General features: G+C 34.4%; 1 protein-coding gene, 1 long non-coding RNA gene and 1 other non-coding gene across 3 annotated transcripts; 1 reads left to right on the top strand and 2 right to left on the bottom strand.

Annotated features, from left to right (window-relative positions):
* The first annotated feature begins 32,435 nt into the window (after window positions 1-32,435).
* LOC107962294 (biotin carboxyl carrier protein of acetyl-CoA carboxylase, chloroplastic-like) lies at window positions 32,436-49,045 on the top strand. Its single transcript, NM_001327726.2, has 7 exons — window positions 32,436-32,782; window positions 45,541-45,594; window positions 45,690-45,856; window positions 45,941-46,259; window positions 46,360-46,431; window positions 48,568-48,633; window positions 48,744-49,045. Exons 1-7 carry the CDS (start codon window positions 32,636-32,638, stop codon window positions 48,765-48,767), a joined length of 849 nt encoding a protein of 282 aa, NP_001314655.2. The 5' UTR covers window positions 32,436-32,635; the 3' UTR covers window positions 48,768-49,045.
* A 4,037-nt stretch (window positions 49,046-53,082) lies between these two features.
* On the bottom strand, window positions 53,083-54,308 carry LOC107963185 (uncharacterized). The gene is made up of 2 exons (XR_005928737.1): window positions 54,136-54,308; window positions 53,083-53,149 (listed from the first exon to the last, which is right to left on the bottom strand). It is a non-coding gene; the product is annotated as an uncharacterized lncRNA (long non-coding RNA).
* A 5,258-nt stretch (window positions 54,309-59,566) lies between these two features.
* Window positions 59,567-59,672, bottom strand: LOC121231710 (small nucleolar RNA R71). Its single transcript, XR_005929765.1, has one exon. It is a non-coding gene; the product is annotated as a small nucleolar RNA R71 (small nucleolar RNA).
* Between the last annotated feature and the right edge of the window lie 12,417 nt (window positions 59,673-72,089).

Raw genomic sequence — 72,089 nt, 5'->3', positions numbered from 1 at the left:
ATACCAACCTAGTGAGCTACATTAGCCACTGAAATAACTCTCTGTTAACTTTTAATCTAACCTCTAATACACCACTTAGAAATCACAGATATTGTGCATACAATGGAAATAGTTCAAAAACTCATTATGTAAACATGCGAGCTTACAAAACCACAAAGAAAGGTTCGCATGATTAATAGTAACAAGACTTAAGAGTTTGCAAACACAACTTAGGCTTTGCATACAACAGCACAGTTTGCACAATAAGAAATCACATAAGTTCGTAGTTTCGTATAAGGCATAAGTTCGCATACTTGTCAGACTTTGCGTAGCACGTCAGTTCACATAACTCCTAAAGTATAAGCTTTGCAAAAAAACAAAAGGTTCACATAGTACTAAAGAGCTCAGCATGAATCATGGTTTCATAAATAATAGACTTCACAAGCGAAGAAAACATACAAGCATGGGTTAACATACCTTTAGAAAGGTTCATATAAATATATGGGTTCACAAACTATAGGGTCACACATGTAATTATCGAGGTTACAAAAAAATTATGCCTAATAAGAAATCAAACATACATATAATAGTCAAAGAAATACACGTAACATTCATGCATGAATAAACATCATCTTTATTTATTACAAAAGACAATCAAATATTCCTCATGGTCTGCAAGCAGTGTAACTAATATTGTAAAAAATTATTCTAAATAACATGATATAATAAATCTAAAACCCTATATAAAGTAAACACCATCACCTATTTTCCCAGGTTCACCAGTATCTAAATAGGAATGAGCCTCGCCAAGTTATCAACTTTGCCATTTCTATTTGCTACCTACTTACTTGAAAAGTAAGAGATGAATGGGTGAGCTTCTAACACCCCTTACCCAAGCCTGAGGCCGGGATTGGGCACGAGGCATTACCATTCTTAATCACATGCATACAATCGTTTCGAAGTCACCAAGACTTAATCAAATTTAAAGCTCTTTTGAATTCGAAGTCACCAAGACTTAATCAAATTTAAAGCTCTTTTGAACTTTGTTTAAACTCCTTAATGTTGGCGTACGAGGCCTCAAACTTTCATTGGAAACCATTTGGAACCAACTCGGGTCTTAAAACTTGCTAAATAAAAATAACTCTTATAACAGGGCAAATGCCCATGTGGAAGCGCAATATGCCCATGTGGTCATTACAACATGGCCATGTTGTTGGCCCGTGTGACACACACACGGCCTAAGCATCTAGGGACACGTCCGTGTTCGATACCTGTGTGAATTAAATTCTAAATTCGAACCTACAGGGGTTTTCACACGGCCTAACACACGCCCGTGTCTATGGCTCGTGTCCCTCACACGGCCATGACATGCCCGTGTCCTAGCCCGTGTCTAAAAACCTTGACATTCTATTTCTAACGTCAGCATCCAATTTAAGGCACATGGTCGAAGCACACGCCTGTGGCCAAAGGCCGTGTCCTCCACACGGCCGTGTCTCTGCCCGTCTATTTACTACTATGCGTACTGACATGAAATTTTTACGTGTAGGGACACACGGCCGAACAACACGACCATGGGGCTGGTCGTGTGTCACACACGGCCTAGGCACACACCCGTGTGTCTACCCGTATGGACAATATAGGGCTATCTACCAAGCCCTTTTCCACCCTGAAACACAACATAACAACAACCATAGCTAAAGTCTATATACAATTCATGTATTCAACCATACTAACAATTTATCATTCATGAAAGACTACTTTGCATTCAAATAATAACTTTTAATATTAGCCAGTTTTCGTGGCCTAACAAAATGAGTCAAATATTAAAGCAAGCCAACACATTTGGCCCAAAACAATGTGACACTAAAACAAAACAAAAGGGGTCATATACATGCCATAATTAACAATAAAAGATCTAACTATACCAAGTGCTTCGGATGATAGTGTGACTGGCTTCTCCGACGTAGGCAAGGATCCTCGAGCTACTTTGGCAACACTATAAGAAAATGGAAAGGAAATAGGTTAAGCATAAAGCTTAGTAAGTTGCATGAAAATAAACATCAACTAATCATTATAAACAATATGCTTATAACCTTTCATAGCTTATTCATAAATACCATAAATAGACGAAGGTACAACTTACTCATCGTCATCCATTACATTTCATATAGGTACCTGTACCACTCATCACATGATTATAACTTTTCTCATCTCGATATAAAATCATAAATCTTTTGTTGAACCATGTGGAATTCTACCCTAACATTGGTTGAGATGCCGACGCCATGTCCCAAACATGGTCTTATACTGGCTTTCATATAGAGAGGCTGATGCCATGTCCCAAACAGGTCTTACACTGGCTCTCATCTATCAGTGTCGATGCCATGTCCTAGACAGGTCTTATACTAGCTTGTATATCGTGAGGTCGATGCATGTCCCAAACATGTCTTACTTTGGCTTAAATATGTCAAGGTCGATGCATGTCCCAGACATGTCTTATACTAGCTCTCATACTATGGCTGATGCATGTCCCAGACATGTCTTACACTAGCACCCATATCACCCATTATCACAGTACAAATATCCAAGTCTATTCCGAATGTTCAACGAAAGTCTTTACTACGTAAATTTCTCGAAAAGTATTCTCATATTCAAAATCAAGACAATTTATGTAATATCCCGAATTAGGGCCTAATCAGAATAGTGGTTTCGTGACCACAAATCCGAGATAGAAATAATTATTTTATAATTATTTTGATGATTATGATATGATTGCATGATTGTGTGAAAATTTCGTGATGAAATTCTATGCCTAAAGTGCTTAAATTGAAAGTAGGGACTAAATCGAATAAGTTGCAAAACTTGCATTCTAGAAGTTTTTAGTATGAAATTGTTTTGGAATATTAATGAGGAGGTCTTAAATAGCAATTTAACCAATTTTAAGTTCATGGACAAAATTAGGACATGGAAGGAATTTTTGGAAAGTTTAGTAGTAAGGGTATTTTGGTCATTTAGTTATTAAAATGAATTAAAAACAAAATTAAAAGCCAATTTTTGTCCATCTTCTTCATTAGACCGAAATTTCAAGGGTTCTCCATAGCTAGGGTTTGTTTCAAGCTTCCAAGCTCCATAGTAAGTGATTCCAACCCCGTTTTTAATGTTCTTTACGTTTTTGGAATCCCAGTAGCTCGATTAAGCTTATGTTAGTAATAATTCAACTTAGGGTTTATATTTGGAAAAATACCCATAGGTGAAATTTGTGTATTTTGATGTTTTATGATAGAATATGGGGTTTTAAATTATGTTAGACAACTTGTACTACTCGATTTTAAGCAAAAACGAGTAAAAGGGCTTAATCGGTAAAAAATACCTAATAGTCACAAGTACATGTTAGAGTGAGAATTTGATGTTGCCATAGAAGAGAAAAGTGATCAGCATGTTGTAAAACATAAGAATAAGGAATAAAGTTTAATCCCGAGCCTAGGGGCAAAAATGTAAATATGTAAAAGTTTAGGGGCAAAATTGTAATTTTGCCAAAATTTGAGTTAAGGATTAATTTGATAACGTGAGTATTAAATGAGCTAAATGTGTTATTTTAGATCAAGAAAGACGTGGAATCGACCTCAATCGAGGAAAAGAAAAGATTGTGGACTAAATTGCAAAATCTTTGTATTTTGGTACCAAGGTAAGTTCATGTGTAAATAATGTAGCATAATTGTTATTTTTAAGTTATTGATATTAATTATGTGTTATGCTGAATTTCATTATGAAATGTATGCTTTGTGGTTAATTTCAAATAATATGTAAATTATATGAGCTACTTGTTAAATATAATTGTTACCGAGTATTGATTTCGGCATTCTACGGAAGACGGCAAGGATAAGTGTTCGAGAAAAATCCCGTTTGAACCTTAGGAATAGATTAGGATACAAGTGACATGTCACTAGGATGGTTGAGCATCCGAACTCGTTGAGTTGAGTCCGAGTTCACTTATGGATACGAATGTCCGAACTCGTTGAGTTGAGTCCGAGTTCGTGAGATGTAACTAGGCATCCGAACTCGTTGAGTTGAGTCCGAGTTCACTTATGGATGCGAACGCCCGAGCTCGTTGAGTTGAGTCTGAGTTCGCTTATGGGCGGGTTACATGATTGCTTGATTGAATATGTGGCACTTATACGCAAATTATCCATGTATCCAAATTATATTCCGATGTGTTCAACGGGTAAAGTTTTACTCAAATGGAGGAATACTCGAGATGAAAAGAGACGTATTGGTAAGTGATGAGAAATGGATATTTTGGACAGGTATGTATTTAACCCTCGGGTTGAGTGTTGATTACAACCACGATAAGGTAATAAGATGATGAAAAATGATTAAAAAATGTGATAAGTGTGTTGATGATATATGCTAATGTTGATTAGTTTGATTGTTTGTTATGTTATTTATTATTTACATATGAACTTACTAAGCATTTATGCTTACTCCCTCCTTCTTACTCATTGTAGTTTTGGACAAGCCAGTTCAGGAGTCGGGATAGGTCGAAGGCTCAGTCACACTATCCGGAAGATTTTTGGTAAATGGCTTGTAAATTTAAGTATGGCATATATAGCAATATACTTATTTTGTGTAAATGATCTTATGATATGGTGACAGAATGGTTGAGAAAATATTTGATAATGATAAATTATGAAAATGGTAAGTTTAGATTATGTTTGATGTTAAGGAAAATTATTAAGATACTTAGTGCATAAAAACTCATAAGAGGGATGAAATTTGCCATAAACAGAATACTGCAGCAACACTGACGCGAGTCTGAAAATTTACTAAAAATCATAGCAATTTAATTTGGTGATGGATTACATATCAAATTGAAGATTATTATGTCTAGTTTCACATGAAACAAATGAAACAGGTAAAGGAATTATATGTTAGAAGATATTTGAATTTTAGTGAAACAGGGTCATAGCAGTTTCTGAATCCCCTATTCCTACTTTATAAATTCACCATAAATTTTAAAGATATAATTAGGTGGTGTATTTTATATCCTCAGAATCCTTATTGAGTCTAGTTTTAGGAGAAACAAACCTCATAGTAATATGAATTTTTTACAGAGAGAAATGTGGTTCGTAGTAAATAGAGGTCAGACCAGCCAAGTCCTGAAACAGGGGTAACTTTAAATAATAAACTGTACTAATTGGCCCAACCAAAAATTTTATAAAAAAATTAGTAGATAGGTATATGAGTATAGATTCAGGAAAAATTTATGGATCTTGATTTCGAGTTTCGTAACTCGAGATATGATTTTTCTTGTGACTGTGACGCAAGTAGCTTAAAAGCTGTGAATGTAGAAACAAATAATCCAAAGTTCTAAAAATGTTAAACTAAGCTTAGTAACACCTCATACTCGACTCCAACGACGGTCTCAGGCGTGGGGGCGTTACAATTTATGTCATATCAACTCAATTACACATCATAAAGATATAGTTGCATTATTAACATACAACTTACCTCGGATCACAAAATTTAGGCGACTAGTAGGTTTTAGTCTACTTGCTTGGCTTTTCCCCGGTTTAGGTTCGAATGTTGTATTTCTTGATATAAAATAATAAAAATTCATCCATTTAATCACTAGATAATTTAATTAAGCAACAATTCACATTTTTGGAAAATTTAATATTTTGCCCCTAGACTTTTACAAAATGACCATTTTACCCCTAGGCCCAGAAATCGATTTTTATTGAGATTCCTTATTAGTCAAGCCTAATCGACCATTTATCTCTATTATGTCAACCCCAAATTTCCAATATTTCACAACATTACTATCTATTTTACAAACTTTACAAAATTTTCCTATTAGGGTTTTCATGAGAGTTCCTAGCACAAAAATTGTTTATTTCACAACAATGATTCATTTTCTTCCATAAAGTTTCAGAAAACAACATGAAAACTCTCATGGTGAAACCCTATACTTTCAACCATTTTGCAAAATAGTCCCCTCATTTGAAAGCTCATGCTATAAGGGTGCTAAAAATACAAAAATCATCAAGAAAAACCATCAAAATCACTTACTTTAGAGGGTTACAAGTTGCTGAAATTTTCAAGCTTTCAAGCCCCTACAATGGCTGAATTTTTGGTGGAGAAGAAATGGTGGAAAGGGATGGTATCATCTTTCTTTTATTTTATTTCTTTTTGGTCAAATAAGCCACCAAATTTTTACCTAACATTTGACAACCTTAATTCTTTGTCTCATGGCTGGCCAAGCTACAACCTAAGGGTCTATTTTCCATTTAAAGACCACCAATTTATGATACATGTCAATTTACCCCCCTTAGCTATCAAATTAAGACTTTTGCACTTTATGCGATTTAGTACTTTTTCACAATTAAGCCCACAAACGCTAAAATTACTTCACCAATTTTTTCATGCACTAATATAAACATGCTATAACTCTAAAATAATAATAAAATAATTTCTCTAACTTCGGATTGGTGGTCTCGAAACCACCATTCTGACTGAGCCCAAAATCAGGCTGTTACAGAGCTCATTGTGAATTCAGTAAATAATGAGGAATCTACAAGGTATGCTTAAAAACTGAGCTTAAAAAAACAAAAAGAAGACTTGTCTTAAAATTGCTTCGTATATAGGGTTCGCAAGAGAGGTTATGAGACCTAGTTTACAGACTTTCTGAATGGAGCATAGCTTGACATTTCCTTATCTCTACATATTTCCCAAGGCCTCAACGCCTGGATATATTTCCCAATATATCCAACATAAGGCTCGCAAAGGAACACGCACAGAGACTTATTACAAAGAGCTCGCACAAAATCTCATAAAAACATAGTTTATAAATAGTATTTTAAAAGATACTTTAAAATATTGACTCTCTTAGGAGAACGCATAAAACATATCTTTAAAACATAACTTTAAAAAATATATTGAAAATAGAGTCTCAAAACTTGAAAACAGAGTTTTGTAGAAAACTTACTCTTAGAAATTATTTTTAAAAGAAAGGTTTTTAAAAACCATCACAGTTCACACACAAGATACTAACCTTTAACATTCATACTAAAAGACATATTAGTTGGCATACTTATGGTAATTCTTAACCACCCACCAAAAAACTGAGAACTAAACAAGCTTGGCTTCGACTAGTTTGCAGTATAAACACACAGATTACTAAGTAGACAAAACTTTCAGAAGTTACACATGCAAGTGAACCTAACATTCTAGATAATCAAACCTAACAGGATAGAGACTTACCTTGGGTGTTACAAACTTGATTTAGAACAAAGACTTGATAGCAGAATATTTTATGAGAAAATTCTCATGGAATAAGGGTCATATTTATAGACCTAAGTGTCTTAAAAATCTTAGGATACGCTACTTGACTTAGGAAAGGTGTTACTTGCACATAAAGTATTCCTAGATACACCATATTTTTATTTTCTTATTTGAGTCTAACTCAATCTTTGATTGGCGAACCCCCAGTTCGCATATTACCTAGTGACCCCTAGCTCACCAAACATTCTGGCAAAAACTAGCTCACCAAACACACTAACAGACCTCCTTACTACATCTTTTGGCAAACTCCTCAGTTCAACGAAGTACTGGCGAACCCTTAGTTCACTGAAACACTAGCGAACCCTTTCTTTGAGATAGCAAAATTTCCAAGCCTGATGTCGGGATTTTACATGTATGGCACATCTGAAATGCATGTGATGAAGTGTATGATTAGTGTCTTGTAGTGTTGAGTCTTAAGCGATGTCACCCCATGATGAGTCTGTCAAGTAAGTCTATGTTTGTTCACCATGGTGGAGTCTAAAAGTGCCTATCAGGACTTTAAACACGATCTCTGAAAAGAAAAGTCCATGACTATAACATTTTTCAAAAGGAACTAGAGGATGGTAATTACTCAATGGGGTTCTTTGTGTGACCCAAGGCGATGGTGGGAAAACTCACATAATATGAGTTTAGGAAAATCCATATTGTAAATACGTCAGGAAAGAAAATCCTTTATGGCGTAATATGAAAGAAAAGCCTTTATGGCATAAAAGGAAAGAAAAGCCTTTATGGTGTAATTTGAAAGGAACATCTCTATGGGCATAATATGAAAGAATAGCCTTTGTGGCGAACTTTGAATGGATCACCTTAGTGGCATGTTCAATTGGATTGCCTATATGGTGTATTTTGCTAAGTCTATGTGGCGTGAACTGCCAGGAATATCTAGTAAGCTAAGAATCTGAATGTCTATCTCTGTAGAAAGATATGAGTAAGTTCTAGTAGTTCTGTCATATGTATAACCTAGATAAGGTATTTATATGCTTTGGAATAAGAGTATATGCAACATAAGATAACCCATTGGAATTATTCTCTAAGCTTCATTGCAAGGTTGCTCTTGGAAATTCTCTATATAGTGTGCAAAATAGTTCTCATATATGAATCCACATATATATGACAGTCCATTGATACAATGAAATAAGATTAAGGATATAAATAAAAGTGCCCTGATGAACTTAGTAAAAGACTTATACACAGGGTTACGTGTTATTTCCTGATGATTCCAAGATCAATCATTTGTTATAGACTTGAAGATACATGTGACATAGATTAAGCCTCAACTGGTAATCTGATGTCATTTTAAAAGTTTTGCCTAGACTGGTAACCTTATATGTATATAAAGCCTTGGCCAAGCTATTATTGTATCAATAAATGTTTAACTCAGACGAGTAACCTGACACCTCTGTATATGATTAGCTCGAATGAGCCTCTAATGTGAAGCGTACTTGTTTTATGAGTTTTCTTATGATGGACTTATCTGGATGATTCAAGTTAACATTCCGCTTGTCTCATATTTATGTTTCAATTTTAAGAATTGAAGAAGACTATCTTTCACAAGAGTCAGTAGGCTTATTATCTAAGAGTCTGCCAAGGAGTTAGCGTTAAGTCAAGAATCTGCATTGATTATCGGGTAAACAAGAAGTTATTAGTGACTCCTTCAAATAAGAGTCTTATAACAGCTATCAGTTAAGATTGAATTCACAAGAAAGAACCTGTATATATGAATTTATGATGATAATTTCACACATAAAGATTCGCCAATGTGTTCGCCAAGCTCCAGTCCACGTATATAAGATTTTATGTGTATATTAGCATATAAAAGCTCACCACGTGTGAATCCCCATACATAAGTTTTCTGAGGTCAATCCGTCATACTTTAGTTCAAAATATTAATAATTGTTATGGCAAGTTGTATTTTTTTTTTTTTGCTGGTAAGATAGATAATGATTCATTTTGTAAGAAACTGGATCGAATAGGTAAGTGAAGTTTTTTTGTATTGTAGCTTATAGTATGATTGATTGAAATGAAGGATTTCAACAATGCTGAAAGTGTACGACGCTTAGAAGATGTGTGATATATGCTCATACAAGTGATGTCAAATAAGAGATCTGACCCATAAAATTTTAATTTATAAATTCATATATGGTATGAAATATTAGAAACTCACTATGTTCCTTTGAGCTTACTTAGTTTTGTTATTTTTCCAGGTATAACGATTTATATGCGGAGCTGAAGAGGGATCAAGCCAGAATTACCTCAAGTTTAGGTGAACATGTGTTCTTATTTTTAACATGCATATAACGGTGTAAACTAGAGGCCAAGCCTTAAGGACTAGATTTGTAACCGCGTATGAACTGGGTAAAATATATTCTATGATGTAAAATTGTTTAAATGTTGTAAAGCCATTTTTGTTAATATTTTTATAAGTTTTCATACTAATAACTTAAACTAGAAATTTTGTAACTGAAACGTTTTATTTTGGTGGACCACTTGATTAAAAATTTGATATAAATGTTTCTGGTAATTTTTGAAAATAAGTTAAGTATGATTTTAAATGCTTAGTTTGTTGTCTTAGTCTGGTTAGTAGGATGTGACAATTTGAATCTAGACCAATTGATCGAGTCGAGTATAGGGTGTTACATTTAGTTGTATCAAAGCATCGGTTTACTTGATCCTTAGGAAATAAGACTTTGGAAGATAACCCCTATATGCATGTTACATTATTCTGGTTCAGTCCCTTATTTTGCTATTAAATTGTGATATGTTGTATAGTTTATCTGCTTTGGTGAGTGGATTATGAGAAGTATAAGATAAGGGGGAGAACTCGTATGCTGCTGATTAAATGTGAACATTCAAGAACCTTATAGAACAGAAACTGAGCAAGGAAAGCAAATAAAGCATGTAAAGTAAGATAGGTTTTCATAAATTAAGATACAATATAGTAAGGGAGGCAAGCACAATCACACGTAGAAACTTAATTCTCTCATCCACATTCTCTTCTTCCTATTAGCCAGCTTTTTCAATGGGGGTGGGGCTGGTCACCTCAGGTTCGGGTGGAAGAAAAAGTTTTCAAAATTCTTTCCATTTCTTTTGGAACTTATTCCACTTTGTGTCTGAGGGACAGAGAACGTTAAAGTCGAGGTCAAAATTTGTGAGCTTGCATAGGCAATTGAAATATACATGGCTCACACCAAAAGGGCCCACAATAACTCGGGCGTGCAACATTAGATTTGACCTCAACTTAGGTAGGTAGTTCATCATAATAGCCTTTGTGTCTGCCTTGAAGTTCTCCAGAGCCTTTGTTCCAAATCAGCGAGGTGTTGCTCCTTTATAGCCTTCTTCTCAGCTTCCAAATCAGCGAGGCGTTGCTCCTTTTTTGCCTCTTAGGAATTTCCTTTAGACTCATAGGTGGAGATAGATTAAGTGAGCTCCTTATTTTTGGTGTCCTCATGAATTTGACACAGCTAGGCAAGTGATCCCTTATATAAACTTATGGCCCTTTCAAACTCAACTCGTTTTACTTTGTTTACATTGCAAGCTTCAATGAGGGCTCAACCAAGGAGTATGCACTCCATTGCTACAATCTAGAAAGAGTCCACTAATTCTTCAAGTGTAGGTTTTTAGGATTTTTCTAGGAATAAGAAGGGTAGACACATTCTCTTAACTCTTGAGGCAAGTCTCTCTCCCATTTCTGTCTGACCTTGTAGGGGGAGAAATGATACTGCCCTACACAAATGCAATCTCTCCAAGGGAAGAAAGTATTTACCTCATCATTTGGAGATGTTAATTGCAAGAAGTTGAAAAGAGAAGCTCGTGGGAAGGAGTGGGTTGTACCAAAGCTTGGCTCCGTAAGAAGTGGCGCAGTAGTGGGAATAGGCAAGTCTGTGGGGATGGCGGATTCTGTCTGAGACTGAGGAATTTGAAGGAAATCAGGATAAGTGGTTCCTCCCTTAGATGTAACTGATTCTTTTCATTATCTATGGCGAATCAACCTCTCACCACTGTTATCGCTGATATTATGGGACCTTTCCTCCATTCGAGGCCTATTGCGACCACTACTACTAGCCCTTACCTCTAAGGTAGCAGCTCCTTCACTCACTTGCAAATTTCTACCATTTCATCTATATCCATTTCGTGTTTGGAAGAGCTGTAAGAACTGGAGAAATTAGAAGAACCTATAACAACAACAACATTATTAGTACCACTAATTACTAAAGCAGTAGTTGTTGACTCACCTCTATCACTTACTGGTAAGGAGGACCAATGGCAGGGATTCATCTTATAGACTGTGTAGAAAAATTATTAGGCTCCCTCATCTTCATTTTAGAACTAGGGCCAAATCATTGTCAACCCCATGTGGCCATGCTTGATCTGCAAACATCAACCTCCTAGGATTCGCACCATACATAAGGTTCGCTACTCGAAAACCATTGGGGCTCTTTCCTTCAAAACAATATTGGAAAATGTTTCTAGTGGTTAGAAGTTTCTCTAGCACCAAGGTGTGGCCCATCTTTAATAGATTGTATTACGCATTGAAAATCTCTGAATCGAAGAATTAATGCTGACAACATGTAGGTTCCCTTGGGATAAACCACTTTATTGAGAAATCTAGATCACCCTCAACTTCCTCTTCACCCAAATATCTTGCTGTGGTTGAGGTGGATATTTTAAGCCCAATTCTTGATTATGGGCTCGCGACCCATGCGGGCACTAAAGTGTACCATTCCTACTGAAGCCCCTTGAATGATGAACTTCAATTGATAAAAATATTGGAAGATGTCGAACATGGGTGGCTCTTCCCGGATACAACGATCTATGAAGTAGGCTACTAAAGTCCAAGATAGGCCAACAAGTTGCCTTGGTGCAATCCCATACTCTTTTAGTATGTGCAAAAAAAGAGATGTAAGGGGACCTTCAACAAATAAATAGGCAGTATGAAACCCTATTACGTATCGCTCAATCATCTCTCTCCTTGGATGATTTTGAAGTTGTAAGAGAAGTTCACTAGTCGAATTGCCTGAATGGCTAGCGATCGCACCATTTCCTCCTGGTTGTCATGCAGTAATAGATAGGCGCTTCTACCGGTGTACCCACTTTACCATTTTAGGGCTCCTCACCACCCTCATTGGTCAAAGTACTTCTATGACCCCGATTGCTCCAACCACTATAACCCCGTACTCTCCCTTCTAAACGTATCCTATCCTTAACCATTGTGGCTATAGTATTTAAAGAAAGGAAAATTAAAGAGCAGAGGGCTACCTTTGGAAATGATTTAAGACTAGAAAGAAAGGCAGAAGATACACTTCGGCAATAAGAATGGCAAGAAGTAGAAGAAGACAATGAGACTAAAAAAGAGATTAAGGAATTCAATTTTGTAAGAGAAAAAATTTGGGAATAAAAGTAAATAAGGTAAGTAATGATTCCACTTCCTTAAATTCAAGTTTTAGACTGAAACGTCCTCTTGAAGTTTTAGGTTATCAAAATTTGTAAGAAAATCGTCCAATGAGTCCAATCCGTGTGTAACACGTGTTAGCATCTCAAACGAGTTATTCTGAAAACCTTTGATATTCTGTTTATAACGAAGGGAAAGTTTCCATCAAGCGAAGCTTGCGAATCAAGTATCTGCCAAGTGAAGTCCACAAGTCACATATCTGCCAAATGTGCCTATGGCATGCAACTGACTGCCTATAAACGTGTTATTTTTTTAATAGTTAAATATCACACCAAAAATATATTAAATTAAATTGGCAGTATCCGCAAGCGTACGGGTCAAATTGTAATATAGTAATGTTTATAACGAAACACTAATAAGTATTTTGAGGATCGTACCCAAGGGACTGTAGATTGGAGAAATTAATATTAAATTAATTATATAAAATAATTACTAATCTAATCGAGTCACGAATTAATAGTGTTAATCCAAATCAATATTTTAATTAAACTAATTAAATTAACTAACTTAAATTAACCTAATGGACTTTCCTATTCCTAGTGTCGACAACGCGAACCTTTAGCTTATGATCGATTAAATCTCTTATTTCATAATTTGGGTTTTAATATGAATTAGTTATTAATTAACTAGTATTACCTCGCAGCCTCTACTAATTAATTAATCGGTGAATACTCGCTTATCTCCTCACCTTACTTTCTCCGCCAGGATAAACTATGATTTACTCGATTCAACTCTCACGATCTCGTTTCCCCTATGATAACTTCCTAGGGTTATCAAGCCTAGGGTTTAGGTACGCATATAATCTATACCCACTAATCCTATTATGAACCCTTATTCTTTTGTTAATTAATCGACTTGATTAATTAATTAGTTCAACGATCGAAACATGCAAGATATGAATAAAGCACAAGATTTATTCTAATATTCATACAACATTAGTTGATCAAGCTAACAAAATAAAAATAAAAGAATAAAATAGAAGAGTAGTGAGAATGCTCATGAATATATATACTAAAGCCTGGATCTGTAGCAACCTTTGCTCACTATTGTCTTCAAATCGAAATAGAAAAGTTCCAACTAAAACACAAAAGACAAGAAAACTAAAAATTGTGTTTGATGGATGGTGTAACGCCCCTTACCCGTGTTCAACACTGAAACAGGGTACGAGGTATTACCAGAACATAACACCTACAATTAAACAAAACCGAGATAGAAATATGTCATCCAATTAGATAATGTATCATTATAACATATGTCTTGAACAATATTAGCCAACTTCAATGGCTTTGTACAAAATAATTCGTCAAATACTGTAACCAATATTTTAAACCTAGGCAATTATGACACGTAACAAAATAACGAAGCCTACTATACATGCCATAATTCAAAATGTTTAGTTCAAATACCCAAAAGTATTGATAGTGCGGGCAGATCTTCAATGATCCTTAACTCCTGTGCAAGCTGGACGACACTATAAGACAAAAGAGAGAAAATAAAGTAAGCTTATAGCTTACTAAGTAAGTATATAAATAATAATTAAAGAATCTAATATGTTAACACAATAACTCAAGTGTATCTACTTTTAATTTCACTATTTAATCCACTTTGATCAAGTTGTCTCTCCTGCGTCATGTTCACTAAATAAATCATAACCGAGTTACAAAACTCTAAATTCAAATCCGTAAAATTTTCCTGAAACTAGACTCATATTAATTCTTACTAAAAGTTTTCTAGAATTTTTGGTCTAGCCAATTAGTACAGTTTATTAGTTAAAGTTTCCCCTGTTATACAGCTCGACGGATCTGACCTCTATTCACTACAAATTGATTTTCTCCTAGTAAAAAAGTAAAATAGCCATGAAATTTGTTTCATTTAAAACTAGACTCAATAAGGAATCTAGGCATATAAACTATATTTCTTAATTATTTTTTTACAATTTTTAATGATTTATCAAAGTCAGAATAGGGGATCACATAGTCATTCTGAACAAGTCACACACAAATATAAATATCTCAAAATATAGAGTTCCTTTACTTGCTCTGTTTCTCTTACATGAGAATAGACTCATTAAGCTTTAATTTAATATCTCATTCAGCCTCTAATTAAATTCCTACTATTTTTGGTGATTTTTCAAATTCACGTCACTGCGACTGTCCAAAGCAGTATTATTGTAAATTCACTCTTCCACACTTTCTTTGTATTAACCTCATTTAGCATACATATCACAATTCATTTTCACCACATTTCATACATCACAAGTATAGGTCCATGATTACAATTTCACCGTAAAATCATCTCGTTGAACACTTTGGATCAATTCTCAATACTTGGTGGTTTCAACACACATCTCCACCCATCATATTTCATATAATTCGGCTCTCTTGTACACATGGTGAACACTTAGTACCACCCATGTGACCTAGCCAATTTATCTCGTAGCTCTCTTGTCTACATGGTGTCCTTCACTTGGGATCACACATGCGACCTAGCTACATTTATCTCTCCCGTAGCTCTCTTGTCTACATGGGATACATCCCGTATCACACATGTGACCTAGCTACTACATAGTATCTCGTAGCTCTTTTGTACACATGATGTGCACTCAGCACCATACATGTGACCTAGCTACATTCCGTCTATATTATTCAATCTTTCCAAATGTTCAACCGGGATTTCTCTCTCTATTACTTATTTCCATTCTTTAATAGTCGATTTATGCTTCAAAATCAGCTAAAATATATATAATAGGCTGAAATATAAGAATGTAAATGAAGTTAATGTATTATTTACATACAAACTTACCTTAGTGCAAAATATGGGAATTTTGCAATTTAGTCCAAAATCTTTTCTTTCCCCCGTTCGAGGTCGATTCCACGCCTTTCTTGATTATTGAGCTTGAAAGCTTGAAAAAAACCCTAGCTATGGAGAACATGTAAGTTTCGGCCAAGCTTAAATGAAGATGAACACATTTTTGTGTTATTTTTCCCATTTTATTTCGTTTAATATACAAATGATAAAAATGCCCTTACTACTAAACTTTCTAAAAATTCCATCCATGTCCAAATTTTTGTCCATATAAAGTATAATGGTCTAATTTCCATTTAAGGACCTCTACTTAAAACCCCCATTTCAATCAAGTACTTTATGAAGTAGAACACACACATTTTTCACCTATTTCAATTTAGTCCTAAACGTCAAATTAAACACCCAATCGATAAAATTTCGCAACGAAATTTTCACACAATTATGCAATCATAATATAAACACTAAAACTAAATCAAAATAATTTTTTTTCAACCTCGAATTCATGGTTTCGAAACCATTGTTCTATTTTGGCCCTAAATCGGGTTGTTACAGATGGGTTGATGGATTGATTGATATGATCTGCCTAATTTGTGTATAGAAGCCTCTTATTTATAGGCTAAAATACTTTGGTTTGCAAGTAAGAAATAAAATCTCTAAGAATATGCCAAAATATGATTGCTGATGCCATCCTTTTTGTAGCCCACGTTTAGGTTATGGCTCAACATATGCTACTATGGCTCAACACAAGGTTGTTGTGGATCAACACACAGGATGTGTGTTACAACATAGACATTGCGTGTTGTGCTACACACATTTCGTGTTATGCTACACACATCACGTGTTGCGCCACGCAAGGCATTTTATGGCTTTGGACATTTTTGTTATGCTTTCACGGCTCGAGAAGCTTGTGCATCACTCGTCCCAAGTTCATACATCAATTGGGCCTAAAACTAAGTCTCATGCGCACTTAAATACACAAATTAACCTTACCTAAGGCCCATGTCGGCCTAATAGGTCATCAACACTCATAAAATGTGTTAAAAACACTTATTTTTATTAACTTTTAATCTTAAGTCCTAAATATTAGAAATACAATATTAAATACTAAATTGCCTCGAAAAGAAGCTCCTCAAGTGCGAAATTGACTCGACTTAACTACAACATTTGACGTTTAATCAAATACCCCCACACTTAAGTCTTTGCTTGTCCTCAAGCAAACTAAATAAAAACAAAATAAAAAATATAACTAAACAGTGTATTTGAGCTGACTTGATACACGAGATTAGATCAGAGCATCGACAATAGGAAAATTTGTCTAAATATATAACTCTAGCTAAAAATTTAAAAAATTTACACTTATTTACATTTAAATAGATTAGTTCAATAAATTACAAAGTAAACAAGTTAAAGAAAATTAAATATAGATCTCCATTAACATGTAAATACGAATATAATATTTATTTTTTGCAGGGTACAGTCAGTTCAAATATTTTTTCAATTTTTTATCCATGCTTTGAACTCTAATGCAATAATATTTCCCGATAATCCCTTATGAATTTTTTCTTTATTTGTGCCAATATGATCGAGATATTTCTCGGGCACTTTTTATAAGGGTTATACTAGTCATACTACACTGTTTCAATAACCATGGATTTTACTAAGTATTTTGTTTTTAATTCGAACATCCTATACTTCTACAAATATAGTTACCTATTTGTATCTACATTTATCATGTGGTATATTCAATCTCTTTTTCCTATTTACAGTTTAATATACCGAACTAATTAGTCTAAATATAAGCAACCTAAATTATTTAATTTTAGGCTAAATTTATAGTTTAAACAAACAATCTAGGTATATACTTCTAACCCATCACTTGTACTTCTACAAGCTCAAGCACATAGGAAACAAGCAATTAAAAATAAAATAAAAAACTAAAGAAATAAAATAATATAAGATAATGGAAAATTTTTTAAAATTTTCCTAAGTCACTCCCACACTTTATCAACACATTGTCCCTAATATGCAATTAAAAACATTAAGGAATGAGGTTACTCTATTAGAATGATACGTGTGATACAACTGGTGGGACTACTCCTTTCAATTTTGACTCACAATCGTAGTGCCGTAAAAAATATGGGGTTCCTACAAAGAAAAAATAAACACAAATTATACATATAGTAAAATGAAATCCTAATTAATCTGAAAAAATAAAGAGCATCCATAATTAAAATAAGTCTTAAAAATATAAACCCAAAATAAAAATTAAAAATGTTTAGATTCCGACTCCTCCATAATTGTTGCTTTGCCTCATTCGGCCCCGTTGACGCTTCAGTATCCCACCTTCCCGAAGTCTAGGCTTGGCTGTAATAGCTTGAGTCATGGATCACCACGCCCTTCGTTGATGACGGTCTGGTCGAAATACTCGCTCATAATCTAGTGGTACAATCAGGGCCTCCTCCTCTTCCTCCTCCTCCTCTTCTTCTTTTTCTTCTTCGTTGGCGCCTTCCTCGCTTGGTGGTGGGAATCGCTTGAATATGTCTAAGAATGGTGTAGGTGTTGGCCATCTATTCTGTTCCACAACGTGAATTAGAATGTTTGACATATCTTGCATCCATCGTGTCTGCCACTTCGAGATGGGCATGCCCATAAGTCCCGTCATCTTTGATGTATGAGCTTTACTCTTTCTCTTTGTCGGCCCTTGATGATCGCTCCTATGTTTAGTTCATAGCTCCTTATCCTGATTTTGTTTATGTTGGAACTCAACGAATTGGTCGTAAAGGTTGTCCCCAATCATGCTCCTAATAGGTCTTGTGAATGGATCGATTGAATACATAAGGGCTTTAGCTCAATGGCATAGAGCGATAATCAAATGCAAAAAGTACGTATGTAACAACCCGATTTTGGGCCTAATCACAACAGTGGTTTCGAGACCACAAATCCAACTTAAGAAAATTTATTTTTATTATATTTTTATGGTCTACAATTTCACAGAATAATTTTGTGAAAATTTCGTTTGAAAATTTTGACGTTTGAGCACTCAATTTAGTCAAAAGGACTAAATCATAAAGTGCAAAACTTGAGTTCTAGAAGCTAGAGGTGTCTAATTGCTATGAAATTTTAAATTGGAGGTCCTTAAATGGTAATTAGACCATTTTTTAATTTGTTGGACAAAAATGGACATGAAATACGTGAAATAGAATTTTTTTAAGTTAGGGGCATTGTGGTCATTTAGGAATTAAAATGAATTAAAAACAAAATAAAAGCCAAAATTTCTTGTCCATCTTCTTCTTTGGCCGAATTTTACATGAAGAAACCATGGCTAGGGCTTTCCAAACTTCCAAGCTCAATTGTAAGTCCGTTCTAGCCCCATTTTTAATGATTTTTACGTTTTTTAAATCCTCGTAACAAGATCTACCTATTTCTACCATTTATTTGAGTTATGATAAAGGTCTAGAGTTTGACCCATGTTATAAATTTTTGCATTTTGATGTCTAATGGTAGATTATGCATGTTTATGGTTGGATAAATGACTTTTACTAAGTAGTTTTTGGTGAAAATGCTAAAAAGGACTACTTTGTAAAAGTTATAAAATTTGTCAAAAAAATGTGATTTAGTGGAAATTGTGGGATGCTATAGTTATGAAAATGTTTTGGATAGGCTTGTATGTTAAATAAGTTGAATAAATTTCATTTTACGAGCCTAGGGGCAGAACTTTAAATACAACAAAGTTTAAGGGCAAAAACGTAATCTTTTCATAATATGATTTTTGGGTCACAATGAATAATGTGACTAATAAGTAAGCTAAATGTAATATTTTAGATCAAGGAAAACGAGGTTTAGACCTAGAACGGGGGAAAAACGCGTATTTAATGATTAGGTCTTTTTCACCATTTTTGTATCGAGGTAAGTTCGTATGTTTAATAAGCATTTAATTGTACATATATAAATATTTAATTGATATAATTGCGATAAATGCCTTATTATTAAAATGAAATGCGAATGCTATGGAGTACGGTATTACAGAAATGACCATGAGATTTTATAATACACTATGCAATGATATGATAAAAAATATGTCTATGATACTTGATAACATTGTGATGAGCTGTAATTTCATGTTTAAATGTCTTTGGATGAATTTGGTTTGGTCCAAATTTTATGGCTAGACTTTGTATATTTGTTTTTGTTTAAATCCAATAACGCCTTGAACCTTGTTCTGGCGTCGGATATGGGTAAAGGGTGTTACTTTTAGTGTTATCAGAGCTATGGTTTAGTCGATTCTCAGGCTAACGTAGCATGTGTATGAGTCTAGCTATACATGTCATACATATATTATGATAGTGTGACGACTCTTGACGATTTTAAAATGTGTTTTCATATAGTAAAAATGTAACGACAGATATAGCAGTGAGCCCGAAGCTAGAGCTCCGACTAGGGCCTATGCCATAAGTGCGCGTGAGGATGCATCTTCTCCCGATGTGATCACGGGTACTTTTTCTCTTTATGATACTACTGTTATTGCCTTGATTGACCCTGGTTCTACTCATTCTTATGTGTGCATAAAATTCATGTCTAGCATAAATATGCCTGTTGAGTCTACGAAATTTATGATTAAGGTGTCAAACCCGTTAGGCAAGCATGTTGTAGTTGATAAAGTTTGTAAGAAATGTCCCTTGATGATTAGAGGTTATTATTTTCTGGCTGACTTGATGTTGTTACCGTTTGATGAATTTGATGTTATATTGGGTATGGATTGGTTGAATTTGATGTTATATTGGGTATGGATTGGTTGACAGATCATGATGTTATAGTAAATTACAAACAGAAAGTCCTTGAATTAAAATGTGAAAAAGGTGAAATTCTTTGGGTTGAATCAGATGAGTTAGATAGATTTCCAATTGTGATTTCTTCGATGTCTGCTCAGAAATGTACGAGAAAAAGGTGTGAAGCTTATTTGGCTTATGTGTTGAATACAAAAGAGTCTGAATTGAAGATTGAACTGGTGCCCATTGTATGTGAATACTTGGATGTATTCCCGGAAGATTTGTCTGAATTACCCCCTATCAGAGAAGTTGAATTTGATATTAAATTAGCCCCTGGTACTACCCCTATCTCGATTGCTCCATATAGGATGGCCCCAACTGAGTTGAAAGAACTGAAGTCACAGTTACATAAATTGACCGGCAAGGGTTTTGTGAGACCGAGCTTTTTACTATGGGGTGCTCCGGTGTTGTTCGTGAAGAAGAAAGATAGATTTTTGAGATTGTGTATAGACTATCGAGGGCTCAATAAGGTAACAATCAAGAACAAGTATCATTTACCAAGAATGGATGACTTGTTTGATCAATTGAAAGAAGCGACGTGGTTTTCTAAAATAGATTTGAGGTTTGGCTACTATCAGTTGCGAGTTAAGGAGTCGGATGTGCCTAAAACTGCTTTTAGAACAAGGTATGGCCATTATGAATTTCTTGTTATGCCATTTAGGTTGACAAACACACAAGCTGTGTTTATGAATTTAATGAATCAAATATTTCGGCCATATTTGGACAAGTTTGTTGTTGTGTTTATTGATGATATTCTAATATATTCGAGAGATGAGGCAGAGCATGCTGAAAACTTGAGAATTGTTTTGAAGACTTTAAGAGACAAGCAGTTGTATCCCAAGTTCAGTAAAAGTGAGTTTTGGCTTCGAAAATTTGGGTTCTTGGGCCACATTGTTTCAGGTGATGGTATCCGAGTGGACCCTAGTAAAATTTCGGCTATTGTGGACTGGAAACTGCCAAGGAATGTATCCGAGGTTAGAAGCTTTTTGGGCTTAGTCCGTTAATACCGACGGTTTGTTGAAGGATTTTCTATGATTGCTACCCTGATGACGAGATTGTTGCAAAAAGATGTCAAGTTCAAATGGACAAAAAAATGCCAACAGAATTTTGAGAAACTAAAAGCATTATTGACTGAAGCACTAGTTTTGGTACAACCCGAGTCAGGTAAAGAATTGGTAATCTATAGTGATGCTTCCTTAAATGGTTTGGGATGTTTACTTATGCAAGAAGGTAAAGTTGTAGCTTATGCTTCGAGGTAGTTGAAACCTCACGAGAAGAACTATCTGACACATGACTTAGGGTTGGCTGCCATAGTGTTTGCTTTGAAGATTTGGCAACATTATTTATTTGGTGAGAAATGCCATGTCTATACCGATCAAAAAAGTCTTAAGTACTTGATGACTCAAAAAGACTTGAACTTGCGCAACAAAAATGGTTAGAACTGTTAAAAGTTTATGAGCTGGTGATTGATTACCATCAGGGTAAGGTGAATGTGGTCGTCGATGCTTTGAGTAGGAAGTTGTTGTTTACCTTGAGGGTTATGAATACACGTCTTACTTTGTTAGATGATGGTTCGATTCTAGCCAAGTTGAGAGCTAGACCTACTTTTCTTCAACAGATTTGTGATGCTCAAAAGGTTGATAAAGAGTTGCAAGCTAAGAGAATTCAGTGTGAGTCCAGTAGTGAACCGGATTTTCTGAATGACTCCGATGGTTGTTTGAGATTCCGTGGTAGGATTTGCGTTCCAAAGGACACTGAATTGATTCAGAATATTTTACATGAAGCATACAACAGTTGCTTGTCAGTTCACCCGGGCAGCACAAAAATGTATAATGACTTGAAGAAAATGTATTGGTGGAATGGTATGAAAAGGGATATTTCAGAGTTTGTATCGAAACGCTTAGTTTGTCAGCAAGTAAAGGCTGAACACCAGGTACCTTTAGGTTTACTTCAGCCCATCATGGTTCCCAAGTGGAAATGGGACTAGATTACTATGGATTTTATGACAGGTTTACCTTTAACTTCGAGAAAGAAAGATGTCATATGGGTCATTGTCGATAGACTGACTAAATCAGCTCATTTTATCTCAGTGCGTACCTATTACTCACTTGATAAGTTAGCGGACTTGTACACTGGTGAAATTGTGAGACTTCATGGAGTACCTATACTGATTGTATCGGATAGAGATCTGAGGTTCACTTCACGGTTTTAGAAAAAGTTACAAGAAGCTTTGGGTACAAAGCTAAATTCCAGCACTGCTTTCCATCCACAGATTGATGGTCAATCTGAGCGAGTAATTCAGATTTTGGAAGACATGCTCCGGTGTTGTGTATTAGAATTCCAAATTAGTTAGAAGAAGTACTTACCGTTGGTGGAATTTGCCTACAACAACAGTTATCAGTCGAGTTTGAAAATGGTGCCTTATGAGGCATTGTACATACGTAAGTACTGAACACCTTTGTATTGGACCGAACTGAAAGAAAATCAGATTCACGTGGTTGATTTGGTTAAGGAAACCAAAGAAAAAGTAAAAGTGATTTGAGATTGTTTGAAAGCTGCTTCGGATAGACAAAAATCCTACGCAGATTTAAAAACAAAAGAAATTGAGTATCAAGTCAGTGATAAGGTATTTTTGAAAGTATCTCCATGGAAAAAGGTTTTGAGATTTGGCAGAAAAGACAAGTTGAGTCCTCATTTTATAGGGCCGTATGAGATCACCAAGAGAATAGGGCCAGCCTTACCGTCCGAGCTGGAAAAGATTCATGATGTGTTTCATGTGTCTATGTTGCGCCGATATACATCAGATCCTTCACATGTGATTTCACCGACAGAAGTTGAGATTCGACCGGGCATGACTTATGGTGAGGAACAGGATAAATTTTTGGCTCGGAGAGTCAAACAATTGAGAAACAAAAGTATTGCCCTTGTGAAGGTATTTGTAACAGCTTGATTTAGACCCTGATCGGAACGGTGGTTTCGGGACCATGAATCTTAGTCAGAAAATTTTTTAAAAATTATTTACTGTGTTTATTTTGTGTGAATTTATATTTGTGAAATTTTCGTGATTTAATTTTGTCGTTTAGGTATCCGATTAAATAAAATGACTTAATTGCGTAAAAGGGAAATTTGGTGGTTATTTCTAAAACGGGACTTAATTGCTAATGGCTTTCTAAATTGGAGTATTTATGTTGTAAATATTCCATTAACATATTGTTGGGACAGTAATGGACTTATATTATAAGATTTTATTATTATTTCATTAAGGTTATAAAAGTAATTTAGTAATAAACATATTTTAGTTAAAACATATGTTATCAACATTCATTTTATATTCATTTGTTCTTCTTGACGAAAAGAAAAAGAAAGAAACAAAGCCAGGGTTCGACATTTATTCAAGCTCAATCAAGGTTCGTTTTTGTTCGGTTTTTGATAATTTCTATGTTTTTGAGATCTTTACTTCGAGTACTACAAAACCCATGCTTAAATTTTTTATTTTGGTGAATATTTTGAGTTATGCCATTGTTGAGAACTTATGATTTTTGTTGTTTGATGATGAAATATGAAAGGTATGTTTTAGATTAACATAATTTGTATTGGAGTTTTTGATGATTTTGAGTTATTAGGACTAAATTGCAAAAAATAATAATTTGAGGGACTAAAATGTAAAATAAATGAAATATATGGATTGGTTTGAGAGTGGGTAAAATTCGGCTCAGCGTGGGTATGCTGAAATTTTGTGTATTTTGTGTTTTGTGCAATAGGGACTAAATTTTAAAAATTGTAAATGTTAGGGTAAAATGGTAATTTTCCCATTTATGTGTTTTTGGACTAAATTGAGTGAAAATATGTTTGAATGAGCTTAATTTGAATATGTTTAGATCAAGAACCAAAGAAATCAAATTTGGATCGAGGGAAAACGAAAGTTGTCGACTAGCTACCCTGTTCCGTTTTATAACGTCCGAGGTAAGTTTATAAGCAAATAGACGTGTTTAATTGTAGTTAAATGCTAGAGATACATGCTGTTATGAAATGTATGAATTTATATTTGTTATGGTCGAATGTAAAAAGGGTTGGTTACTATATTTCCGAATTCGTTTCGACCGAGTTACGACGTCCGAAATCCCCTTATGAACCTTAGGAATAGTTAGGATACATATGTCATGACATAGGATTCCGATATATGTGTGCGAGTAAGACCATGGCATCGATATGTGATTCCGATATGTGTTTACGAGTAAGACCCTGTCTGGGACAATGGCATCGATATGTGATTACATGTAAGACCACGTCTAGGACGTTGGCATTGTACGACTTGTGTGATTATCCGAGTGTTCTATCCAATTCTGAATGGTTCATCGGGCAAAGATATAATGAGTTCGAATGTGTAAAACGAGCTATATGTCAGGTATGAATTAACTTGTCACCTACTTGAGAAAAGGTAAGTAAAAACCTTGGCTATTTGTTATGAAATCTTGTAAAGTGCAAATTAAGAAAATATGTGTATATGATATGTGTATTTGGTTTCGTAAATGAGTAGTAAGCATGTTCTGAATAGTTCTTATGTATATGTGTATAAATGATGAGATACATATTCGGTTATATGGTTAACATATGTATATGAAATTATATTAAGACATATGAGTTTTGTATTTGTGTATGTGAACTAGGTATATAATAAATATTCCGCCTTAAAGGTTAAATGATAATATGTAAATTTTGGCTATATAAACATTTGGTCAAGGTGATGATATAAATGAAAATAACTATATATGTTTATATATACTTAATGTGAATATATATAGATGATTGGATCTAAATGTGAAATGATAAAATAATCTGGTTTAGTTTAGTTAATTTGATAACTTCTTTGGGTTATTTATTTGCTTATGACTTACTTAGCTGTGATAGCTTACTTTGTGTGTTATGTTTACTCTGTTTTATAGATTTTGGAGTCAAGCTACAAGCTCAGGGACCGTCAGCCAAGTTCATCACACTATCTACTATTTTGGTACCTTATAAGCTAAACTTAAATTATGGCATGTATAGGTTGGCTTTAGGGTTAGTTATTTTGAAAATGTTTGTATATTAGCCATGCGAAAATGGCTTAACTACTTTGCTTGATTTTGGTTTTGGTTTAGTTATGGTTTAAGTCTATTTTGGTCAAGATGCCGTATACTATGAACAATAATAAATTGTGCTATGTGATTTTATATTAAAATTGGTTTTTGACTTTGTATGTGGCATGGTAAAATTGGTCATAAATATGTTTGGTTGCTTTGGATGTGTTTCATACTAGTATGCAGCGTATATGTGAATTTGATTACTATGCTGAGTCTTAATTTTACATGTCTTTGGTTAAAGCATTTTATGAGCTTGATTGTTGGTAAAATGATAATGGAAGCTTCGTATATGTATGTAATTCTAGGTAATAAGGTTCGACTATGATAGAATAATAACATAATATATATACTTGGTATATTAGTTAGTTTTTGATGGAAAATGTGTAATGTGATAATTAAAGTGATGGATGAATGTATGCTAGTTTAAATTATTCGGTTGCTAAATGGTAAGTGTTGCATATATTGCATGATCATTTTGGTCGATTGTTTTAGTATGTAATTAATGCTAAGTGTAGTCTTTATTTTGGAGTAAGTTGCGCATTATATACATGTGCATTATTAGTATGTTTCGGCCATATGTTTATTTGGATGTTAATTGAACTAAGGTAGGTCACGTGGTTGATGAATAAAAATCAAAGCATATGCGTGGCTATATAGATTGTTAGTTAATTGTAAGTTATAGAATATGTATAAATGGGTTACTTATAACCGAATGCATGTTTTAAATTATGTTATGATGCAAACATGTGAATTTCACAAAGACAAACGCATTAATGCCTCATGCATGGAAAAAGGGTTAGTAATGAAAATTTATTTCAATTGATGTATGATTTGGTGTATACGTATGACTTATATATATATAGGTCTAATATTCGGTCAATGAAGTTAAGATGTGACATATGTTTTGTATATGCATAAGTTGTAATTTTGATCTGTAAAATGAAATGCATATTTGTCTGAACTGTGATATGACCAGTAGCACCGTATAACCCCAGTCCGGCAACAGATACGAGTTAGGGGTGTTATAGTATTATGGAAAAGACATGGGGTTGAAGAGGCTACATAGAAGCCCGAGGAGGCTATGAGGAAATAATACCCAAACCTTTTTACCGGTAAGATTTTCAGGGACAAAAATCTCTAAAAGGGGAGAGTTGTAACTTCTCAAAATAGGGTCTAGTTGGAAGAGTAGTTTCGAGACTACAAATTCGAAGTAGAAATAATTATTTTATGGGCATTATGAGGTTTATGATATGATTGCATGTTTGTGTGAGACTTTTATGAAGAAATTCTATGCCTATGGTGTCCAATTTGACTTTAGAAACTAAATTGAATAAGTTGCAAAACTTGTGTTCTAGAAGCTTCAAGCATGAAATTGCATTGGATTATTAATTAGAGGTCCTTAAATAGCAATTTGACCAAGTTCTAAAATTTTGGACAAAAATGGGCATAAATAGGAAAAATTGTAAAGAAATGCCTTAAGGGCATTTTTGTCATTTGGTAAATAAAAGAATAAAAAGGGAAAAAATCAAGTCAAAAATTGTGTCCATCTTCCTCCTAGTGTGCCGAAATTTGCAAAGGTTTCTTAGCTAGGGTTTTCAACTTTTCAAGCTTGATTGTAAGTGCTCTTAAGCCCTGTTTTTTATATTCTTTGCATTTTTGAAGTCCTTGAAGCATGATCTATCCATTTCTAGTCATATTTTGAGCTAACGTTCATGTATGAAATTTGAATCATGTGTGACATGTTTGTATTTTGATGATTAATAGAAGATTATGAAAGTTTGATGTGTGATGAACATCTTTTACTAAGTGATTTTTAGTGAAAACATCTAAAAATGAGTAGTAAAAATATGAAATAAAGGAAAATATGGGCTGATATGAGCATGGTATAGGTTCAGATAGGCTTGGGTAACCAAGAAAATGCATGCATTTCATTTTACGAGCCTAGGGACCAAAGTATAAATAAGTGAAAAGTTAAGGGTAAAAAGGTAATTTTATCTAAGTATGAATTATGGGCCGATTCAAGCAATGTGAGTATTAAACAAGCTAAATTTGGCATTATAGATAAAAAAATGTGATTTGGGACTTGATCGGGGGAAAAATAAAGTTTATGAGAATTAGGCTCGTTCTTATCATTTTTGCACTGAGGTAAGTTCATATGCAAATTATGCAATGTGTACCATACTTTAAATGCTTTAATATTGCATGTATGGTAAGTATTTATATATTTAATGTAATGTTGTATCATCTGTTTGATGCCTAAATTTTATTATGTATTATGCTTTAATTATTCCATAAGTTTGTGATTGGTGCTATGAGCATTGAAATCGACATTATGAGCAAGTTCGACAGAGAGGTGGTATCGAAGAATCTTATTTGAACCTTAGGAATAGTTTAGGATACAAGTGACATGTCACTAGGAAATTATGTGATCTGAACTCATGAGTTGTGGTCTAAGTTCATGATTTATGTGACACATGTTATAGCGGTCCGGGTACTAGTCTCATATATACTACCGATGACGGGGTAGTCCGGCATGTGTTGCGGATACCTAACAACCTATGTGAGCAGACCCGCGAGTAGCTCGAAAGTGAGGAACATGTGATATAAGATATGAGGTAGTGTTGGCTACATATGGGGCACTTAGGTGTAAGATTCTGATGTATCCGATAGTATTCCAAGTGTTCAACAGGTAGTTCAAGAGAAGATCAATGAATAATCTTAATGATTGCATCAAAGACGAGAAAGTAAGCTATTATGTGCAAGTGGCACAGGTATGTACATCGAACTCATGAGAATACCATGAGATATGATGAACTTAGGGTAAGAATATATATATATATATGAAGAGTAAGTTTAAGATATTTGATAAAAATACAAGACTATGTTCATTATACTAAATGTATGATTAATGTTTGTTTAAGTTGCATTTTATTTGCATGTGAACTTACTAAGCTTTAAAGCTTAACCCCCTTCTTTTCCTTTTCTTATAGTGTCGCCAAGTTAGCTCAAAGATTGGAGGACGTCAAAGTTTTCACTCACACTATCAATTGGATATTTTGGGTATTGTTAGTCTCAACATTTTGAATATGGCATGTATAGGGACTTGGCTATTTTGTTATGTGTTATATTGAATAGCCAAATGTGTTGGCTTATGAAAGTATTATGATTATGTTGTATGTGGCCATGAGAGGTGGCTCATATTGATTATTGGTTTGTAACCCTAATTATTCATGCATACATACAAATGTGTTATGCTTGATGTGGTTGTTCATATTAATTAATGTGATGGATGGTATGCATGTTTAATAAATGAAATATGGTTAATGTGGATAATAATAAATGTGGTACCAATATGAAATTTAAAGGTAGGTTTATAATGATAGACAAAAGTGAAATTGGTGTGGAATGCTATAAGAAGGCATGATAGGTTGAGTATGTATCATGTGACATTATAGACATATTTTATCCATGAATATGGATGCTTGAATAGCCAAATATGTCATGTTGCATCCATGAAGTAGGTTTAAGTTTGTGAGTGAATAAGGGTGGCAAATGGATTGGAAAATAGCCTAGAATTTGTCCACACAGTTAGACACACGGGCATGTGTCTTGACCGTGTGTGACACACGGATCGCCCCATGGGCATGTGATTCGGCTGTGTGTCCCCTACACCCTAATTATGTAAAACAGAATGTCCAGTAGTAAACACATGGGCAGAGACACGACCGTGTGTCTTAGTCATGTGAGGGACACGACCTTAGGACATGGGCATGTACCCAGATCGTGTGAAGTCTGCACTAAATTTTTGGAATTTAATTCGCCACACGGCTAAAGCACACGGGCTTGTTTATTGGCCGTGTGACCTTATTTGGATGATGACGTCATAAACAGAGGGTTACACGGGCTGAAGACACGGGCGTGTCCCAAGCCACATGGACGTGTGTGACTATACGGCCTACCCACACGGGCGTATGACTCTCCAAAGTAAGAAAATTTGCTATGTTATCCAAAGTTTTCTAAAGCTCTTGATTTAGTCTGAACCCCTTCTGAAGTATGTTTTGGGTCTAGTAAGCCCATCTAAGGGACAATATGCTTATGATATGAATGGTTTTAAATTGAATGAAATTTTATGGCCCGACTTTGTATGTTTGTTTATGTTTAAGTCTAGTAACGCCTTGAACCCTGTTCCGGCGTCGGGTATGGGTAAGGAGTGTTACAACATACTTTGCTTGCAGCTCTATATGCACTTTAGCATTTCTTCGTAAATCTAGTGGCTGATACAAATTTAGTCCTGCTCGAGTTGTTGCTGATGGAGATAATTCATTAACCGATGTGGAATATAGGTTTAGAATAATTGAAGATAGGTAGATGATGCCTCAAGGAAGAGGAGAAAGAGGGAGAGGTTATTTATAGGATTTGAAGATTAGAAAAAACATCATATCTTATGTTAATGAAGCTTTCTCTCACTATCTATGGTTTTTCTCACTAAAACCTATGAAACCCTAGATTAAAAATTAGTGGTTTGAAGGTAGAAGAGGGTTCATGAGATGGTTTTCGATGTGATTTTTTACAAAAATTAAAGAAAAAGTAAGGGAAAGTGAGAGGAGAAGATGAAAGCCTTTATGGAAGGGATAGTCCGCTAGGGGAAAGATGAATGGGGCTTTCTCTCCTATTTCCTCTTTAAAGATATCCATCAAGTGGGCCAAAAGCCGAACTCCACATGTTTAAGCCCAAATTTAACAAGTCGTAGGTCATTTCATTAGTATGATATACGAATGATCGATAGCAATTCTAATTATCAAATATTTTATCTAATTAATATTTTCATCATGAAATCTTTAAAAGAAGATTGAAATGTCCTTTCATGGTAAAATTATCATTTTACCCATTTTACCTAAAAACTCAATTTCTTCATAATAATAGTTATCTATCATATCCAAATCTAATAATTCACATTTATCTCTTAACATGGATGCATGGATAGAGAAAATTACATATTTACCCTTTTTTAGGTAAAATTGTTAATTTTTCCATCTAGTCCCTATACTTTTGAATGTTTTCCAATTTTGTCCAGAAGTGATTTTTATCTTACTAACATACAATCCAATACATTCCCTACCAAATAATCAATAATAAGTCATTTTCTCATTTTGGTTAATGTGTATTTTAGTCCTCAAAATTTTTAAAAGTTGTGATTTGATCATTTTGGTCACATTCTCAACTTTAAAATTCTTTTCATCAATTTTTCCATATCAAATATTAACTTTGCCTTCATAAGAATCATTTATCTAACTCATTTTTCAATTTTCTAGTCAATTCACTATATTCGCTTCTCGAATAGTGCATTTACTCGTTAATCTAACCTACAAATTAATTTGTCTAACTTTTTAATAGAAAATACAAAATACAATCCAACTTATAATATAAGAGCCTCGTTGACAATTTTACCCCTTTTAATCCAATAAGAGTCACGTAAAAGAAAAAAAGAAATGAGATCGAACTAGAGGTGCTCATGGGCCAAGTCGGTTGGGTTCGAGCCAGACTCAGCTAAAAATTCAGGACCATTTACTATACCCAGGCCTGGGCAAGCCCGGCCCGATAAATGGACCTAAAATTTTGCCTAAGCCCGACTTGAATAAAAATGATAGAACCTCGGCTCGCCTTTATTAATTTTTTATATTATTTTTATAAATTTTTAAATATATATAATACATCAAAAATACTAAAAAATCAAAATAAATATTTTTCAACAAATTAAAAATAAATTTTAAAAAATATGTACACTTAAATAACACTAAGATAAATACAGCTTAACAAGCAAATACCTCTAAAATAATAACAAAATTAATAAATATCTTTAAAATAATAACAAAATTAATAATAAAATAAATTTTATATAATATCCAAACAATAACAATAAAATAATAGTAATATAATAATAAAATAATAGCAAAATAAAGAAAAATAATAAGAAAATAATATTAAAAAAATTTGTCATTTAATATTTTTATTTAAGTCTATTTCTTAACTGGCCTTCAGTTAGATCGGTGACCCTAAGCATGATCAACTCTAGATGATTTAAGCCTTGTTCTTCATTGCTTTTGGGATGAACTTTTTCTCAAAAAAGTACTTTTACACAAAAAGCAATAAAGAACAGAGGTAAAAAGTAGAAAGTTTTCAGCTTAATAAAAGTCCTTTTTCTTGATGAAAAAAGAGAAATTTTGGTGCTTTTTTCAGCCCAAAAATGCTTTTGAGGCTATATTACTTTTTTAGCCTTATTTGTTCTTTTTTTCCCATTTTTTCTATAGTTAGAATCCATCTTCCTTTTTTTTTCTTTTGTTTGAACCTTAATCCAAATATATGTAATTTTTAATTTGTTAAGTTTATATTTTTTATGTTATATTAATATTTAATATGAGTTATATATTCAAAGTATATTTTAAAATAAAATAATACAAATGTGTTAAAAGTATTAATTAAAAATAAAAAAAATTATTTTTAAAATAATATAATTGTGTCAATATCTAATTATAAATATCTAATTATTATATTTAAATATTTAAATATAATTTATATATTCTAGTTAAAATTAATAAGTAATTAATATTAATTACTTAGAAATATTTAAAATTAATATTATATATTAAAATATTAAGAATAAGTTATAATAAATTATTTTTTATATTATTATTAAAATATCATAATATTAACTAATTTAAACATTATTTAAATACATATTTATTACTTTATAATATCATATATAAAATAGAAATTTTATTTCTTAAAAATATTTTTTCACAACAATAACAAACAGTCAAAATTTTTAAAAGCAATTTTCAAAAATACTTATCAAAAATACTTTTTCACTATATTTTTTCAAGTCTAATCCAATCCCGCACTTTGGAACCTCACTTTCTACTATCGTCACTCTTCAATTTCATCGACTAACTCATCCACTTTCCTCCTCTCTTCCCCTCCTCGACGGATTCCCCAAAACCCTTTCCTTTCATTTCTTCTCTGTAACTCTTTTAAATTCTTTTTCTCATTTCGTTTCAAGTTCTTCTCTCTTACAAATCCAATCTCATTTCTTATTCTCTCTGTCGATTGAAAAATAAATGGCCTCTTCACTCTCAACAACATCCTCCGCTGCCTTCACTTCCGTTGCTAAAACAACCACTGCCTTGCCTAATTCCACTAACCTTCAGCTCTCCATCGTCTCCTTTCGCTTTTCTTCGAGGCGAAACCTTCGATTCTTCTCCAAGGTAACTACCATCTTTTTAAATTTTCTCCGTTTTTGTAGTTTTATTTCTTTAGTATGCATTTTTAGCTGCTTTCAATCCGTTAATGCCAAATTCCATACTAGGAAGAGATAATATATATTATTCTGTGAATCTTTGCTTAGATTTTTCCCTTTTTTGTTGTTGCTATGAGAGAAGCAGAGTGTAAATTGGTGATCTCCATTGTTTGAGCAAATTTAAGCTTGAATTCTTGCCTTTTTGTTGTTAAATTTAGTAGCAAAGAGAGGAGAAGATGTTTGTTTATCTTTGCATTTAAATTTTCTTGCTTTCATAAATGTGTTCAATGCTGTTTTATTTGCATATTGGCCTCGTATATTAGGCTTTTTTTGTTATTATTGGATACAAAAAATTATTTACATTAACGAATTACAAATTATTTTGCCCGTTGTGAAATTGAAAATTGTTTATGTGTGCGACATTTTTAGTTATCTCCATGGTTAAACCAAACATGAATTTTCTTTCAGCAACTTTTGGAAAAGTAAAAGCAAATGTCCAGAAGGAAAATGGAATGCTTGTTTCTCTTTGAGTTTGTAATTAGATGGGTTTTTTTTTCTTGGTCATTTCTCTTCCATGTATTGTGCTAGAAATAAAAATTAGTTTATCCAATATTATGGGAATAGATAGGAAGGTAGGGGTAGGGGGAGGAAAGCGAGGAAATTTGTTCTTTTTTTTTAAAAATATTTATACAACAATAAGTAATAGCTTTTGCCATGTCACAGCATGGTCTGATCTTTCTGTCATCATTCACTGAAAGAGCAAAAGACTTGAATGTTTGATGCCTGTGCTTTCATTTGCATGGTCTCCGGGCAGCTTATTTGTGAAACAATATGTTTCTTGCGGCAGAAGTGCAGTTTTCTTCATTGCTGGTCAACTGCGCACCTTTTTGTGATAGAAGAGTTTTATGAATAAGTAGAGGAATGAAGGATTATGTTCTGCTGATTCCATTTTAGGCTGAACCTCTGTACCATAACATTACAACCATAAACTAAGTATTTCTTAGTGTTCTCTCATATATCATATGTTAAAAATATTATCTTGTTATTTTTCTGTTTTCTTTTTGTTTTTGGATAATACAACTTGTAAGTTTCAGGTTTTTTTTGGGATAATAGTAAATTGTAATTTAAGCCAAATACATTTTGTAAGAGTTTATATGAAACTAAATAAAGATTGGAAACTAGCTCTGTGCACGGGAGTTAAAGGAAATATACAAGCTAGGAAATTGACAATTTATAGATATGCAACTGGCTTTGATGCTTCAGATAAACTGAGGTATCATGTGTGGAAATCCAAAGGATGGAAACCAAAGCTTTACTAAGCAAAAATTCATTCTAAAGGATCAAAGCTTTTCTTATTAGTAGGATTAATGGAATTTTCTTTTTTCCGGCAGCTAGGAAATGAGCCCCATTGCCTTCTTAGTTATAACTAATGCTAGTTTTAAAATAATTTTAATGTTTTTCATTATTTTAATCTTTTTCATTCGTGGAAGTTTGACCAAAATCTGAGTTATATGTTAAGTGCTAAATCCCTTAACAAGGTAAAATGCTTGATGACCTATTTTACAATACTATTCCATAGTAGAAATTACTGTTAGAGTATAATGTCCTTTAGGCCCTGCTGACAATGAAAAACAATCATGCAACTTTTTTGTGGAATGGAGCTGCCCTTTAGAATCAAGAGATTATTTGTTGGGTTGCTATTTAGGATTACAATCCCAAATTCAGTAGGTCACTACAGATTGTAAAAAGCTATTGCTACGTATTATTAATCAATTGTTGACATCTAAATCTGATAAATGTTTTAGCCCTTTCTAATAAAGTCTATTGTGTCAGATTCATCATAAATTTGTTCTATCATCTATTCTACTGGATTAACTTATGCTTTGATTGATCTTATATTATACATGTAAATCAAAGAGTATACTAATTACTTCTCGTTTTAAGATCTATAGTACAAAATGTATTTCATGAATGATTTCTCTTTAAGAAAGTAGTTAACTTATTGTATCAAGAAAAAGTTTAAGTCTATTATTGAATTTATGTGTCACCATTTAAATTATTGGCATAGTTCCATTAACTTAGCTGACTAACTTAAGCTGATCTTTTTTCTTCTGAATGACAGTCCACATGTATTCGCCTAGATATTTTATGGTACAAAACACACAGATGTCTTAAATTTAATCTTGTGCATGAGAATTAACTCTCAAAATATAATGCACTAGAAAAATGAGGTCAAAATGATTAAAGAAAGTATAATTTGTTTACCTTCATATGTTTTGATATATTGTGTGCAAGAGATGCATGAAAACTAATTCTCAAACTTAAAATTTAGAAGATACATTGATTTAAGAGGTTAATAGCAATGGAAAATAAAATTGCATAAAAATTATAATGTTTCCATTTGGAATGATGGCAAAAGGACGTGTGGATGGTGATAGTTTTGTGGACTTAAGAAAAAAGGTTGAGGACAAAAATAATGTTATACAATAGAAACTTTAGGACATAAAAATAAGAGAGTTTGGAACAAAAGGTTGTTACTTTTTGGATACTTCATTCTTAAAAAAAAAATTAGCATTACTTATAGGAAAAGTATACCCCTAAATATGATATGAAATTCCCTTAATTGCTAAAAATCCTTGGCTTGAGGATCTCTTTATTAAGACTTCACATGAAAAAATCCAATGTTCAAAATTATCTCCAAGTCCCTAATTTACAACTTCAAATGCATTATTGACATGTTATGTTAAATATTTAGGTCTATCATATTTTATTCCATAATTCTACACTCCCTTCAAGTTGTTGCATAGATATTGATCATACCCACCCAAGGTTTGATTTGAACAATCTCTTTGTGAGAATATTTGCCACTTATTGTGATGTTGGGATAAATGACATACAAAATATTCCAATCTCAATATTTTCCTTTATGAATTGCCTATAAACCTCAACATGCTTGCTTTTGACATGTTGGATTGGATTGTAGGCATGCTAATGGTTGCTTTTGTTGTTACAATATAGCTTCTCATAGTCACAAGTCTTCGTCTTCCAAAATATTTTTAAGCCACATCATGTTGCAATCTATGTGCCATGGATCTTTAAATTGCTTTAGCATTACTACAGGTCTCCACATTCTGTTTTTTACTTATCAAAGTTGCCAATGTCCCCAGGCGGACGTATGATTACCTAATTTTTTTGATATGTAATGGATCTTGTTGTGGACTTTATGCTTTGTTGATTGTTCTTTCTGAAAAATAATCCATTCCCGGAAGGGTTTTTTTAGTATCTCAAGATGCGATAGATTGCTTGAAGATGTTCTTCGGGGGAAATGCTTGAATTGGCTTACAAAGCATACCAAAAATGCAATGTTTGGTTGTGTGATAAATTAATCAACTTCCCAACTAGTTTATGGTATTTAGATGTGTTCATTAGGGCTCCCCTATTGATTTGGGTCAATCAAGCTCTCCAAGTTTTTGATTTGGGTCAATAAGGGTCTTAATAGGGCAACCACTCATGCCACTTTCTTGAAGTAGATGTATCACATATTTTCTTTTTTTTGTGGCATTGCAATCTCTTTCCTTGATCGAGCTACCTCCATACCAGGAAAATATTTTAGTAATCCCAAGTATTTGATTTCAACCTCAAAAGCTAGGTAAAAGTACCATGGAGGCCTCATCATTAGGAGTTAGATTGCATTTTACCTCTTCTACTTGAAAAATGGACAAATTAGTCAATGTACGTTAGACCAAAGAGCTAATTGGTCTTTACTAATAAAAATTTCATCCATTTGTTCTGTTAAAAATTAGTGTCGTTGATGGAATAACTAGACAGTGACATGTATCGCATGTATCTTATGCTGATATACAATGATCAGTTTTTAACAGTAGAAATGGATGAAATTTTTAATAGAAGGACTGGTTTGCTCTTTGACCTAACATATAGGGACTAATTTGCCCATTTTTTGAGTAGAGAAGGCATAATGCAATCCGACACCTAATACAAGGGCCTCCATGATACTTTTACCCAAAAGCTTAGCATTTCTTCAATCTCTTCATTTCACTTGTCATCTCCTATGAGAATAATATCATCAACATATAGTATCAAAACTGCTATCTTCCCATTAATTGAATGCTTTCTGAACATGTGATCTTTTTGTCCTTGAGTATAGCCTTGTTTCTTCACAAACTGAGTAAATCTCCCCAACTAAGCACTTGGTAATTGCTTCAACCATAAACTTGGGGGTGGATCCATGTTAATTGCTTCCCCAACATAAAGGCCTTTTTTAATTTACATACGTTTGATCCATATTTCCATTCAAAACTTGGGGGTGGATCCATGTTAATTTCTTCCTTTAAGTTACCATTGAGGAATGCATTCTTTACATCTAGTTGTTGGAGTGACCAATCAAAGTTAGTTGCAATTGTTAGTAGCACTCTTATTGTATTTAGTTTTGCTACAGGTGCGAAGGTATAGGTTTGGGTAAACCCTTTAACTACTAATTGTGTATTGTAAATATTTTGGAATCTCGACACTAGATGAATGTGAGGAAAACACAAAGAGCATTGATGATAGATTTTTGTAGGAAACAAATTTTGAGATGGGATACTTAACACAATTTCATGCTAGACTCAAAATGAGCTAACTTAGAATTAGGGAAACTCATGTGGATAGATTTAACATGAGGATTACCTAGAACTTCAGTGAGGTTTTGAACAACGAAGTATAGACTTTCGATAGTGTTGAGAAGTTTCAGTCCAATTTCTTTGACTCTGGTATGTAGCAGTCGAAAGAGCTTCTCCCTATAGATATTTAGGAACCCTATTAGTAAACGACAATGCCCTAGTGACTTCAAGAAGGTGTTTTTCTTTTAGTTATGCCATTTTGTTGGGGTGTGTCAATGCATGAGCTTTGATGTACTATACCTTTTTATGAGAAGAAATCCCCTAATACCATATTAAAATACTCTTTACCATTATCACTTCTCAAGAATTTTATTTTTTCTTCAAATTTTGTCGTTATCATTGTATGAAAAAGCTTAAATACATATTTTGCTTAAGATTTATCCCTCAATAAGTGTACCCAACTAAACCAATTATGATCGCCAATAAAAGTAATAAACCATTTTTTACCAGACATAGTAAAAATCCTATATGGTCTCGAAACATATCATTATGAATTAGCATAACTTGTTGTGAGGATTTATAAGGTCTAGGGGAAAGGATGATTGGTAATGTTTAGCCAATTCACTGATCTCACACTGATATGAAGGCAGCCTTTTAGTGTTTACTAAATTAGGAAGAAAATGTTTTAAATAATAAAAATTTGGATGTCCTAATCTGTAATGCTAAAGTGTAACATCATCAGAAATGGACAAAAGACCTCCACTTTCCCTAGCACTGCCAGTTGTTCTCCTTGAGGCCATGTCCTGAAACTCGTGTCGAGAAGGGTAAAACTTAACACCAATCCTGAGATCATTAGTTATTTTAGTAATGGACAGAAGATTACAAGAGAATTTAGGGATGTGAAGGACATGATGCAAGGTTATAGATGGGGATATCACAATGGATTTGGTCCTAGCAATTGTCAAGAGAGACCCATCAACAATCTTGACTTTTTTATTCCCTACTCAAGGAATGTAAGTGGAAAATAATTGGGAGTAGCTTGTCGTATGATCAGTTGCTCCAGAATCTATGATCCAAGAACTTGTTTAGCTAGGATTAACACTGAGTGCATAAACAAAATTACTTTTCTGAGCCAAAAAATATAAGGAATTTGGGGAATTTACTTGGGATCGTGGAGATTGGAAATATTGTACAGGTCCTCTTGTTGTTCCTTTGTACAATGAGACAATTTTTGAGTATTTTTCTGCCCTTGCTCTTCATTTGGTGCTTCAAAGGCACAGCTACACCAGGGTTTTCTCTTGCTGCTAATTTAAGCTTCATTTTCCTTTGAAACATGGGCTGAATTTTCACTTGTGTGAAATATGGTGGTTCTGTATTTTCTACCAAGAGTGGAGCTTTTGGCCTCAAGTATTTTTCTCTCCACGATGGTTGTTTCAACCATAAAAGAAAATCAAGCTAGCTTTGATACCATGCGGATTTAAGGAAAAAAAAGTTGTGGACAAAAATTAGGTTTTAGACTAGAAACTTTAGTACAAAATAAGAGAGTTTGGAACAAATGGTTGTAATTTTCAGAATAATTTATTCTGAAAAAGTTCAACATAATATATAGGGAAGCATACCACTGATTAGGTATGAAATTCCCTTAATTGATAGAGATCATTGATTCTAGGCTAGGGATCTCTTTATTAAGACTTTACATAGCAAAAAAACCTAACGTCCTAAATTATCTCCAAATCCCTAATTGACAGCCCCAAATCTCCTATTGACAGATTATATTAATCATCCAGGTCTATCATATTTTATTCCATAATTCTATAAAGTTATAAGTTAGTGTTTGTTGTAGTTTTTACTAGATGAAACTATAATATGGTTCTTGTTTAACATAAAGACATGTCTAAGAGACAAGAAACTAGGAAAAACTGCAATTTTAATTGCATAGAGCTGATACTTTTTGCATAATTTGGAGGAGGATGGTTTTGTTAGAAGGACCAGTCCTGAACATTTAGAATAATCTGTCACCTCCATCTGCAGACATGGTGATCATACATTACAATGCAAAGTTAAATGAATTTGTAGAAATCAGAGTATTTTATACTAAATAGAACATAAATCAGAGTTTTTATATACAACCTATGACACTACTTTAGGAAACTCTAAGTTAGGAAAGATACTAAATAGGAGATATGATCCCTTAAAATAAGGGATTTTAATAAAAAAATATCTACAAAATATTCCTAAAATATTTACAGAATATTCCTACACTCCCCCTCAAGCTGGAGAATATACATTGTATAATCCCAGCTTGAATAGGAATTTATTGAACACAGGTTTTGGCAAAGCCTTGGTAAGAATGTCTGCAATCTGTCCTTCTGAAGGAATGTAAGAAAGAGTGGCTGTCTTTTTGTTGACTTGATCAGCAATAAAATGCCTATCAATTTCAACATGCTTTGTTCGGTCATGTTGAACTGGGTTCTTGGCAATCTGAATGGCAGATTGATTATCACACAAAACTTCAAAGTGATCCTCCTGATTTGTGCCAAGTTCTTTTAGTAATTTAAGTAGCCAAATTCCTTCGCATATCCCCAAAGCTAGTGCTCTAAATTCAGCTTCAGCACTACTTCTTGAAACAGCAGATTGTTTCTTCTCCAAGTTGTAAGGTTACCCCAAACAAAAGTGCAGTATCCACTAGTGGATCTTCTTTCAGTGAGATCTCCAGCCCAACTAGAGTCTGTAAAAATCTTAACAGTTCTGTCTTGTGTCTTCTTAAACATTAAGCCGTGTCCTGGAGTTTTCTTCAAGTACTTGAGAATTCTATTTGCTGCTGCCATATGCTCTTCAGTAGGATTAGTCATGTGTTGACTTATCACATTTACGGGAAAAGCTATATCTGGCCTTGTCAAGGATAAGTAGATTAGTTTCCCAACTAACCTTTGAAATTTCCCTCTGTCTACTAAGGACTCATCTTCTTTATTGAATCTCAAGTTTGCCTCCATTGGTGTATCAGCCGGCTTACAGCCAAGAAAACCAGTTTCTTTGAGTAAATCAAGTACATACTTTCTCTGGTTGATCACAAGTCCTTCTTTTGATCTTGCCACCTCCATTCCTAGGAAATACCTTAGCTTTCCCAAGTCCTTGGTTTCGAATTCCCTGTTTAACAACTTATTCAAATTGCTAATCTCTTCCTCATCATCACCAGTAAGAATGATGTCATCCACATACACAATTAGGATAGCTTTCTTATTTGTAGAAGTTACCTTGATGAAAAGCGTATGATCGGCAAGGGATTGCTTGTAGCCATTTTGAAGAATGACTTTAGTGAACCTCTCGAACCAAGCTCTGGGTGATTGTTTTAACCCGTATAGAGACTTGTTGAGCTTGCAAACCTTGTTGCTACCTTCAATAGACTTTGAGCCAAGTGGCAATTGCATATAGACTTCTTCCTCAAGCTTGCCATTAAGAAATGCGTTTTTTACATCAAGTTGGTGTAATTTCCAATCGCAATTTACAGCCAAACTTAGGAGTACTCGAATAGTGTTAAGCTTTGCCACAGGTGCAAAAGTTTCTGTGAAGTCTATCCCATATGTTTGCATGAAACCTCTGGCCACTAGTCTAGCTTTGTATCGTTGGATACTGCCATTGGAGTTATACTTTACAGCAAAGATCCATTTACAGCCGACAGCCTTTTTTCCTTGAGGAAGGTCTGTAATGGTCCAAGTAGCATTTTTCTCTAGTGCACAAATTTCCTCTTCAACAGCCCTTCTCCATTTTGGATCCTTTAGAGCTTCAACTATGCTTGTGGGAACCTGTTCTTTATCCAAAGTTGCTGTAAATGCTTGAAAAGACGGCATCAATGAATTATAACCAGTAAATTTTTCAATAGGATGCTTGTTGCACTGTCTAACCCCTTTTCTAATAGCAATAGGAAAGTCATCTAGAGTAGTGGACTTACTGATTTCTTCTTCCATTTCGGCAGCTGGACCCAAATCCAATTCTCGGCAAGAATCAGATTGCAAAACAGTCTCAGGGATATGTCTTCTTTTTCTTGTGTAGACACGAAGCTGTTTGGGTGATGGTGTTTTTTGAAGACTGTCAATTGGAGTAGGTGTATTTTCAGGAAGAGTGTTTAAAGTGGGTGTAGGTGAATTAGTCATAGGTACTACAGGAGAATCAATGGGAGCATTCACAGGTGACAGATCTGCAGGTAATGGTGAACAAGATGGCAATTCTGAAGGTTGAGAATGAAGATTAGAAGGAGATACCTGTTGTGGCTGAAAATCACTCCATGTTTCCCCCTGAATTTCAGCCTGAGTGAAATAAGAATCCTGCTCGTAAAATGTTATATCCATAGTGGTGAAAAATCGTTTAGAAGGAGGATGATAGCATTTATAACCCTTCTTAAGTGAAGAATACCCAACCAATACACATTTTAAAGACTTAGGATCTAACTTGGACTTATTAGGAGCAATATTTTGGATAAAAACAGTGCAGCCAAAAATTTTAAGTGGCAGAATGGAGGAGATAGGCTTAAAATGAGGAAAGTGCTTCAAAAATATAGATTGAGGCGTTTGAAATTTTAAAACCTTACTAGGCATCCGGTTGATTAAATATGTGGCAGTTAATAAGGCTTCCCCCCACAAATATTTAGGAACATTAGTGGTAAATAGAAGAGAACGAGTAACTTCAAGAAGGTGCCTATTTTTCCTTTCGGCAACGCCGTTTTGCTGTGGGGTTCCAACACAAGAACTAATCTAAACTATGCCCTTTTCCTTAAAAAAATCACCTAAAGACCTAGCAAAAAATTCACTGCCATTATCAGATTTAAAGAGCTGGATTTTAGACCCAAATTGAGTGAGAACCATGTTATAAAATTGCACAAAAACACTAGCAGTTTCAGATTTATCTTTCAGCAAATAAGTCCAAGTTATCCTACTGTGATCATCAATAAAAGTGATAAACCACTTACAATTATCAGCATTCTTCACCCGAGAAGGGCCCCAAATATCACTATGGATCAAAGAAAAAGGGTAAGAAGGCTTGTATGTAGAAGGAAAATAAGATGATTTAGTATGTTTGGCAAGAGAGCAAACTTTGCAAGAAAAAGAATTAGGCCTTTTATTAATGAATAGAGCAGGAAACAATTTTGCAAGGTATTGGAAACTAGAATGGCCTAAACGAAAGTGCCATAACATAACAGTATCAACTTTTCCTAAAGCGGTAAATGACTTGGAGATCTCGATTTTAGGAGAGGTAGGGAGGATGTAGAGACCATTATGCAAGCTGGCCTTACCAATCATCTTCTTCGAGTTCAGTGCCTGCAAAGTACAATCACGATCATTAAAAATTACAGAGCAGTGCAAGTCTGTGGACAATTTACTAACAGAGATGAGATTGCACGCCAGATTTGGTACAAAGAGAACATTTTTAAGTGCAATCTGTTCATTGAGAATAACAGTGCCATGTCCCTCTATTTTGCACAAGGTACCATCAGCCGTTTTGACAGCTTTACCAAAGGTATGGAAAAAATTGTGAAACAATGCCTTGTTACCAGTCATATGATCCGTAGCACCAGAATCGAGGATCCAATTAGGAGTCAACTGGGAGGAGAAAAATGCAGTAGAAGAAAGGTTACCTTCTGGATCTTTTATGACCAGATTACTTTCACAAGACCCTTGAAACTTTTCAAATAGTTTTTGAAGTTCAGCAATCTATTCTTTAGTGAAACTAGTGACAGAGGTGGCAATGACAAGGCTTGATTTATTATCTCGAGAGTGCTTGGACTTCCAGTCCTGAGGCTTACCATGAAGCTTCCAACACTTCTCCTTAGAGTGGCCGGGCTTTTTGCAATGATCACACCAAGGTCTCCCCCGTTTGGAAGAGGGAGATGATTGATGGGTCAGTAAGGCAGATCTTTCAGAAGTGGAATATGGTTCATCAGACAGCATCACACACCTTCGGCTTTCTTCCTTCTTGACCATAGAGAAAGCCTCTCGAAGGGAGGGAAGAGGAGAAATAGCCAGGACCCTGCCGCGAACCTCGTCCAGGTCCTTATTTAAGCCTTGGAGAAATTGAAAAAGTCTTCGTTGAGTAACAATTTGCTGATAAAGAGCAGCATCTCTTGGATCTACCCAATCATAATGTGCATACAAATCTAATTGTTGCCAAAGAGCAGTAAGGGTATTGTAGTAGAGAGTAACAGACATGGTTCCTTGTTTAAGGGTGGCTGCTTGATCTTCAACATGATATAATTCAGCAATGTTATCCGTGCTAGAGTAGGTTTCGCGGACTGCACTCCAAATTTCAGCGGCTGTGGTGTAAAGAAGAAAGTTTTTGCTTATACTCGGGGTCATGGAATTAAGGAGCCAAGTCATAACCTGACCATTGTCACGCATCCACTTAGCAAAACCAGCATCAGTCACAGCAGGCTTCTTGATTTCACCAGTAACGTAGTCCAATCTTTCTCTGCCCAAGAGAAAAATCTTAACTGATTGGGACCATTCAAGAAAATTGTTGCCATTCAATCGATGGCAGGTGATAGTCAGACCAGACGAATCTGATGGAGCATCGGAACCAGAAAAATTTTCTGGATTTGAAGTAATCTCCGAAGTAGGAGAAGGAGTTTCGGACATGGTTTAGGTTGAAAAAGAAATCGTAACCTAAGCTGATACCATGTAGAAATCAGAGTATTTTATACTAAATAGAACATAAATCAGAGTTTTTATATACAACCTATGACACTACTTTAGGAAACTCTAAGTTAGGAAAGATACTAAATAGGAGATATGATCCCTTAAAATAAGGGATTTTAATAAAAAAAATATCTACTCTCCCCCGTTTGGAAGAGGGAGATAATTGATGGGTCAGTAAGGCAGATCTTTCAGAAGTGGAATATGGTTCATCAGACAGCATCACACACCTTCGGCTTTCTTCCTTCTTGACCATAGAGAAAGCCTCTCGAAGGGAGGGAAGAGGAGAAATAGCCAGGACCCTGCCGCGAACCTCGTCCAGGTCCTTATTTAAGCCTTGTCGTTGCCACCTCTGTCACTAGTTTCACTAAAGAACAGATTGCTGAACTTCAAAAACTATTTGGAAAGTTTCAAGGGTCTTGTGAAGGTAATCTGGTCATAAAAGATCCAGAAGGTAACCTTTCTTCTACTGCATTTTTCTCCTCCCAGTTGACTCCTAATTGGATCCTCGATTCTGGTGCTACGGATCATATGACTGGTAACAAGGCATTGTTTCACAATTTTTTCCATACTTTTGGTAAAGCTGTCAAAACGGCTGATGGTACCTTGTGCAAAATAGAGGGACATGGCACTGTTATTCTCAATGAACAGATTGCACTTAAAAATGTTCTCTTTGTACCAAATCTGGCGTGCAATCTCATCTCTGTTAGTAAATTGTCCACAGACTTGCACTGCTCTGATACCATGTAGAAATCAGAGTATTTTATACTAAATAGAACATAAATCAGAGTTTTTATATACAACCTATGACACTACTTTAGGAAACTCTAAGTTAGGAAAGATACTAAATAGGAGATATGATCCCTTAAAATAATGGATTTTAATAAAAAAATATCTACAAAATATTCTTAAAATATTTACAGAATATTCCTACAGAATTCCTTTAGGACATTCTTAATGCTTTCATGAATGCAATTAAGTTCACTCCTTAGTGGTGATTTAACACTTTTCGATGATTGGCTAAACTATGTGAAGAAAATTTATGCAGTTATACATATTATAGTTGACTCGTGGTTACCAGATTCTTAATTGCTTGCAAAATAATGTGGCCAAGGTTTTCATTAAGTCTAAAAAGAAATTTTTTTCTCTCACCTCACTATTAATGGAGTTATTTGGATATAAACAGTTGGTTTTTTAGTCTATATTATGGTTGTCATCCATGCAATGTAATATGTGTGAGGCTCATCAATGGTTGAAAATTGACATCTTTCTACTTGTGCAGCTCTCAAACATTTTGTTTTTTGCTATGAATTATAGACATATAATAAAAAGAAAAACTGAAATTTTATGTTTTTCTGCCAAGTGCACTTTAACTGCTGATTTTCTTTGTTGAATTGAAAATGTTTCTAGTCTTTACATTGCAGAGTTTGCAACATGGTCAGAACTCTAAAACAGTGGTGAAAGCCCAACTTAATGAGGTAAACCTCTTTTAAATGATTTTGGTTAGAGTATCAGTTTCCAAGTTTTGATTCCATCTTAAACATGCTTTTGGAATCATCTGTTGCCTTCAAAGGTTGCCATAGATGGATCATCAAATGCTTCTGCTGCACCTACAATCAAATCAGGGGCACCAACAGCAGAAGCAAAGGATGCTAAGACATCAAGCGATGTATCTCCTCTAGCTATGGCCACAGAAGAGTCAATTGCAGAATTCCTTAATCAAGTTTCAAGTCTAGTAAAGTATGTTTCTTTAAGAGGTTTTTGGCTGTTTTTCATTTCCCCTAAGGTTGATCAATTTCATGGTTATTATATGTTTTCTTCTAGGCTAGTTGATTCACGAGATATTGTGGAGTTGCAGCTTAAACAACTTGACTGTGAACTGGTAATTCGGAAAAAGGAGGCCTTGCCACAACCACCATCTGCAGCTCCAGTTGTGATGATGCAGTCAGCCTCTCAACTACCAGTAATGCCTCCGCCCCCATCTGTCCCTGCACTTCCTGCTGGTCAAGCATCTGCTGCCCCAACTCCAGCACCTTCCCTAGCTGCTTCTAAGTCAGCCAAATCATCACTTCCGCCTCTTAAATGTCCAATGGCCGGTACATTCTACAGAAGTCCGGCTCCTGGTGAACCACCATTTGTGAAGGTTTGTATTCCATGTTAGGTTTTATTGTTTTAATGCCATTGGTATTATGTCTATCCTGCAGTTGATTCTCTTTGGCTCTTTGGACTTATGCAATCTGTAGGTTGGAGACAAAGTGCAGAAGGGTCAAGTTTTATGCATCATTGAGGCAATGAAGTTGATGAATGAAATAGAGGTAAGTTTTTATTCTTTCTGCCTAGAAAAGATATAATGATTTTAGTCATACAAATGTTAGTGTTCCTTTACATTTTTTCTTATTATTTTAGAGTACTTTGATATTCCTGATGTAGAATAATATTGATATATTTAAGTCTGAACTTTTAAAGAAAGTTTGAAATAGACTCTGAAGCTCTTAGAGACTTGAAGTTTCTTTTAATAAACTTCGAGTGTTCCAAGCAACACAGACTGGAATTTGATAACAAATGGGCTCATGAAGGTTTCTAGGTATCTTTTGGTTTATGAGGCAGAGATCACCCTAAACTCATCATATGCTTGACGGTCCAAACTATTAGGATACCAAGTGCCTTGCAGAGCCCCTTAGGCCTGCTTGCAGCATGTTTGCATACAGGGTTTTGTGCTGCTAGCTTAGAAGTTAATCAATTCCCTGCTAACTAACAGCTGTAGCATTTGGTCTAGTGGTTGAGACTTGATCCTTAGAGATGTTATTAGAGGGAGGTTGCAGGTTCAGTCTCTCGGGTGTCACCAGGGGATTGGGGGTGGACTGATAGGATTGGGGGTGGACTGAGATTGTTGCCTTATGGGGGCTAGGGGTCACTTTAGTCTCATCAGGTGCTTGACAGCCCAACCTGTTGAGGTAGTACGTGTTCCTTGCAAAATTTCTTAGGCCCACCCGAATCATGTAAATTTTATGGGGTTCTGTGCTACAAAGTACAAGCTATAAGGAAATAAAGTTCCTGCTAACTTACATCTATAATTTTTGGTCTATGGGTTGGGGCTTGATCCTAAAATTATCTACACAGTTGTTGTGCTAATAATCTTTTTAATCAGATGGAATAAAGGTTTCCATCTTCCAAATGTCAAATAATGTCTTGCAACAATCCAAGAACCTTCATATAAAAGAAAGTTATAATCGTCCTGGTTATTAGCTCTTACCAGAAAGAAATCATTTCCTACATATACAAGAGCAAAATTCAACACCATTCTCCAGATTTGCCTTAGTCCGTTCAATAAAAATTTGAAAACCACCTCCACAGTTCAAACTGTTCAATTCTTCTGAGACTGGTTGTTTTGGCTGCAAGGGAGTTGATGAAATCAGCACTTCCCAATCTTCCTCAGTACTATCATTGTACCATTCTCGAGAACATCATCCCATGTGAGCTTAGAAGGATACCTCTCATCCAAAATGGGATATTTGAAGCTACAGTATTCCCCACACAAAAGTGGTTCTGTGCTCTTCTCCATTTGGCTTCATCCTTCATCATTCGTATTCTCATTCTCCTCCATATGTCTTGTGCTTTTCGCTGCTGGTCAGCATAAAGGTCGCAAGCCCAAATGATAATAGGAGTTCTAATCTGCACCTAAGGGTCCTCTATCGTGTGCCTTGGTAAATTTACGAGTCAATTGCTCTTTTCATGTTTTTAAGAGTATGCTTTTAACATAGGCAAAATGGGAGGAAAAGATTCATTTAGTTGACATCAAGAGTTTTGTTTCTAATTTTGGTTAGGATATTTGAATATGAAAGGCATAAAGTTTCAATACTCCAACTAAAACTTGAGGCTAGCTTGACGAGTACTTTCTGGTTATTAGTGTTTGACGCTGCTGTATGTTTTCATTTAGATGACCAGTTATGTTTCCATTTTGAATTGACCGCTTATGCTTCCTTGATAATAGTTTAACCTTAACAAAACTTTGATATTTACCCGTCAAAGGTAAAATGTTCCAAACCATGTTTATGAATATGTAAACAGTTTTTATAATAGATGGACAGTGGTTGAGGTTCATTGCATGCATTTTTGTGTTCTCTGTTGTATCATATATTGGGAAAAATTTGTGAGTAGCTATTGGCTTAACTACTTGGTTAATTAAAGCTGATGTAGCCAAATATAGGCAAATTGAGATTCAGCCAGTGGAAGGCATGGGTACTATTAGTTTTTTGTATCGGAGCACTCTCAACAGCTAACCAGAAAGCTGCATTTTGATTCTCTTTGGTGATTACAGCCCATAATTGCAGCTGTTGTAGTGGCAGACTGTAATGTGTTATATGGCCCATAATCAAGAGAATGTTTTGTTATATTCACCATCTATGAAATTGTCAAACTGTCTCTTAACTGAAAAATGCTTATTGCTTTAGGCTGATCAGTCGGGAACCATGGTTGAGATCCTTGCAGAAGATGGCAAAGCAGTCAGCGTTGATATGGTGAGTATTCTGGACTTCCTGGATTCCAAGTAATATATATTGTAAATTTGAAGCAATTTGATTCTATTTCACCCTGTTGCTCTGACATTTTGTTTGTTATCCTTTAACAGCCTCTATTTGTGATTGAACCTTGAAACTGAGTAGGCAAAGCCAAAACGATGGAGTAAAATCTAGGGAGGGCATGTTGAGTTGTGTGCTTTTTTTGGTAAACGTTGTGGGTGAGACATTGTTTTGTTGTGAGATAGTGATTTGGTAGAGATGCAAATAACCTGTTATCATAATGATAATGAAATAGTTACGTGTGATGAGAATTTATCGCTGCAGTTGGGAATAGTAGTTTTTACCTTTTTTACGCATTTAAAGTTTTGGATTGGTTCAAAAAAAAGAAAGTTCTGGATTGGTTAAATTCTGAGGATGGTCCCTGTACTTATCTATTTGTCTGGATTTAGTCTGTCCCTGTACTTATCGATTTGTGCGGATTTAGTCCTCTACTTTTATTTGCTCCAAATTGGCCCCCCTACTTTTTGATTTGCTCATTCAGTACCTCTGTTAACTTTGTTAAAAATTTTGGTGTAATCATAAATTTAACCCTTAACCTTTGCAATTGTTATCAATTTGATCCCTACTCTTTTATTATCTTATAAAAAATTATAAAATTGTGTTAAAAAATTATAGACTAGTTAAAAGCTTTTATAAAGCTTTCTAAAGTGTGAACAAAGTAATGATAAAAATAACTAGATTAAAAATCATTATTCAATTATGAGTTTATTCTTACACGAGAAAAAATTAGTTTTCTTAACAATAAACTTTGAAAAAAAATTCCTCTCTTCAACTCCTCACTTTCATATTTCTTCTCTCATAGCTTTTCCTAGTAACCAATAAGCTTCCGCATTTCAAAAAAAAAAAAAAAAGAGAAGAGTTCATGTCTTTTTTTTCTTTTGCATGATTTTTTTTTAGAGTTTTCAAAGACCCCAACCTTCGTTGGTGCAAGGGTCTTGAATATGATGAAACACCATTTTCATTGAAGATCATTCTTCGATTTTTGTGAAAAATACAACTTTTAACTTTTGTTTATGAATTTCCAAAAAAGATTCAAGAACTTTATTTAAAAGAAATTGTACTCAATGGAATCACGACATGCAAACCAAAAAAGAAAAATAAGTGAAAGAAAAAGTATATCCATTTTGAATGTCCTTGGACATATTTTTAATTGTTTGACTCCCTATTTATAAATCAAATTCAGAGTTGCTTTTAAAAGAAAAATTTTCGGATTTACTTCCTAACTCATCCAATCCAAATTCTCATCCAAATCTAACTCCTATTTCAATTCATACTTCTGAATTTTTTTTTTCATTTTAAATTTGTTCATTTTTTTAGTTATTTACCTTTTTATTTATTTTAAAATATGTATAATAATCACCTATATGCAGAAGTTGACGAGTTTGTATATTTTAGAAATAGTGAGACTGCATGGAGTATTAGTATCTATCATTTCAAATTTGGATTCTCATTTTACATATCGGTTTTGGAAGAAGTTGTATGAGGCTTTTGATACTCGACTAGACTTTAGCATGACTTTTCATCCGCAGTTTGATGGGCAGTCTATGTGGGTTATACAAATACTTGAGGTTATACAAAACTGTGTGAAAAATTCAGAAGAGAATAAGAGGATAGATGCTAAAAAGAAGGGATCACAAAGACGAAGAAAGGGAAGAGAAATTTACCTTAGTTTTGCATAAAATCTTCAGAAGAAGCTGGAGTGTAGCGAGAACTTCTTGCAGTTCTGCTTTTGTTTTATTTTTCTTGGTTTTAATTTTTGTGATTCGTAAAACTGGAAGAATGTTGATGAATGATTTAATTTCTTTTTTCATTGCCCAACCCATGAGCTAATTATCTTTGGGTTGGAATTATTTGGGTGGATACTGAATTATCTATAATGCCTATGATATGATTCTGATTAAAATCATTGTTTCATTCGATTCATGTTTATTTTGAATGCATGTATGCAAGCTCTAGACATAGTTGAATGCATGATATGGTCTTAGATGGATTTGAATCTGAAAGGATTAAATACATCAGATTATTAATCGATTGATATAGACAAGTACTCGAACGAATATTTGTAGCACTCTAGACATAGAAGTTGCGATTTGTACAGGTGAGGAACGTTAGTGTGGTTATCATTCGTGACTCTTAGACATACACAGACTCAGAAATAATAACTAAAATCTAACTCTCGAAAGAAGTAGACTGTAGTAGTAATTCTCTGGGCACTAGTTTAGTGAAAATTTTGCCATGGCATTATTATGTTTTGAAAATATTTCATGAGTAATTCCAACTTTTATCATTCAACAACAGAAATACTCTCTACTTTTTCTTTGTGAATTGCCACGACGTTTAGATTACTTTGTCATTTTTTAGTTATAATTGATATTATTAGTTTATTTATTAATCCCTTTCATCACTTTATACTCTGTTTCCTTTGTATAGTTTTATTAGTTAAATCTACAGTAATAATACTAACCAATTCTAATCAATTTTCGATTCCTGTGGAGATGATACTCACATATCATTATATTACTTGAATCAACGTGTACACTTGCACATTTGCATTACATATTTACACGCAACAATTTTTTGCGCCATTGCCGGGAATCGACAATATTGGTTAAAAATTAGTTTTTATTATCTGTTTAATTTCTGTTAATTTAGTTTAATTAGTTGTTTTGATTTTTATTTTTTTAGGTCTATGCTAGTGCATGCATAGAAATATTTTGGAGAATACAAAGTATTGTTTTGATCCAGAGATCGAGAGAACCTTAAGGCGAAGGAGAAAAGAGCTGTGAGAGATGGAAAGAATTAGAAATGATCAGGTAAGAGAAGAGCCATTACATCAAAATGGAAGGGATGCTGATATTCCTCAAACTATAGATGACATAGACAGACCCATTAGAGAACATGTAGTGCCAATCTTAGATGATCTAAGTCCAGGAATTGTTAGGCTGCATATTCAGGCTCAACATTTTGAATTAAAACTAGTAATGTTTCAAATGCTGCAAACAGTGGGGCAATTTAGTGGGTTGCCTACAGAGGATCCAAGGTTTCACTTATGACTTTTTCTGGAAGTCTATAATTCATTCAGGCAGCAAAGTGTTCCTGAAGATGCCCTGCTATAACAACTCGGTTTAGACCCTAGTCGGAACAGTGGTTTCGGGACCATGAATCCAAGTTAAAAAAAATTTTAATATTATATTCCGTGCTTAAAGTATGTGAATTGATATGTGTGAAATTTTCGTATGAAAATTTCATCATTTGTGTGCTCGTTTTATAAAAAGGACTTAATCGCATAAAGCGTAAAAGTTAAATTCTATAAGTTAAATGCATTAAATGACTATAGATTTTAATTGTTTGAGTACTTGAATGGTAATTATACCATTTAAGCGTTAGTGGACATTTATGGGAGTTGGTATTATTGAAATTTGTTTTTAATATAAAGGTTAAAATAGTAAATAGGTATTAATATGTGATTAAGGGCCTACTTGTTTGCCAGTAAAATATTTTTCGAAAAATAATTTCTGGAAAATGATTTACTTTTCTAGAAAATGATTTACTTTTCTGGAAATGATTTACTTTTCTGGTGTTTGGATGAATCTGTGTAAAATATTTTCTGTTGTTTGGTAGATTTCCTGAAAATATTTCATAAAAGCTGTTTTAAATTAAACAAATATATATTTAAGAATTTATTATCTTTTATTATTTAATTGAGTTTATTATATATATTAATAAATTTATGTTTTATATATTTAAACTATGATCATCTTTTGTAATGATTAATTATGATAATAGTTATTTAAATGTGTATTATTTATTATTACAATTGTGATCCTAATTGTACTTGAAACTAAAAAAAATTTAAATGACTAATCAAAATCAAAAAGTAAAAAAAAAAATCAATATTTATATGTTTAATTTGATACCTAAGTCTACATTGATGTTTAATTTGGTACCATAATTTGTCCCAATTTAATATCTTAATTCAATTTCAATATTCAATTTGATGTTAAACCATTACAATGAATACTTGGGGAAAGCACTCTAAATATAAAATTAAAATAGTTTAAATACCAATTTAATTATTGAAGTCAAACTAAAAAATTACATATTAACTTTATATAAATACCAAATTGACTCAAATAAAAATGCATCCAATTGAGAAAAAGAAAAGCAAATAGAAATGGATCTATCTATAGGCACAAAAATGGAGCAAAATTTAAAGTAAAATGACTACTATAAAAATAGCAGATAAATCATCAATCTAAGGAAGTTAAAAGGTATCGGGTTATTATCTAACATATATATAATTTCAGCTAAGTCCTTCATGAATATAATACATAAATATATAGAATTTATTTTGTACTTCATATCATTTACACATTTCCCTTCTTTTTATCATCAAAGTCGTCGTAGAGATGCCAATCTTTTCTCAAGATCATCAACATCAGTGGTAGGCTCGGACCTGCACCAAATCACCAACAAGATTTGTCAAAGCTCTGGTGTGTACCCAACGTGAATATGTTTCTAGAGGATTTATGTGAAGGTGGAGTAACATACTCTCACCATACACAATACTTTCGAAAAACAAAGTAAAACATAAAATTTTGGTCAAATTCTGTCTCTCCACTATATCGATCATTTCTAGTTCCTTTACTTTCCAAAATATGTATTTTCAATCTTGAGCAAATAATTTGATGGCTTATTTTTTTCTTGTGATGATGAGACATATAATATTTTGTATACACAATTTTTTCACACATTAAAAGAAAAAACTATCAAATGGAGAAAATGTATAATTATTCATCAAATTGTACCAAAAATGCCAAAGACAATATCATAGGTTTTTAAAAAATAAGTGACCAAATTATCGTAGAACTAAAGTCACCAAAGATGCACAGTATAAGACCTATATATTTTGACCTAAAAATTTAAATAGTCCATCTTTCATGCTAATTGGATTTTCATAAAATAGTTTTAAAAACATCAGTTTCAGATAATGCCATACTAGAAGGACTAGAAATGATCGAATTATAACAAAAGGACTAAATCAGACAAAAATGCATAGTACAGTACCTTCTATCTAATTTGACAATAAAATTTGAATTACAGTTTTTAGAAACATCAATTTTAGGTAATACCCTTAGTTCAATAATCATCTCCTAGGTATGGAAAGAAAGCATTAGGGGTGTAGGCTGGGGGTTAGGGGGAGTGGAATATACAGGGATATGAAGCTGTCAGGGATCAGACCCTAATCATTTGAACTAAAGAGTTTCGTACTCTACCAAACATCACATGGTTGTTTGTAGAGTACTTTGTGAATGATTAAGGAAAATAATGCTCAAGTTTTTTAAGTTCAATTAACAGACGCAGATCTATCTAGAGGATATGATAGGGCATAACAAAAATTTTTGAATTGTGAAGCTTTTGCTCGAAAAAAGTCATACATACTTGACATTAACCAGGGGAGCAGCATTCTTTGATGCAATCTGACCTTTGGAGCCGAAGATAACTGTTAAAAGAATGGGACAAGGTTAAGCCTTTATCGACACATTCTCATAATTAGAAAAACAAAACATGTTACAAATTTTTTTTATAAGGTCAATTTCAAGAATCCAACTTGAGAAGCAATATCCACACCAATCTCATCAAGAACCTGATCAGTTAAAAGCTTATAAATTAGAGTAGTAGGGGAAAAACTTAATGGGAACAATGGTAATGAAACAAAAAAAGAAATTAAAATGAATATATATCAGTAAATAAAATATCTCACCTAGTTGGTGAGAACCTCCGTTTCCTCTTCGGCCTCATCTTTATCTAAAGTTTCATCAATAGCTTTCGACATCATCTCTATCTCTAAAAAATACATCCAAACAAACATTATTAGAACATAAAACACACTAGCACAAGCTGATCCAAGCTCTAAGTTTCTCTTGTAAAGATTTCTGTATGAACCAAAAATGTAAGCATCCTTGCACTGAAGACAAAGTGAATCGATCTTAATTAATTGTTAGCAGCCAACGTCATGTTCGTAAGACTCCTTATGTTCTAGTCTACACTGCATCACTTTCTAGGTATGTTCTTAAGGTTAAAGACTGTATGGAGAGAGAATCGTCATATCCATTATGTGTTAGTCTACACACGATTTTTTGTTTCAAAAGGACTTCACGATTGATAAAAAAATATCGTAAAACATTTACCAAAGCAAGGTTTTGAGTACCTACCTTGTTCATTGTCACCATTGCCTTAGTTTCTCCTTTCATTCAAGTAGAAATTGAGGTGTTGGCATATAATGCTTGTGAACACATAAAATGAAATATGAGGTACTAGCGTACAAACTTTAACCACCCCAAGAACCAATGATTTATTGTAGAAACTCAACCTGTGTATGAGTTGCGACACCTCTAATTTGGGCACGACTCCCCTGCAAATTAGTTATCTGCAAATTCTAGTAGCAGCCTGAGAAACACATATGGGAGATTAAATACAAAGGAATAAGCTGAGGGTTTGGGGAATTAAGGGAATTACTTGAGCAAACACTAGTGGCAGAGTTCTTGAATTACAACAAATCATCTTAACATACAAACAACTTCCGTAAACATATGGTGAGTTGTTTATGGATCTTTTAACATTTGACATTACAATATGGTAATATTTAAATTTCTGCTTCTAGTAATGATAAGGTGTGCATTTAGCTGTATGTAAATATTTTGTGCATTTAGCTGTATGTAAATATTTTTATCAAATCATTTATAACTTGTTTTATATAACAACCTCGGTATGTAAATTTTAACCTACTTTGTGCAACTTTAATATAGTCATAATGCAAAATGTTTTAGCCCCAAAAGTTGCAAATAACTAACACATGCACCTCATACATAGCAAATGACAGAATTTGATGAAATAAAGCTAATTCGATTGGTTATCACCATAAACACAGTCAAAAGGCTTACATCCAAAACTTGAGAATTTTAAATGTTATAAATCATGGAATAAGCTGGTTCTTATGCCATGCTCATTGAACTATAGCACATGCAAGCAAATCCATCATGCAAAGAAACTAAAATGTGTTGTTCTTATGTCCATGCTTCACATGAATAATCAATAGAATCTTCTAGGTTTGAAACAACCATTGAATTTTACAACTTCATTACCAATGTTAAGTAGATAGAGGAACCAAAGTATGAAATCAGAAAAGTTAACAATCTCACTAAAATAGAACTCGCAAATTGGGGGAAAGTTTCCTATCAGAACTGCTACCTCACTCCCAGTTTCCCTATTAGAACTGATGTACAAAATGGGGGAATATTTCACCCCAGTCAAGCGAATGACAGTGGGTAATCTTTCTCGTTCTTCCAATTAGAGAAAATAAAGATGCAAAATCCAAACAGAACAAATAGATGCAAAAAATCCAAACAGATTTTTCAACAAAACAAAAAAGGAAGAAGAATATTTGAGTGAGAGAGGCGAAAAAAACATGAAATACAAAGCATAAAAAAGTTACCTGCACGAAGAAGGAGTAGGAAATGAAGAATGGATGAAGGAGAATTGGTGAGATTGGAGGAAGATTTTCTGGAAAATGTCTTATAGAAAAAAATCGATAAGAAATTTTCCCTAAACCCAAAGCCATTTTACCTGTGTCTTGGAAAACATTTTGTATATGTAAAACCTTTTCAGTCAAATAAACACTGGAAAATCAGGAAAACATTTTTCGGAAAATGTTTTCTTGCAAATAAACGGAGCCTAAATAAAATAATTCATAAATTGGCCATGCATTATCATATTTTTGGCCGAATGTTGGAAGAAAATAAAGCCATGGATGAAGCTTTGAATGTTCGAAACTTTTGAAGCTTAATTTTGGGTATGTATTTTACTCAGTTTTTGATAATTTTTACGTTTTTGAGATCGTTGCTTTATAAATTAGCTAGCCCATGTTTTAATTTTCGAAATCAATGAAGAATTTGTGATTTTCCAATGTTGATATCTTGAGGTTTTTGTGTTTGATGATGAAAAATAAATATGTGTTAATAGATTTTCATATTTAATTAAGTGATTTTTAGTAAAAATGCCTATTTGGGATTAAATTGTAAATTTTGTAAATTGAGGGGTAAAAATGAGAAACAAATGAAAGAAATGGACTACTAGGGACCTTAGTGAAATTCGTCCAAGCATGGGTGTGGTCAAATTTTGAATATTTTGTGTTTTGTGAAACAGGGACTAAATTGTGAAAAATGTGAAATGTCAGGGGAAAAAGTGTAATTAGCCCATTTATGTGTTTTTGGATGAATTTGATTGAGTATATGATTAAATAATTCAAATTTGTATTGAATTATATCAAGAAATGAGGAAATCGGATTTGGATCGGGGAAATTCGAAAATTATCGAATAGTTGTTCCAGTCCGTCCGTTTTAGTACGAGGTAAGTTCATAAGTAAATAAATGTTGTTAAATTGAAATGTATGTGCATTATATGTGCTGAATTAATTTGTAAAGAAATATATATGTGATGCCAAATTGAATCGAGTTTTAGAAAATCTATTTCGATCATGGATTGTTCGAATAGGTGAAATTGAGAAAGTTCCGATAATGTGACAATGTCTAAAAAGCCCAGTACGAACCATGGGAATAGTTAGGATTCATATGTCATGACATAGGATTCAATATATGTTATCGTGTAAGACCACGTCTGGAACGTTGGCATCGATTTGTGATTTACGTGTAAGACCATGTCTGGGACATTGGTATTGTATATGATTTCGTGCAAGACACTGTCTGGGATAGTGGCATCGATATTTGATTACATGTAAGTCACGCCTGGGACATTGGCATTGTACGAGCTTATGAGTTATTTGAGTATCCTTATTGATTTCGAACGGTTCAACGGGCACCCCGAGAAATGAATAATCATGTGAAATTGTATCCGATTTAGGTACGTGTGATTTGTTATGAAATTTAGAAAGAAAATGTGAGTATGTATCATATGACCATATGTGAAATATATGAGAACGAATGATATGAATGTATACAAATGAATGATGTGTTATATATGCTCGTTATATGAAATTGTGGTTTTATGTTTCGGACATGAGATTTATGAAATATGAAACATGGCTTTGATGTATGGTTTCTTGGTTCGAAAACTTCAATAGATAATGAAATTAAAATGGTTGAGTTGGCTATATGATTCATATATGCAAATTTGGTTTATGTGAATAAGGGAATTATGGATGTTCGAGTTTGGAAGTGTTTATAAAGAAGTTGATATAACTTTATTTATGATTTGTAATAAATGAACATAGTTTGATTGGCGATGTAATGAATATGTGTGAGCTTGACCTATATGATTGAGTTAACAGTTATTATTCGAATTTGAAAGCATGGTTATACGTTCATTGATATATAAGATAAGTAGAGTTATTTAATGTGGTTATATGAATTTACGAGTACAATAATTGTATATGTGATTGAGATTTGATAAATTCGGTTAAGTGATATTGATTTATAGATATTATTGAAATGATTTATTTGCTTATGGCTTAAGGTTATTCTATGTATTTTTCCTATGTTTATAGAGTTTCAGAGACTTGCTCGGGTTGGAAGTTGTTGGAGACGTCATCACACTATTTGGTTATCGCTTCGGTAAATTAAAGCTTTGAGTTTTGGTTATGTGGCATGTATAGGCTAGTTTTGAGATGGTTCACTTTGATTTGAGTATATATATAGCCATGCGAAAATATCTTAATTATGATGCTAATATTGTGTATATTTGGTTATGTATTGAGTTCATTTTGGGAAGTATGATTCATGGTTTATATGTATGGTGTAATTGGTTATATGATTCGGCTTGAACATTGAGGTGAAATATTGGATGTATTTTCGACTTATGGTTCATATTCCAATAGGTAAAATGATGAGTATAACATTGATAATGTATTAGTTATTTGAATACGGTTTGAAAAGGAAAATAATGTGATATATTTAGATATATATATGTATATGGCCAAGTGAAATGGTCATTTTGGTATGTTCATAGTTGGGAATTTGGTAATGTTTAACATGTGATTTTTAATATGCTTTGATATAGAGAATGAGAATGAAATTGGTTGATGATATTATGGATTGATTGATACATGTTTGGAGTTGAATTTTGCTGAAAATGTTGCATACATGATGCTTAATTTTGGAATTGTAGGGAGGACCCAAATGAGTGGCATATTGGCCTTGTAAATGGCCTGTTTTTACCCACACGGGTAGGGACATAGGCGTGTGTCTCTGTCGTGTTACTCGAGGGCCATTTCGAAATGAACCTGGGCAGACCACATGGTTGCGCACACACGGGCATGTGCCAGGTCATGTGGCCAAGTCAGTTTCAAGCACGGGTTAGACACACGGGCGTGTCTTATGGCCGTGTGGACAAGTCAGTATGTATGCCCTGTTTTGCCACGGCCTAGACACACGAGTGTGGCTAATGCCGTGTGAAGCACACGGCCTGCTTTACACGGGCGTGTGGCTTGTATAACTTTGAAAAATGTTTAAGTTTTGAAAAATTTTGTATGTGTTCGGTTTAGTCCCGACCTCTTCCTAATACATGTTTAAGGTCTGGTTGACCTAAGAAAAGGGACTTTATGTTGATGATTGATAATAATGTTATGATGTTTGTGAAACAAATGTTAAATGTTCAAATATGTCCGATAATGCCATTAACCCTAGTCTTGCGATGGATACGGGTTAGGGGTGTTACACCTGCGACTGAAGTTATTCCCTTACTTATTGCGTGATCGTTCCAGAGCATGGTTAAATGCATTACCGTTGGTATGATGGTGTCGTGGAATGAGCTGTGTTAGATGTTTATGCTAAGATATAATCCTCCTAACATGAATGCCAAGTTGAGGAACGACATTACATAGTTTAAACAATTAGAGGATGAAACATTATATGAAGAATGAGAGCGATTCAAGGAGGTACTAAGAAATGCCCGATGCATGGTTTCCAACATTGGACACAAATGGAAATGTTTTACAATGGATTGAAAGCTTATACAAGAATGGTTGTTGATGCATCTGCCAATGGGACTTTACTTGATAAATCATACAACGAGGCTTATGAAATTCTGGAAAGGATAGAAAATAACAATTATCAATACCCCACTACCAGAGTTGGAACTGGCAGAAGAGTTGCAAGAGTAAGGGAGCTTGATGCAATTACACCTCTAACAACTCAGGTATCATCTTTAACAAATATGATTAAAACACTGAAAAGGTCATCTGCAGTGCAGGAAATGAAAGTAATAGAGTTAGCATGTGTTTACTGTCGATAAGATCATGTTTTTGACGAATGCCCATCAAACCTAGCCTCAGTTTATTACATAGTAGAGGGATTTTAATCTCGACAACAACAACCCATACTCCAACACATACAATCTGGGGTGGAAACAACATCCTAATTTTGGTGGGAATACTCAAGGGGTGGGAAATTCCAGTAATGACATTCGACATAATGCCGTGAGTGTACCACATGGGCACAATCAATTCTTGCCACGAAAAAATGCCCAGTGAAATTCAGCTTCAAGTTATTCATCTATGAAAGCTTTATTGAAAGAGTATATGGCCAAGAATGATGCTATCATTCAGAGCCAGGTTGCATTTTTAAGAGTTTTGGAAAATCAAGTAGGGAAAATTGCCACTGTATTGAATTCCAGACAGCAAGGAGCATTGCCGAGTGACACTGAGAGTTCTTGATCTCAAGGGAAGGAATAGTGCATAACCATTACACTGCGAAGTGGTACTCAGCAACTAGGAGTTGTCAATGACACCATTATTGACGAAGGAATTTCAACTTTTGCAAATGACAAGAATTTTTAATCAGTAGGGGAGCAAGCTACAAAGGAAAAGAGCAACTAGAAAAATGCTGAAGTGGATGCAACTTGTATTGTCGATAAAAATGCCACGGTAAAACAATCTCGACAAATAGAAGGAAAGCCACCACCACCTTTTCCTTAGCGTTTCAAAAAATCCAAGCAAGATGTTCAATTCAAGAAATTTCTGGAGGTCCTGAAACAATTACATATTAATATACCATAGGTGGAAGCATTGGAGCAAATGCCTAACTATGTGAAGTTCAGGAAAGATATTTTATCAAAGAAGCGAAAATTAGGAGAATTTGAAACTATTGCTCTCATTGAAGGGTTCACAGCAATGCTCAGAAACAAATTGCCATCAAAACTGAAGGATCCAAGGAGTTTTACCATACCTTACTCTATTGGAAACCATCATGTAGGGAAAGTATTATGTAATTTGGGTGCAAGCATAAATCTAATGCCCATGTCTGTTGTCAGGAAGCTTGGAATAGGAAAGGCAAGACCTACAACTATCACACTGCACTTAGCTGATAGATCCTATGCGCATCCAGAAGGTAAAATCGAAGACGTGCTGGTCAGAGTTGAAAAATTTATTTTTCTAGTAGATTTTATTATTTTGGAATGTGAGGTTGATAAAGAGGTACCAATCATACTTGGGAGACCTTTCCTAGCAACTAGTAGAAAATTAATTGATGTCCAAAAGGGTAAATTAACTATAAGAGTTAATGATCAACAATTAACTTTTAATGTCTTTGATGCTATGAAGTGTGTAGATACTGATGAAGAAAGCCATGCTATTGAGATTATTGATACAACAATACAAGAAAAAATTGAATATTTTTTTCTAACAATTTAGAAAATGATGTAGATGTATGGACACAAAGATGATTGCAGATCTTGATAAGCTGATGGAAGTTTAGCAAATTGGAAATGTATCAAGGAGAAGTTTCGAATTCTTAATCTGTCAGATGGTTCGTTTAAACCTCCTTAACCATCCATAGAAGATCCCCCTATGCTGGAATTGAAGCCTTTGCCAGTACACTTGAAGTATATGTATCTGGGAGATAACAACACATTGCCAGTAGTTATCTCTACTGAGGTAACAATAGATCAAGAGGCTCAATTGTTGGAAGTTTTAAGGAAAACTATGAAAGCCTTGAGGTGGTCAACTGCAAATATCAAAGGAATTAGTCCAACAATTCGCATGCACAAGATAATACTGGAGGATTGCCATGGAAAATCTATTGAACAACAGATGAGACTGAATCCCATCATGAATGAAGTGGTGAAAAGGAGTTTATATGTAACAACCCATTTTCGGTAAAATCGAAACAGTGGTTTTGGGACCACAAATTTAACTTTGAAAGATTTAATTTATTATTATTTTATTATCTACATCATGATAGTTGTACGGCATAAAAATGTCGTTAAGAAATTTTATCGTTAGCATGCTTAATTTGATAAAAGGACTAAATTGCATTAGGTGTAAAATTAAAGTTCTACAAGTAAAAGTGTCAAATTTCTATGAAATTAGAATATGAGTGGCCTTAAATGGTAATTAAACCATTAATATATTTAGTGGACAAAGATGGACATCATTAATGTAATTTATAAAGGTTAAAATTAAGGTTAAATTAGTAATTAAGTAAAATAAAACAAAAAGCAAATAAATGTGTCATCTTCCTTAATGCAATTTCACCACAACCCACTATGGCCGAATATCAAATAGGTCCTTAGCTTGCCCTATATTTCAATTATTTCACAAGTTCACCATGTATAATTTTCTATTTTTCAATTTAATCTTTAGTTGATAATTTTATAAAAAATCTTTTAACAAAGTTGTTTATCTAAGAACAACCATCCATTTCCTATCATCAAATTTAAAAAATCATGTATACTCATCCATGGAAAAACCCTAACAGTTTAATAGTTTCACAAATTAGTCCCAGGGCTAGCTAGATTAACCTACAATGATCCCGAAAACATAGAAATATTTAAAAGCGGGAAAAAAATCATACCAATTTAGCAAAGATAAAGGTGGCCGAATACCTACCTTATAAGAACAAGAAGTTTTGGTGGTATTTTGATGAAATGAAGAAGATGAAAGCATTTTACTTATTTTTAATTATCATTTAGTTACCAATTTACTTAAGCAATCTTTAAAAGTTTTTAAAATTACACAAAATGCCAAGCCATCATATTCCACTATCTTATTTATGGTTTAATTACCATATATGGACTTCCACTTTAAAGTTCTATAGCTGTTTAATACCTTTAGCCTATAGAGCTCCACTTTTACACTTTACGCAATTTAATCCATTTTATCAAATTGAGCATGTAAATGGTAAAATTTCTTAACAAAATTTTTATACGGTAATACTATCATGCTGTAGGCAATAAAATAATAATAAAATAAATTTTCTGACTTCAGATTTGTGGTCCCAAAACCACTATTTCAGTTTCACTAAAAATGGGCTGTAACAACTTTCCCCTTAAAGGGAGTTTCATCCTCGAAAATCTTACCAGAAAAGAGGTTCGGATATTGTTTTCTCATAGCTGCCTTAGGTTCCCAGTGGCTTGTTCTATTCTGTGTCATTGCTAGAGAAATTTTACTAAAGCTATGTTCTTGTTTCTCAATTGTTTCACCTCTCGTTCTAGAATTTTGATTGGTTCCTCACTATACGACATATCAGGCTGAATCTCGACATCCATCGAGGAGATAACATGTGAAGGGTTAGATTGGTACCATCATAGCATAGACACGTGAAATACATTATTAATCTTTTCCAATTCTGACGGTAAAGCTAATCGACACGCGACAGGTCCGATTCTTTCAGTAATCTTATACAGCCCAATAAACCATGGAGCTAGTTTCCCTTTGCGATTGAATTGAAGAACTTTCTTTTAGGGTGATACTTTCAAGAATACTTTGTCACCAACTTGAAATTCTATATCTTTACGTTTAAGATCCGCATAAGATTTCTGACGATCTGAAGCTGTTTTCAGACTACCTCAGGTCACTTTTACTTTTTCTTCAGTCTCACGAATCAAATCAACCCCGTGTATCTTTTTCTCACTGAGCTCAGTCCAGTATAACGGAGTTCGGCATTTACGACCATACAAAGCCTCGTACGGTGCCATTTTTATGCTCAATTGAAAACTGTTGTTATACACAAATTCAACCAACAGTAAATATTTCTCCTAGTTGCTTTCAAACTCTAAAACATAGCAACAAAGCATATCTTCGAGAATCTAAATTACTCGTTTGGACTAACCATTAGCCTGAGGGAGAAATACAGTGCTAAAATTCAACCGCGTACCAGTAGCTTCCTATAACTTTTTCTAGAATTGTGATGTAAATCGTGGATCTTTATCCAAAATAATAGAAATTGGCATCCCACGCAATCTGACAATATCAGAAACATATAACTCAGCTAATCTCTTAAGGAAGAAATTCGTACGTATCGAAATAAAAGGTGCTGACTTCGTCAAACGATCAATGACAACCTAAATGACATCTTTCTTTCTTAGAGATAAGGGTAAACCCGATACAAAGCCAATAGTAACCCGATCCCATTTCCAGTCCAGTATCATCATTGGCTGTAACAATCTAGAAGGTACCTGATGTTCAACTTTAACTTTCTGACATACAAAAAATCTAGATACAATGTCAGAAATCCCCGGCCACCAGTACATCTATTTTAAGTCACTGTACATTTTATTACTCCCCGTATAAACAGATAAGCTACTACTATGAGCCTCGTACAAGATTCTCTGAATGAGCTCTGGATTCTTCGGTACAAAAATTCTACCTCTGAACAATAAGCAATCATTAGTTCGTATTTGAAATTCTTAATCAGAAGTTGACTTACACTGTTAGCTAACAACTCAACATCACATTTCTGAGCTTCGTAGATCTGTTGTAGAAACATCAGTCTAGCTTTCAACTCAGCCAAGATCGAACCATCGTCAGATAATGTCAGTTTTGTGTTCATCGCTCGTAGAGCAAATAAAGGCTTTCTACTTAAAGCGTCAGCAACTACATTCCCTTTTCCCGGACGATAATCAATGATCAACTCGTAATCTTTTAATAGTTTGAGCCATCTATGTTGTATCAAATTCAAATCTTTCTGTAACATTAGATACTTCAAACTTCTTTGATCGGTAAATATATGATATTTTTTTCAGTACAAATGGTGTCACCAAATTTTCAATGCAAACATAATAGCTGCTAACTCTAGGTCATGTGTCAGATAGTTCTTTTCATGCGGCTTTAACTGCTGGAAGTATAAGCTATTACTTTGCCTTCCTACATGAAAACACTGCCTAAACCATTTAAAGATGCATTACTGAAAATCATAAACTCTTTACCCGATTTAGGTTGAACAAAAATTGGTGCCCCGAGTAACAATGCTTTAAACTGATTAAAACTTTGTTGACATTTTTCGAACCATTCAAATTTCACATCCTTTTGTAAGAATAGCGTCATCGGTGTAGGTATCATCGAAAACCCTTTAACAAACCTTCGGTAATAACTAGCTAATCCCAGAAAACTGCTGACTTCAGATATGTTCCTCGGTGGTTTCCAGTCAACAACTACTGAAATTTTACTCGGATCAACTCTGATGCCTTCAACTGATACTGTATGTCCCAGAAAATTGATTTTTCAGAGCAAAAACTCACATTTGCTGAATTTAGCAAAAAAATATTTATCACAAAAAGTTTACAACACAGTTCACAAATGTTTAGCATGCTCAGACTCATCTCGTGAATATATCATAATGTCATCAATAAATACCATAACAAATCTGTGTAAATACGGTATAAAGATTTTGTTCATCAAATGCATAAATATTGCTGCTGGATTAGTTAAACCAAATGGCATTACGAGAAAATCATAATGTCTGTACCTGGTTCTAAATGCAGTTTTCGACACATTCGAATCTTTCACGCGTAGCTGATAGTAACCAGAACGAAGATCAATCTTTGAGAATACTACGGCCCTTTTCAACTGATCAAACAGATCATCAATTCAAGGTAGTGGATACTTGTTCTTGATTGTAACCTTGTTGAGCTGACGGTAGTCTATAAATGTAACACCCCTAACTTGTATCCGTCTCCAGACTAGGGTCACGAGGCATTACTGAACAAAAACATAATTCCGAACATTCACATATTCATATATATATAAAGCACATGGCTAATTAAATGTTAAACATTCATTATTAATCATATTGCATATACGAATCATACCTCAAAATTTAACCGAACCCATACCATGCGTATAATCATATTTTCAAACCAAAAAACACACTTCAAAGCCATACAACATATGCCTTATAAAAACATAGCACGAATCATATGGTCATCACCTTAATGATATTCGAATACTTTAAAAAAAACAAATAAACATTATACTTCTTAACTCTATACATGCGCATATTAAACCAAATAATATTATCATAAAGCATTTATTCATTAGCAAGTATATAGATACACATACACTTTCATTCAAATACACTAACATATACATATATATATACATATAATTAACATCTTGCTATAATTCATATAATTCCCGTAGATACTATTACATAAATCACTATTCATTTGGTAATTTATCTTTGTTTCACTTACAATCCCTATTAAACAAATAATCTCAATAATTAATCTTTATTTAACTTTATTAACCATACCTATATCATTATACAATTAACCACTTTAAGTAGATATACACTTTCTATGCAAATCGAACCAAATAAAGTTATGCGTATTCGAACATACACATAATTTATAAACATTTTTAAACTATCAATAACCAACCAAGTTCACTAATCTATTACATAAATCACTATTCATTTGGTAATTTATCTTTGTTTCACTTACAATCCCTATTAAACAAATAATCTCAATAAATAATCTTTATTTAACTTTATTAACCATACCTATATCATTATACAATTAACCACTTTAAGTAGATATACACTTTCTATGCAAACCGAACCAAATAAAGCTATGTGTATTCGAACATACACATAATTTATTAAGATTTTAAAACTATCAATAACCAACCAAGTTCACTAATCATTTTCAAGCTATTTCCAAAACATAAAACACCAATCACATATACTTTTCATTCATTTCACATAATGTTAAAATCAAAACAAAATAAACCATTGCCAAACATAACCACATCCAAACTTTGAAGTTAAGCCATATTCGCATGGCTAAGTTTATAGATATCTAAGGTTGAACAAAATTCATATTAGCCTATACATTCTATAAGTTCAAAAATAAACTTTTAAAAGTACCAAAAGTTGACGATAGTGTGGATGACTTCAATAACGATCCCCGAGCTCGTGACTTACAACCAAAATCTATAAAACAAAGTAACAAAAACACACAGTGTAAGCTAATTTAGCTTAGTAAGCCTTAAGAAAATTAAACAACTCAAATAAATAATCAAATCATTTCATACAAGCTGAATTGTACCATTAAAGATATACTTTAACTCAAATAAGTTAACTTGGCCGAATATTCAAGGTCATTTATAACACCACATAAATACTTACCTATATAACCGAATATATATGAAATCCAATATATCATCCCATAAAAACTTACCTATATGGCCAAATTCACAAGATTCATTATATTATTTCATATGGTTGAATATATAAGTTCAATATATCATCACATGTAACATAATGTTCAAGTTCAAATAAACATCTCATATGGCCGAATATAAGCTCACATGTAATCGAATACACAAGTTCTGTAACACCCCAACCCGCCCCGAACGTTATGGTCGGATCCAGCGTGTCACATTGAAGTGTTTTAACTAAAACCTTGTTTTCATTGAAAACCCTTCTTTAAATTTGAAAACCTTAATTACTTTGTAAAGTCTCTTTTTAGTTGCGGAAGCATTATTTAAAACATATGATTTATGAAAACTTGTCATTTAAAAATTGAGTTGCGAAAACATAGTATTCAATAAAAACAGTGAAGGTTTAGGAACCATTGTTCAAAAATAAATATAAAACATAAAAATGATAGTCCTAATTTGGAACAGTAACCAGAGGAAAGGCCTTATTACAATCCGGTCTAAAATAACTTAATAAACTAGAAACTATATAAAAAACATGTCCAGGCCGTCTTGCTAGCTGGCCACCTCAGAGTCCCTCCATCCGTCGAACCTCCTACTGGCAATTAGTTGAGAAAAATAAAAGAGGGGGTGAGTTTTCGAAAACTCAATGTGTACAACTCTCAAAGAGTCCTAAGCAAACATCAATCACCATAATGTCATACATGCAATGCTGTGCAGCCCACCCCAACATTCCAACCGCTATACACCAACTCTGTCCCCCGGTACACATCATGTGGGGATATAAATATCAACCCACCCATCCGATAGACATCAATGGTGGCCCGGTTGCGGTACTACCTTCATTGCAGCAAGCTGCTAATCACATATTGGGCTTAATAGCCGTCGGTGGATCCACGGTTGTCAAGCAACCATGCGACCTCATATACTTCCTCTGTTCCGTAATTCCCAACCCATATGCAACCTGAACAGAATATCATATGAATGCAGCAGACATACATGTAACATTTGTAAATCTTACCTTCAACACATAGGGGTATTTTGGTCATTTTTTGCCCTTAGGGGCATTTCGATAATTTCTCTTTATTATGGGTTTATTACTTACCTTGGCCCGTTAACAAGTCCTCGTTGGCTAAAGTGAAAAAATACTATGCACCAGGTAGGATTCCAGAGAAGAGGAGGTGAGTCATTAAGACCGCTTAAGTACCAAGCTCTCCCTAGATCCAATCCTAGACATGCATATACCCATTGCCTTACCTTAACCTTATGACTCGTCCACGGTCGCAATTAATTAATTAAGTTTTATGCCCGTTTAAGAAGTTTCAGATACTAAGCCCAAAACCCTTTACAAATCCCAAACAAGTCTACATACATGCATATGGCCCACTAGACCCAATCTCATTCATATGACCCATTTGGCCCAAATCACATTCGTATGGCCCATTAGACCTAAATCACATTCATAGTCATGCTTTCATACAATTTCTCATCACTTAGTATCAAGTTGCCAATTTTGCCTATCATGGGCCCTACAGCCCATCGGCCCATTTAGCCCATTCTGGCCGGGTTGGCCAATACATGGCCCAAGTCCATGGTATCGCCCATGGGCCTCTAATAAATAATCAGTTTGCCCTTACGAGTGTTCGCGCACTCGCAGGCCTATTGTACCCAAAATTTTAGCTTTTCGGCATTTCAGGATTTGCTGATCTACTGTGTGTGTGCAGTGTATGTACACCCCTGGTAATAAAGCATGCTGCAATCTCCTTAGCCACGAACCTACAATCGATGCCACTCAATGACTAATCACACATACTTATCGAATACTTTTACCAAAAGCCGAAATCTCACCTTAACCTTACCTAAAACGCCAAGCCTTAATAGCTTTTCTTTGATCACTAATCACGAGTACTTCACAGATCTGCATTAACCTTTATCGTTAAAAAAAAACATAATGGGTGACTTGTATCCAACATAAGTCACCCTTCCCTACCAAGGCCCATTCGGCCAATCCTTACCAAAGTGAAGAACACTCCCCAAAGTCGCAACACCTAAGGAACAATTCGTCAGAGATCCAAAAGACTGAGATTCAATGCTAATCCCCTACGAAAACCGATTTAGCAAGAGTAAGGGATAGGAGTAATCGATACTAGCAAAAACCGATTGAAAGAGCAAGTACATACACTAGAATCAGCCAAAGTAGAGGGAATAGTTGCGGCACAGAAGGTATTCAGCTTTTGAGATTTGTATGGTGAAAAAGGTTATTCAGCACAAAGAGGAAGAGAAGAAGGAATTGACTAAACCAAAGGTGAGTCAAAAGAGAATTGAGAAGAGAATGGAAAGCAAAGAGCAAGGAATTTAGCTTCTGAGCACTTAGACTGAAAAGTGTTTCGGCAACACAAAATGAAGAATTCGGCTAAAGGAGGGGAAATAGTTTCGGCACCTACATATATAATAGCTGGATTTCCTATCCCTAACTTCCCAAATTGGCTCCACCTCTCTTCACATCTCTCATCCCCTAATTTTTCTCCCTGATAACTCCTTAATCCCTTCCTTAAATTTCTCCTCTTATCACTCCCTATAGAGTTCATATCCAATGTCACTACTGACCATCTATAGGGCAAAAATAAATCCTCCTTTTGAGCAAGGAGGGATTTGAACCCCAAACCTCCTTGCCATGCATGTGGCGCCACTTGCCACTCCAACACAAGGCTTTTTGTGTCCAAATCCTCCTTCATTTATTTAAAAACCAACCCACTAGCCAACAAGGTTCTTTTGGTTAATAAACTATAATTTCCTTCACCCCTAAGTTCCAAAACTAACCTAGGCCTAGTAACACATAATTAGCACTTAACTAGGAATATTAAACATACATTTTATCAAACCAAAATAATAAGAAAGTTTGAGATTTTGGGGCGTTACAACTCTACCCCTTTAAAAAAATTTCGTCCTCAAAATAAAGCACTTTGACTAAAGGAATGAACTTCCTTCTCAGTACCCTAAAGTCACGTCCAATTATTTGTATGGGCTCCTCCTCAAAAGTTAGGTCTAGCCTAACCTCGATTTCCTCAACCGCCACAACCTGTGAAGGATCCAAGTGATACTGTCTTAGCATGGAAACATGAAACTCGTCATGAATTTGGCTCAGTTTAGAAGGTAATTCCAGCTGATAAGCGACTGGCCCAATCCGCCTTACAACCCGATATGGCCCAATGAACCTTGGGCTTAGCTTCCCCTTCCGTCCAAACCTTAACACCTTCTTCCACGGAGAGACCTTAAGAAAAACTAAGTCCCCCACTGCATACTCTATCTCTTGACGCTTAAGGCCAGCATATGACTTCTGCCTATCCAAGGCCTTCTTCAACCTATCCCGAATCAATTATACCTTATCCTCAGTATCTGCTACTAACTCAGGGCCCAAAACTCTTCGTTTGCCCAATTTCGTCCAACATGTTGGAGTTCGACACCTTCGTCCATACAGTGCTTCATACGGAGCCATCCTAATACTCGCTTGATAACTATTATTGTACGCGAATTCGGCTAATAGTAAATAGTCTTCCCAACTACCTCGGAACTCAATTACACACGCTCTCAACATATCTTCCAAAACTTGGATCACCCTCTCCGACTGTCTATCAGTTTGAGGGTGGAATGCCGTACTGAAGTTCAACCTAGTACCCAACGCCTCGTGCAGCTTCTTCCAAAATTGTGAAGTAAAACGTGGATCCCTATCAAATATTATGGAAACTAGCACTCCATGCATTCTTACAATCTCTACCACATACAACCTAACCAGCTTTAGTAACGAGTAATCAGTACGGACCGATATAAAATGGGCAGACTTAGTTAACTGATCCACTATAACCCGTATTGAGTCTTTCTTAGTAGGCGTCAAGGGTAGCCCACTAACAAAGTCCATAGTAATCCTTTCCCACTTCCAGAGTGGAATCTTTACTAGCTAAATCCTGAAGGCAACTGATGCTCCCGCTTCACCTTTTGACAAACCAAGCAATTTACTTACGAACTCCATAACCTCGCACTTAAGTCCAGGCCGCCAATAAAGCTCACGTAAATTCCGATACATCTTATTTCCACCAGGATGCATAGCATAGAGACTGCTATGTGCTTCCCGCGGAATAGACTGCCTTAGATCATCGTCCTTTGGTATACACATTCTTCCATGGAAACACAACACTCTTTCACTATTTGTCCCAAAGTCTAACGTCTCCCTATTCTCTACTTGTCTAAAACGAGCACCCAAAGTCTCATCCACTAATTGCTTACTCCTTATCTGCTAAACCCACACCGACTTTACTTGAAGCTCAGCTAACAAGCTACCAACATCCAACAAACTTAAAGGGGTGATCATAGCCCTCAAGTCCGACATAACCTTACGACTCAACGCGTCAGCTACCACATTTGCTTTGCCAGGGTGGTATTCAATCGTACAATCATAATCCTTCAATAATTCGACCCACTTGCGCTGCCTCAGGTTTAACTCCTTTTGGGTGAGGAGGTACTTCAAACTCTTATGGTCTGAATAAATTATGCACCTCTCTCCGTATAAATAATAACTCCATATTTTTAGCGTGAAGAGCACCGCGGCTAGCTCCAAGTCATGGGTTGGGTAATTCACCTCGTGAGTCTTAAGTTGCCATGACGCATACGCAACAACCTTTCCTTCTTGCATCAATACACAACCCAAGCCCACATGTGATGCGTCACTAAAAACCGTAAACTCTTTCCTAGGCTCTGGCTGAATCAACACAGGGGCCTTAGTTAAGACCTTCTTAAGCTTTACAAAACTATCTTGCTGCTTGTCCGTCCATTCAAAAGGTACCCCCTTCCTCAACAACTTAGTTAATGGTGCAGCAATTAATGAAAAGCCTTCAACAAACCGCCTATAGTACCCTACCAAGCCCAGAAAACTTCAGATTTTCGACACTGA

The sequence above is a fragment of the Gossypium hirsutum genome, chromosome A06 (genome assembly GCF_007990345.1).
Source record: "Gossypium hirsutum isolate 1008001.06 chromosome A06, Gossypium_hirsutum_v2.1, whole genome shotgun sequence".
Taxonomy (NCBI): domain Eukaryota; kingdom Viridiplantae; phylum Streptophyta; class Magnoliopsida; order Malvales; family Malvaceae; genus Gossypium; species Gossypium hirsutum.
The sequence above is the reverse complement of the archived record's forward strand: the minus strand, read 5'-3'. Positions and strand labels throughout refer to the sequence as shown.

Excerpts from the sequence above, each read along its gene's own strand:
- LOC107962294 (NM_001327726.2), top strand. The coding sequence starts at position 32,636 with ATGGCCTCTTCACTCTCAACAACATCCTCCGCTGCCTTCACTTCCGTT. Across the intron at positions 32,783-45,540 it reads ACCTTCGATTCTTCTCCAAG|AGTTTGCAACATGGTCAGAA; the intron begins GTAACTACCATC and ends TTTACATTGCAG. Across the intron at positions 48,634-48,743 it reads AAGCAGTCAGCGTTGATATG|CCTCTATTTGTGATTGAACC; the intron begins GTGAGTATTCTG and ends ATCCTTTAACAG.